Raw genomic sequence first — 68901 nt, 5'->3', positions numbered from 1 at the left:
CCGGCGGCCCCACCCGCCGCTGTGGCCGGGCACCGCCAGCCCCGGCCCGGCCGCTCCTCCCGGGTGGGCCCGCGGCGGGGCCGCTGCGCCGGCGGGAGGGACCGGCATTGGCGCCCCGCGGCTCCGGCGCTCCCTCAGCCGAGCTCCCGGAACAGTCGGCCGGGGCCGGGGCCGGCAGCGCTCGGGGCACCGTCACCCCGGGGGTCCCGGCCAGAAGGACGGGGCCGCCTGCAGCTGCTCTACAGCCTCAGGTTTACACATGGCCCCCCGGCCAGGGTGGGAAATTTATGTTTCACAGTTAATTAGTTTCTTTCTGGGAGTAACTGAAGATTTGTTTGCCAGCACAAAATGGGGGCTGTTCGTGGTGTAAAGCCCGCTGACACTGATACCCACTTGGCTATTCTGGCTGCATTATCGATATACAGTCAGTCATAGATCCTTTTCAGCCTCTCTTTTTTTGTTGTTTGTACAGTTAAGTTACACTGACAGGCTATGTTAGGCTATAATTACCTCTCATCTATGTCCATGTGAATTTTGCGTGCACAGGAATAACCTGTAATAACAGCAATAACACTGAATTAGGTCAATGCTTGTAACTTTAATGGCCAAGGAATGCAGAAATTATTAGCCACTTTTAACATGTTTTCTCAGTGCTGTTGCATTTTTATTTACATGTTTGCTAAATTCAGCTCAATAACCTAGAAAAAATTACTAATTGAAAGGATATTAAAAGCGTGGTTTTGTCTTCTTGCTGACAGTCAGTGGAAAAAAATGTCCTCCTTAAGAAGTAACACAACATCTACAACTGCAGTAAAATTGAATTAAATTGAATATATTTTGCAAAACTATTTAAGAATTGGTCCATCTTGTATAGGACACAGGGCACTAGGCTAGGCTGGTTTTGCCTAGGGGGAAAAAAACCCCAATGTATTCCAATTCTTCAGAGAAAATGCAGAGTGAAACCTTGGTGACAAACTAGCATAGATGCAAGTAAATTGGTAATATCAGAAGCTGGGTTTAAAAGAAAAATTAATCTTTGCCCCGTAGTCTTTCTACTCTGACTGGAAATAACTAAAAGCAATCTTTTCCTGAAAAGTCAACTTGTGCAATGTTTTTGAAATTGACATTTTAACTGACTTAACAGAACTCAGTACAATTCTGATTTAAATTTACACATGCTCCTTTCACAAGAAGTGGTTCTGACAAAATGGCAGGAAAGATTTCTAAAAATTCTATGTCTTAAAAGGAATTTATTAAATCATTTAGTTTCCAGCCAGCTCATGGTTCTTGTCTTTATCAGTATTCTGTCTTTTAATGCTCATTATTCATCAATTTGTTGGGAGTTTTCATAATTTGTGTGACAATTAGAATAAAATTCTAAAACTGAAAAGGTAGTTCTGTGCTTTTAGAGCCTAAATAGAGAGAATAACTCTTCTTTCAAATTGTGCTATTGCCCTTTAAAAATACGTGGTAAAAGCCATTTTCCCTTGAAATACAGATATGAAGTTTCATGTGAAATTTAACCTTTTTTTTTAACAAGAGAAGTTCAATATTTTGATTATATCAAGAAAAATAACCAAAATTATTAATAACCTTTAGCCTAGACACAAGGAGTATTCTGAGAGAGAATCACTAGCTGATTAAGAAAATATTTAAAAAGAACAATGTCAATGATGAAGGCAGATATTAGAATCTGATGACTTGCTGTCATCACATGCTAATATTAGCTTTTGTTGTTGATCTGGCACTTTTTGAATGATCCTCCTTAAGTTTTGTATTACATTCCTACTGTGAATAAAGGAAAGGAGCAAGTGGAACAAATATTTTTTAATAAAATCCAGATTCCAAACAAATTAAGTTCATGTACATACACTAGAATCAGCAGTAAGGCCTGATTTTACCAAGCAATATCAATCATAATTCTTGTATTTCTTCAGCTACCTAGGAAAAGTTATCTAATAAATGACAGAAAATAACTCACGATTGCAATAGGATTTTTTTTTAATTTTAAGTTAAATATTTTAATTGTTGTAAGTTGTTGGGGTTTTTCCCGAGTTTCAAACATGATCAAATAAAACATTTATTCCACTCGGTAGCGAATGAGTACTTTTCTCCTGTGTCACTAGGTGGGGCTCTGCTCCCTGTTTCGAGCCACAGCACACGCAGCACTCGGGGTGGGTGCGCAGAGGCTCCCGTTGGGGTTAGCCATTAATCACAAATGAGGACATGCTCCTGTTGAAGAAAGTACCAGGAAGCAAGGCTCTGATCGGATAACGGATCCAAACATCCACATCCAAAATGTAATACCAAAAACTCTTGCTTGTTTTTTTTTTCCAATTCTGCGAAGTTTTGCCCACATTGCCAAGATCAATTTTAAACTTTCTCTCTTACCACTTTCACAGGATAGAGCCCAGTTCTGCAGCTGAGTCGCTCAAGCAATTGGTGAGGAGTAGGGAGTTTTAGAACTGACATTTTATAGAGTTGATTCAGTTTAATCTGAAATAGAAATTAGGTAAAAATGAGTTCTGAAAAAAAAAGAGTACTGGATTACAAAATTAATTACTCAGCCAGAAAGTTGTATACTGGCTTGTGCTCTCTCTCCTTGGTGAGAAGCCCAGGGAGATTAACATTTACACATTCAAGACTAGTTATAGTTTTTAGAAGTGTTATAGTTCTTTTACGTGTTAACCATCTTCAGACATCTATCAGCATCAGCAACAGAAATACTGCAGCAGTGAAACGTCACGGGCATTTTTCTCTGGTTTTTATTCTTTGTTTTTCATGAAGTCACACAGAATATACAGAAGAAGATCAAACATGAACTCAAGCTTCCTGACTCCAAGCCTCTACTTTAATCACAAAGTTCTTATTATTTCTTATGAGTGTCGTGTTTGTTCACCAAGAATGAATCCTGATGCTGCCTGCACTTAGGGCTCAACTTTCTTACCAAGAAACTTACCTGGTTGAAACTGGGGCAGGAATGTGGATTGGGAGAGGAAGGTATTAAATGAAAGCATGACAGTTCCTTGCTAGACTGGTTAAGTGAGATGACTGCCCCTATCTGTATCCCCTTGTGGGTCAGACAAGGAACAGAGACCAATTACTTTAATAGCAGGACACAGCAACTGAGAAACTCAAAAGAAAACATTTTCTACCTAATTAGAGAAGCTGCAGCTGAGCATAATTTCCATCACACTCGAATGATCTTGCTTATATACAATAACTTAGCAGGCAGGCACTGTTCTCCATACGTAGCTATGCTCTTGGAACATCCTGAACTGAAACACCCAGAAACTGAACATGATGCCACCTATTACGTTCAAGCTGTTAGTCAGGTTCGCATTCTGAGACCTGGTATTTATGACCTCATCTCACTTGAACAATTCAGTCTGAAATTTCTCATGGCAGGTGCTGAAGATTTTTAGAAAACATCAGCACAAATTATTCAGTCATTTTTAAGAATGAAATTAGAGAAGCAGACATTATGGTACCCCTTCTTGGGTAGTAGTAAAGAAATTCTTACACATTACTTGGATCAGAGGTACAGTAGCACAGTAGTACAGAGGGAGAAAGAAATACTTTCTGCTTTTCCTCATGTCTGAAAAACTTTGTCCTCATTTACCCAAATCACTTTGATAAATCACAGTGTATGGTCGGATAACTTGCTGAGTTTCATAGCTAAGGACTCTGTAGATGGTGTCTGCATGGTGTTCTCCCAGACCTGACTGAGACAGTCTGGACAACCCTGATATGTGCCTCTCACCTACCACATACTTTCACTTCAGTGAGTGTTCTGATGGTAAGCAGGCACAATGGACAAAGAAGGATCCTGAGATGAATGTAAAGAAAAAGGAGAAAAGACTATTGCCATTAAACAGATTCCTGGAGTTAATAAGGAATACCCTGGTTGATAAGAAAAGCAGTGCCTAGCAGTTCTGAGAAGGATTAGGGGATTCATAAAGGTCAGTATCATGAAAGCATTTACCCTAATGCTGTAGACAGTGGGCCATTAGGCCTCTGTTGAGCCACAGTAACAGACTGGAAGCCAGGACTGGCTCAGCAAAGACCCTAGAAACAGAAGTCTTAAAGTAAAATGGAAGACTGGGACAATAGGGGAATGGCAGCCAGAGAGAGGGAGGTGGAGAGAGGACTGGCCGGCGAGGGACAGCATGCAGGATTCGAGGGAAGGGTGGGACTGGATGTGAATGAGACTGAGAGCCAGGAGGAGATGGGTGAAGACTGAATAAAGAAGGAATCTGAGAACCAAGGGCAGTTAAAATTGGTACAGAGAGGCATACAACTGGCATGGGAAGAGGGTAGATCAGAGAAGCATGAAAGCTATGTGGAGATTAAACAAGCAACAATACAAGTCCTGATGGTACATAAGACTGTGGGGAATGATCAAAAGAATCTGGATCTGCTACCACTCCCTTTCACAAGCAGAGTATCACCTTTCCTCTGTTAGCAAATATCTGCAATGTTGACCTGAAAGTGCCCTGTCAGGCCTGACTAGCAACTCAAATCACCCTGCCAGGTTTCTGATCAGGCTGCTAGCTGTCAGTTACTCCACTGGATACAGTGGCAGACATCTGTCCTATGTATCCAGGGAATCTAATCCTTCTGATGACTTAAGTTAATTTCTGTATGATGTTCCCTGTTAGCTTTTCTGTTTGGCTATCTAGAAAATCCCACCTGATAATATATTTACAACTGGAATGTTTAAATACTCTGTTATACATATAATGATGAAATTGCGAAAAAGATAAAATAAACAATTTTTTCCCCTAGTAATTTGATGATTTTTGAGATGCTCCACTTCTCAGCCTTAAAAGTAACTTGAATTAAAAACTTAATAACCAATTAATAAGCTGGTTATTTCCAGCTTCTAATTAACGACAATCCCACGTTCTTCTGGATGTCTCCTGTGCATTTTTATTTCAGGATAATGATTATTGAGTAGATTATCCAAGGGTCTAGAAGAATAGAGTGTGCACATCTCATTGCCAACCTCTATAGTTTTAGGTTACTACTGCTAAGGACCATCCCTCCTGTGATTTACCAAACATATGAACCATTCAAGGAAGGAGCATAATGCTACAAAGTTAATTTGTTCCACTTTCTGCACAAGCAAGCAGAGATTTGCACAAAGAGCCCTTTCATCTCTGTCAATACACAAGCTAGAGCACAGCCTGACCCTAGGAAAGTCTTTGCCAAGTTGAACCTGATAATAAACTTTGGAGGTGACTCATTTCAAGCTTTTAGAATAGAGCAAAAGGATCAATGTTTCAGGATCACATGTTACTTTACATACCAAGCCAGATAAGAAACAACACTAGAGCTGTACCTTTGTGGGATGTCAGGATTATAATGTTCTTAGGGTTCTGGCTGGTAAATGGCATGGGCAGCACAAGATAAAAGAGCTTGAATTGGAACTATATCTGTGGTTTATGACTTTTATGTGTCTCTCTGGTCCAAAGAGTAGACATGCCAGTATATCTGAGTGCCTCAATATAGAGAACAGAGAAATAATATTGCTCTACACAACACTCCCCCTAAAAGCACAGAAGGGAATTGCTTGAGTTGCAGAGAAATTGAAAAGTAAATTATGTGGATTTGTAAGATTGGAGAAGAGTGGCTTGTTCTCTGAACTATGTAAATAGAAAAAAGGGTGGAAGATATTCTTGAGAGCAGCAAAGAAAATTGAATAACCTAGGATAAACCCAAATCAAACAAGGTTGCGAAAGGCATCAAGTTGAACCGCATGGAGTCTGTAGAACTATCTGTAACCTAAACAGTCAGGTCTAGTTCTGAATCAAAAGGATGAGAGGTTTTCACTAATTGGTGGAGACTGGGGCAGTGTCTTTTATCAACACTAAGATAAGCAGCAGAATCATTACAAGGACTAGAGGGAAGTCTTTTCTGCCACCACGAGATGATTCATTGATATTTACATTAATAGAATCAGCTACTGAGTGCCAATGAAAAATAATCATGTTGAATCCAGAGAGACAGCTGGGACTCTAGGCTTGGTGTTAGGCCCTTTCAAAGTGCTCTGACTACAGAAGGAGTACACATTTCCCACTTGATGTCACTCTTGGGCAGTTCTGTCAGCCTGTCCACAGCAGCTCCAAATGGCAAAATAAAGAGCATGGCTTTGATACAGTATCTTCTGAGTGGCTTAAGTGCAATTTTGCTGTTGCTTTTGATTTTGGACTTTACCAGCACCGCTTTTCACTGGTTCCTCTAGTGACAACATCAGCCTAATTTCATTTTATTGTGTCTAGATGTTTATTGTAGGGAGGTTTAAAAGCATGTACAGTTCTCTCTGTATTAATTAGCTGTCTTTTTAAAACAAAGCCTGTTAATTCTAGTGAGGCTTGAACAGCAGCATATATTATTCTGCATTTTCTTCTTAAAAATAACAGTTTCTATATACAGAAGGCATTAGACCATCTAGTTTATTCAAACCTAATGCTCCCAACAACAGCACAGGCAGCCAGCAGAGTAGCAGTCCATTTGTAGACTTCAGTACGAACTATTACTGCAATTACTGTACAAAAGAATAATCATTATTTTAATCAGGAATTCTAGGATAAGGGTCTTCATGTTAATAATGTATTTCTGCACATTTTTATAAAACTGGACAGGATGCAAAGTTTTACTGCAATGCACATTAAAAGGACTTGAAAACATGGCATCTTTATTGCTTGAAAAGGGAATACTAACCATACTGCTTTGATCAGCCTGTTAAGAGTAGGATGAATAACTATTTACTTGCTTTGTGCCAATAGGCTCCGTGGTCAAAGAATCATCAATCTGCTCTCTAAACACCAACATTTGAACAGCAAGTTTAAAAAATCTGTATGTGGTTAGTCATGTTGAGTCAGATAATGGCCCCCAGATGTATATTTTTTATCTGACCTATTCTTTATAATACCTTCGGTTTACCTTTATGTTTTTACAGAGATTTATCATAAATTATCTGCTCAATTTATGTTTCACCTTATTAGTCATGAGAAGAAAATCAACAGTGAGTGGAATGCAGTCATGGAACCGGCAGTCAGTGGTGATGTTACAGAATATGTGATGGCATGACTTACATAAACAGTTTATTCATCTTCATTGAAGGAGTAGCTCTAACTCATAGGACTTCTGTAGTCTTCCTTATAGGCACAGCTATTTATAGGGTAAGAGTCCAATAGCTGAAATATTTGCTAAGAACAGTGGTCCAGTTCTGCAAAAGTAATTAAAGGTGGAATAGTCAGAGAAATAATTCATGCTCTATTAAAAATTCCTGGGATTGAACATTATAAGCTACTGTTTCAGAGAGAGTAATCATGAAGTCTGAAGTATTTTCCATGATACTTAAATTTTTCCTATTATCCCATTATATTGTTACATGTTATATATCAAACTTTCTCATAAGGTTTTATCCTGCACATATGCATGAAGTTCAGCTAGACAGAGCAGCTGGATTCTAAAAACAGAGCTCCATGTCATTGGCCAGCCCTACTCTGCTTCAGGGCTCCATTCATTTGCCTGCCAGTACTTCCAGTATCAATATACACTTTCATACAATATTTAATCACTTTGTGTCAATATTTCCATTGATCATTTAAAGTGAAAGACAAAATGGTTTTCCTATAATAGCAGTAAGATCAATATTAACTGATTTTGTGGTATTGTTAAGTTAATTTTCTTCCATTACTAAGATTAAAGAACTGCATTCTTCTGAGACTTCTTGTCAAGTAACAATGCTGCTTCTGTAATAACAATTCATCACTCTGTTCATAATGCTTGTTATAAGCAATTTCTTTGTTCAAAATGTTTTGTGGTGTTAGGTAAAATGAGATACAGTATTACACTGAGACCTATATAAAGAAAAATGTATGTGAATGTCTAGATATTTTTGCAGTTTTGATTTATTTTAATCTTTGCACATAAACCAAGGACTGTTACTCATCTGTTGGGATTAAATAATAGAACAGCAGTATTCCTAACCTGTCACATTATGGGTAAAGTTATGGAATTGCTACTGTACTTTGATAACATTAACACAATAAAAAAGAGTTATCATTCTATAGCTATCTACTAGCTGTTCCCAACAAGAGCTACATTTGTCTTAGTAACTGTGTATCATTGCAGTGGAGAAAACTATTAGGTAATGTATGATACAAAAGCATTTGACAGAAGATAAAAATATCTCCTTTGAGCAGCTATTTGAGGAAACCACATTTTGCAGCAATCATTGCGTGTTTAATACTGGAAAGATATTTTGAAAAAAGGATGTTGACCCTCTTTCTAGTGACTAAAATTTGAAGTTGTCTGAGCAATGGCAGTATAATAATTTCCTGTTCACATAACATATTTACACAACATAACGTTGCTGATAACGATAAGTAGTCAAGTGTATAACCCAAAGGATGTGCATGTGTCTGGGAATTCCCATGGTCCTTCCTGTCTACCAGTAAAGGGTATTTGTAGGAATAAAACAAAACAAACAGCTATGGGCTAATGATGCAAAGTCTTATTCACAGAATTTACTACTCTTCACCTTGCTGACCTGTGAACTTTACATTTCAAGTTTCCCTATTCAAAGTCAATTACGTAGCTAGTAGTAATCCAGCTTTCTGTCAACGCTTGGCTCAGAAAATGCATAACATGTCCTTAAAAAAACCTATTTAGAAATTGATTGTTTTGTGTATGTAAATGTTCTAGGACAGCTAGAGGCAAAAGGTGATTATGCTCTGTTTCTGACTTCTCTTTGAACCCTTAGAAACCCATGGGGCAGGTAGTGGTCTGGCTGCTATGGCTGAAAATGAAGTATTTGGAAACACAACAGGGTTTACCAGGAACTTGCACTCACAGTTTGCCCCCGTATATTACTCAGTTGTTTGCTCATTCTTGTGGGAAAAATTTGCATAAGATTTGGCTTACGTGTAGGGGTATATCCTTCTTCTGTGCCTCACTTTCTGCTGTCAAGCACGTATCTTCAACCCTCCATGCTTCAGTCCTGCCTCTTGCTTGCTAAACTGGGAGTAGCTGTGTTCATCTACTCTCCCAAAGCCCTCTCTCTTTCATGTATAAAAAGCGTGCTATCTTTGCCACAAATGGCTTTGTTTGTTGCATTAATCTGTTTATAGTCTGCTATGCACCATACTCAGTGTAAGGAGAAAAAAATGTAAACTGCATATATGTTATAACTTTGATAGTACTCATGTAACAAGACTGTTGAAATTTTAAAACTAGTGGCCACTGTATATCAGTTTTCCTATTTCCAGCTAATTTGTTTAAAAAATTCCAAACATTCAATTTTGTACTAGGATAATAGTCACTAAACCCAAAATATTTTCATTTTAGATAATACAATCTGAATAAAAACATTGAACTGTGATATGTTTCCCCCAGGAACCAGCTATTTGCAAAGAACTTTCAACATCCACATCACCAGGAGTCACAGCTGGAGCCAGATTTCCTTGAATTATTTTGAAAATCATTAACAAACCCAGTACTTTTGTGTCTCTTCACAGAACAATGCAATTTCCATTCTCACTAAGACACAGTCCCAGAGAAGTATATACTCAGTGTGTATCTGATACTTTAAAAAGAGCAATAGGCATAACCCATGGAGTTTGAGCACGTGTGGTCTGCAGTACTTATCACTCTTCTTTTGAGACAGTTATGAAACAAACACTCTGGGCCAAAGTAAACGGTGTTTCAGCCATCGTTTAACAATGCATGTTGTGGATGTAGCCCGTTATATGGCATCTAATCAGTTCTGTGGGAAGTGGCTGCAAGTTTTCTTATCCATATTAATGAGCTGAACTCTGTGTTTCAGTTCTTGTTACTGTGGAATGTCCTAAGCCTTTGTTTAAAACTAAAAGTGTAAAGATACTTAATTTCCAAACATGGTATCCTGCCAGTGTGGACAAGGCATTGTGTTTTTTTATACCTTATTTCAAAAACTCCTCTGTTTATATGTTTGTAAATCAAGCCACTAGTCTTTCATGCTGCAGCTTGCTTTTCAGGGTTTTCCATGCTGGTACTTTAGTATTCTGCACCACTTCAGATTTCCGGAAGTGTCTGTAATTTTGGTAACTGGAAGGAACTTCCTTATTGCTCAAACTCATGTTTGATGGAAGTTTTTATAATTTAGAAATCCTCATGTGCAAATCTGACTTCCTTCCCTCTAGAGATCTGTGTAGTAGGTTTTTAACAGTGGCTGAAGAGTTCTATTTTTCAGGCAGTTGTCCATTCTTCTTTAGATTCCATTCACATATGTTATGAGGCAATTAGTGCTAGGTATAATACAGTAAATTTGATGGGACAGAGAAAACAAAACGACTGTCTCAAAAGTTCCAAGGTCACAAGCAAAAGCTTCTGCAACAGAAAATCTAAGGAGAAAGAGAGAGGGGAGAGATGTGCCTCAGGACAGTGATATTGAGTGATTGGGTGATCAGGGAGAAAACAGACATTGGGAGTGTGGACAGCAAAGTTTCTCAGACAATCTCTTGGGTTTTTTTCTTTGTTCTTACTTATAAGTACGAATGAATATTATGGACAGAATGAATTCAGAAATCTCACGTGTCCCAGTCATTATTTCAATGGCAAAATGTAGAAATGGATTAAATCCTGTCTGTCTATTAAGAAAGGAAGAAATTGCCTATTAAAACAATTCAGAAAGATTATAAAATATTAAACAACAGAACAGTAAGGTTTGGGGACAAAACCAAAAGCAGGTATTCAATCTAATTCTCACCTGTCATTACTCACTGTGGTAAGGGGAAAGAAATGTGGGGAAGAACACACACACTGATTGCTAATGTTTGCTGTCCTTCCCAATGGCTCAACGAATTAATTCTCTAGCTGTCACACCTCATACCTGAACCTCTCCAGGGATGGAAACACCTTTGTCAGACTGCCCCCATTTTCTGTGGTTTGTGCATATTAACTGAGGGACTTCGAGTTGGCCATACTGTTAGTTACCAGTGCCATCCAACCTTTGATGTTCTCAGGGTACAGACCACATAATAACAGCTGCTGAGATACCCTCTGTTACAGTAGTTACTGTGTATACATTTTCCTCCTAAAACAAAATTAATTGAGTAATGATTTTTGTGGCTGATTCAGCCTTTTATTCTGTTCATGAAATTATAACGACTGGTTTTTTTTAATGTCCTATTTTTCAACCAATACATATTTTTCAAACTTTTTTTTCCTCTTTGTTGATGACCAGGTCTAAACCCAACTTGTCTGTTCAGCTGTGGCTGTTATTTACTGATGATAAGAGTCTGAAAACTTTTATGAAACAAATACTAGATGGACAGTTTCATAATAGACATTCCATACTGGTAAACTGAAATGTTCAAGTGTTCTTGCATGCAAAATGGATGCAACAAATTGATTAATTTATAATCTCAGCTTGCTGAAAATAAAAAAGCATATGCATTACTTGTTCTGTGCTTTTTTAAATCTAACTGGTATATTGGTAGCAGCACAAATTAGCGTGTAATTGTTAATATACTGCATATAGTTAGTAACACTGAGGATATAATTGCCTGAATTGTCTGTGTTTAAACAGTGATGACAAAATTATATCAGAGCCTGTTAAATACAACCATATTAATAGTTTAAAATTATAGTTGAATGACTGACAGTTAAAACTATATTAAACCTAACCATTGGTGCCTGATCTATTAGGACTCAGGCCTACCAACTTGCCAGCATCTTTTCCAGGGATATACAGGCCTGTTTACCAGTATGCTGGGACCACGCATTTAACCTGAAAGTAATAGGATACAGGTCACCTGTGAGGATACAGGTGACCAGATATTTTTAGTTTCAGGGCATTCCTGAAAGCAAACATAATGAACAAGCTGGTAATCAGTTGGCTACATGGCCATGGTCACCATGTATAATTCTCTAAACTGACAAGGAAATTGTGAATTTTCAAGTATGAATGTGAACAGCCCAAAGGGCAGTAAGGAGGAGTGGATTTATGAGCAGACAATGCAAAACTATCTGTCTATGTTTTGATTCATAGACATGAGTGGGCCAGGCACAATGAGAGATGGGCAGTCATAACTTCATTTCATTCTTCTGAAAGGAAGTAATATAATGAGGACAGAAAATAGAATATGCAACACATTCTTTCTTTTGTCTCTAATGTACTCCTGTGATTTACTTCATCTTTTTTTTTTAGCCTGTTACACCAAAGTTGGAAAAGAGAAAACAAAGGAAAAGTAGATAAAGGAGTAATGAATGATAGAAACTGCCTTACTCAGATTCACAGCCCCATCAAATGGGGCTTGCACAGTTCAGTGGTCTAAATTGGGGTAGCTCTGTAATTACAGCCTATTGGACAGACAGAAAATGTCTCTGGAACTGCCAGGCTGGATTTTTTACAAGAATTAAAATTGTTTTTGTAATAAGAGATGAAGTGGACAAATATACAGTAAAGTCTATTGAAAATAAACCTTGTGTGTGTAGGCCTATACTTCCAGTTGAACTCTAGGCTGGCAGGAACCAGCCTGTTACTGAGAGGCACCACTGCACAACAGCAGGACATCAGAAGGCAATAAGCAAAATGACTACAAAAAAGATTATTCCTCTGTCCACTGCACATATGCACAGCAGTGCATGCAGTTAGCAGAGCTGTCAGTGCTTCCTGGCAAACACAGACTGCCTACAGGCTCCTAGAGGCTCAAAAGTCACATTATATCTATACCCTCTGTACTTTCCATTAGTATGTGTAGAACAGCTAAGCTGTAGTACTGTAAAGTAATAATACTGTGCTTACCCAAACAATTAGAACTTACTTATCTTCCCTTGAAATACCAAATAGTAGTGGTTTATATAATGGCTTTTCCTCAACGCAGTCAAGCAGCCACCTTACCAGAAAAGGCAGCAAACACCAATCTAGACTAAATAGTATGTTCATCCATGCAATGATGGGGCACAGCATTAAGACAAATGTTTTCCCTGCTGCAAAGGTCCTTATGAGGCAGAGAAAGGGCCCCAGAATATATTCCAGGACCTGACTTTGCCTCTCTGGAACAGAACAGAAAGATTCCTCATGTTCCAGCTCCTCCAAGCCATGGTGCTTTGAAAATATAGCATCTGGTCCAAAATCTAGTAAACTTGGATATTCTAACTGAACATACATTTCACAAACTGTATAAAAAGAATCTGCTGTGCTAATTGTTCTGCTCTAAGGCTTTAAGGGAATGCCAAACATGAACAGTTGAGTCTGGACCAATTTTGACTGAGGCGTTCTGATCAAGGTTTTGGCACTTTTGCAGGATATGTGTTTGATAGTCAAAATGTTGATCTGTCATTATCCTGTGGATTATTCATTGGCCGTTGAATTAGACTAGTAATCTTTTCCTTTCCCATTCTACTATTTACTGTTACAGTGCTATTCCATTTCCAGAATTGTCAGTTAACATCTTAATCCGTCTGTCAGCTAGTTACTGACTGATTTAGGAAACAGTGTAAAAATGCCTGAAGTGAATGGGGCTGAAAATCTGCAAATAATGCAGGAAGGAGCTATGCAGTATCTTCATGTTACAAAATATTTACTTAACAACCATCTTGAAAGTGTATTCTTTAGGAAACAGCTACTCCAAACAGCCTTCCCTGGTCATGGCTTAAAATTAAAACAAAACAAATTAAAACCATAAAAGTGGAAACAAGCCATGCCATTAACTCTCCTTCGTTTATACTATACAGGGTCCAGCCTTGTTCAATTTAATGCAAGTGTTTATTCCTCTGGAAAGATGGACTTGGCACAACTGCCAAGAATAACAACTTGATGAATGATGATTAGCAGTAAATACAAAATGTTTATCTCATGTTATGTATGGAGCCATGAAGAAGTCATGACAATACTGAGTCGTTGACTTTACTAACTTAAACAGACATAGAAGATGTCTCAGATGGAGGAGGTGTTGCTGTGGAGAAGATGAAATAACGAACTTAAGATGCAGCCTCTTTTCAGACATACACTAAGGATGATCGTAACCATGATCTGCTTTGCCATTTGCAGGACACTGCTATCTGAACACACTGTGGGAAGCGAGGCTTGAGGAACCATATGTAAGTAATGCTGCCTTCTGAGAAATTGTATTTATCCTGCAAAGATAAAAATGTCTTTCCAAAGTAACAAGACATGTTTATAAGTCAGTCCTGATGGTACTCAGTTCACTGTAGATTCTGTGGAATATGCAATGCCAAATTTAGCTCTGGCATCTGAGTCAGTGCTGTTTTCTGCAGGATGCAGCTGGTGAAACTTGCAAATGACGAGCCCCTTTGACATTCTTGTGTGACACATTTTAAGAACTTTTTTACTAGAAATGTTTTACTAGACAATGCAGAGAATGGGGACATGAAATTCCTTGAACTCCATCTCCCTGAAGACACTGAAGGAAATACGGTTTCATTCTGAATCAATTTGGAATGTAAGCAAATGGATATTAAATGTTTTAGAATCATTAATATTTTAATGTGAGGGGGTTTTTTCTCATGATGACAAAGTGCAGCATTTTGGCATTCTGGTTCTTATTTTTTTTTCAGAACTCTACGAAGATGTCATTATTTCACTTATGATGAAAAGATACGTTTTAATGATGGTGTCCTCCATTCTGATTTTTACATTACTAGGTGAGTTGACACGGATCTATATTGTTTTAATAAGTCTGTGGTCAAAGTATTTTGGGAGTTAAACATTCATTAAATACTTCTGTTAATACAAAAATGTTCTCAATGCACTAATGAAAAAAGAAAAATTGAGATTTTCAGTCCATCTATGTTTCTGTAAAATAAAACTATATTATTTACTCTCTCTCTCAAAGTCTCTGTAGTCTGAAACTTAACTGAAATTCCCCTCTGCCAAATGAGTCTCAGAGTTTGAAGGAAATTTGGGGTTGCATTTGAGTTTTAAGATTCTAATCGTAGGTATTTATTAAGAAGTATCCAGACACCACTGGAACTGCCTTTCAGACCCTAATAGTTGATTTGACAATCCTCAGTAGTAATTTAAAGTAACATAAGGACATGTCAAAGCAAGATGAGAAGAGAAGGTGTTTGTTTTTCTAGTATATGTCAGAGACCCTACCACCAGAAATAAAATGTGGTTTGTTTTCTTTTGATGATAAAAAATAATGCATAGATAGTGTATGAGAACTCTCTTGTTATGATGTCAGATCTGAAACTAGAAAGGAGTTCACGTTTCACACTTTCACTTAATAATCAAACAGAAAAAAAAAAGGAAAGAAAAACAGGTATGTAAATACGTAAAATTTACTTAATGCCATAATGACAAGAAGAAATTCAGAGAGAGAAATTTCTTGTAGTTTAGGAATAATGATAACCACAGTACTCAGTGGACCCAGTCTACGGCTAAGAAGGTCAGGCCATTAAAAGTACAATATAGAAAGTACTGAGTCAGTCAGCTAGAGAAGGTAGAGAGTGAGCCACAACAGGTCAGTGCAGAGACCCGTCATCCCAGGAACCATCTGATACCTGAAGTCTTATCCTATATTTCATTTCATACCTACAAGGCAGAATAAATAGATTACTACACCTAGTAAAGCAGAAACCCAGTGTTCATCCAAAGAGCATAAACCACACATTAGTGAGGTTTGGGCAGTGTCTGTGTTCAATATTATATGTGCCACCAAGCAGTCATGACATAGGACAGTGGGACTGAGCTCAAAGTGGAAAGGGAGACAGGAGGCACAGAATCTGGAGTACTGGGAGGAGGTGTGGTGCCAGGGGCTGCAGCACAGAGCTTCAGGGACTGGGCTGAGGTGGTAGGACAGGCAGGGCAGCATTGAGGAGCTGTGCCCTCCTGCTGTTTTGGAAGCAGAGTAAACATGGTGGAGTAAAGCTTAGGCTGGAAGGATGATTGGAACCAGGTGTGGTGAGAAGAGAACTGGCAAGGCAGGGTTTCAGGGGCAAGGCAGGCACGAAGGAGCGAGACCTGGGGCAAGGGAGGAACATGAGAATGAACCTTGAGCATAATGAGGAGGTGCAGCTCATGGCACCACTTCAGATGTGGGGCAGACACAGAGGTGTGAGGCTTGGGGCTGAAGAGGGTCACCAATGGACCAGGTTGAGTATGGGCCAGAAATACAGTGAGTCCCTGGCATGGCTACAGAGAAGACAGTCTCCAGCAGAGCTTCTGTAGCATGGGTGCCTGCTGAGCCCCTGGGTCCCAGGGGACGACTGCCAGGCCCCACAGACATTGATGACCTGGGACAGGGCAGGCACAGGTGTGGCGACCAGGGTGCTGTGAGAACAGGGAACAGCACAGGAGCTATGGAGTGTCGAAATGCCCAGACCTTGGTTCTGTTCCCAGACAACCATAATGAGGAAGGAGAAAGAAAGAAATCACATGGAGCAAGTGGCAACATGCTCTGTCCCATGATCCTCCCTGGAAACACTTGGCAAAAAATGGGTTGCTGTCTCGAGTGATTTGTGTCAAGTGGCAGCAACATGCCTGAGAGGCCAAAAACTCTCTTCAGTGCACCACTGTGCAAGGCAGGAGCCTGCAGCCTGATGATATATTTTTCCTTGTGGCAAAGTTGATTGAACAGTTTGTCATCCTTTTCTTTCCCCCCCTCCATCTACTTAGCTGAAGAGTTACCTTTAATATCTCCTCTGACATGGGACAAATCACATTTCTAAATTTTAAACTTCAGAAGTGAAATAGTTTGTGGCATTGTTATTGTTATTATTTTTATTATGCTTTTCTTTCTCCTAAATGTGTCCTTTTCCCAATTTAAAAAACATGAATGATATACTCCCCATGGCCAGCTAAAACTGGACATCTGAAAACCCTAAAGAAATGAAGCGAGTTGACTCCTATGCGTAAAACTTGCTGAGTAATGCTACCCCTTAAAAAAAATTCTACTCTAACTCTTGCAAACTATTTGCTATTCTTTCAAACCACATCCTTTAGAAACAGAACTTACTGCTTCACGTTGCATAATGTCTGTGGCAGTCATGCTCTTTATCAACTTTATTAGCACTTAATAACTATACAAATATTTTCCAGTTCTTTTGCTTGTTATGTCTCTGTATGGTTATACTAAATGCTGTGTCAGAAATTGCTATGAATAGGACTGTTACATTCCTTAGCAATGAGCAGTAATCTGCCTTTAGAAAGAAGAGGTATAATTTGAAAATGAGCTTTTTTCCCCGTGTGGTGCATATATATTTACGCGTATGTGCATGTATGTGACAAGCATATGTATATATATACATACTGCTAATACATATACATACTGTGAGACAAAATACAGTATTTCTGAATGTTACAGCTCACATGTCCTACAATATAAATAGAATATATTATGTATAAAAATGGTACAACCAAGTTGCATTAGAGACACAGTTTAGAGTTTAATGCCTACTGGTAACAAGACAGAAATAAATACCAAAATAGTTAATTTTGTGTCGTAGAAAACTTAACAGAGAAAAAAAAATGAAATCAAAAGGGAGGAGCTGCTCTCTGTCTGCCTTACTAAAAGCTTACCATATCTTAATTCTGCATTCACTGTGAACCCTAAATTCCTATAAAAGTTGATAAAGAAAAATAAAGTGAAAGTTGGTGGTTTAAAAATCTATTCACACAGGTTTGTGAATGAACATTGACACAAGTACAGCAGTTATTTTAGGACACTAGAATGGAGAAATGAAAGTTTGTTTACCTCAGAAACAGATCTTAGTGTAACAACAAGAATTTGTACAATCAAGTGATCCCCCAGGTCTTATTTCTTTTACTGGTTAAACGGTTCCACGACTAAAGGTATCCAGAAACACACTGAGATGTGGAAACTATGATAGTATACTATCTAGTATATAACATCTAAATACACTGGAGGTGGGTTTATAAAAATATGAACTTAATTTTCTATCATTTATCAAAAAATGCAGTGAAATATACAGTATTAAAATATGAAACAGCTGCTAAAGCTGTGACAATAAGAGAACAAACACACTTTTCTATTTTAATGAAGTACCTTTTGAAGTCATATAACCTTTAGGCCTTGTCTCTTACATGAGAGAAACTTTGTCTAATCTCTACATCAACATATATTTGTTGATTTCAATCCCTTTGCCAAAGGCCTTTCTCCACTGACCCAGGAGTTTTGCTTATTATGCACATTACTTTGCGCCACTTGCTTTGATGTGTCACTACAGTCAATTAAATACTATTATCACTTCATGGAACATTTGTTTTACAAAACTTGCAGAAAAAATCATGGTTCTCACAACTACATTTGAGCAGAGCTAACATTGAAAAGATATGCCCTATCCTTACAGCAAATATAAATACATATGTGTTTATAAATATAAATAGATGCACCATAGCTCAGTTCAGCAGAACTGACAGATAAAGTTTGCAGGTGGCTTTGACCAAGGCACTTAATTCCTCATGGCCCAGTTCCCTTTTCTGAGAATGAAAGACAGGATCACCTAGACCTCTACTTTTCTTTTGTGGTGTTTTTCGGATGAAAAAAAGATATTGTTGTTCGTATTAGTACTTTGGTTTGCTTTCTCCAAAATACCTTGAAATGTAAGAACAAATATAAACACATTCTCCTTTATAGTGGTTTAGTAGTAGGGAAAGAATAGTAAATACCCTTATATCTCAATTTCCTATTATACATTACCACAGCGAAGAAACACTTCATGGAATATGATCAGTAACCACTACAGTGCTGAGCTACTTGAAGGTAATTAGTTTGGGTTCAGAGGCAGAGACAGCTAAATAGTTAAAACTTGGGGTTGGTTTTAAATGAAGAGTGTGTATTTAACTGTCTTTAAACTCTGTGAACCTACCAAGATTTCAAAATCATGATAGTCACTTTGTGAAAAGTGATTATCCTCCCCAAAGCATTTCTGACTATTTGCTTCTACTTTTGATAGAAATAACGTAAGCACAGTATTTCTCGAGGAATTTCAATGCCTTTGGTTTTGATGCTGGACAGAAGTCTTAAGTCTCTGGATTAGGAGGCTGCTTGATCCTTTTTGTAGCATATGCAAATATGGTATGAGATAGTACAACTTAAAACATATTATGATCAAGATTTTCACCTTTGGGAACTTGATTAAAATCTGGCTTGGATTGCATACACGAGCAGTTTTAAATTTAACACAGGAAGAATACTTGTGTTTAACAAATAATATTGTGCCCAGAACATGCAAGCAATAAGATAAAGAATACTAAATGCAACTACCATGCACTCAGTTTGGCCAACGACACTACAAATATGGACACACATTTTGCACAGTCATGGCCTCTTAAAATTAAGATTGTAATTTTTCATGGACTCGTTTTCTAAGCTACTAAATAATTTTTAAGCTGTGTGGTTTAGTAATGATAGTGTAAGATGTGTGCCTCTTTGCCTGGTGATGCAAACCATAAGGAATGCATGAGGTTCATTCTCTTTGTTAATTTTTGAGCATTCTTTCAGGTGGTGTTTCAGGCTATCTGTGCTAGACATTTTGGAGCCTGACTGCTTACAGGATGTCTGTCTTTCTGCAGTATTGTGACATTCGGAATCATCCAGCACATTTTTGCCAATGAAGATGTCATAGATTTAGAGAACTCTCAGCTCAGAGATTTGCTCTGAGAAAACTTAGTCTTGTTGACTTTGAAGTCATGACTCTGTTTTCATGGGCTTTTTGCATAGTGTTTGTTGGTGGGAATTATGTTGACTTCTCCTGAAGTGGCATCTGTTAAGTATAAACGTTTATCCACATGTTCAGACTACACTTTGGCAGCTCTGCTTATATAGTGGTTTAAACATAAGTGTGTCTTTATAATTAAACTGTGTATCCAGACTCTCTGAACCCGAGACTGTGCTCACACATGGGCTTGGGGTGAGCATGGTAGCATTGGAAAGGGACTACTTGTGTCCCTCCTACCCTGTCACACAGGACTACTAGTAGTGTGGGTAAGAGACACAGACATAGCTGTGCCTGCTCACCCCAGGTCTGCCACTGCACAGCCCATCACACTTTGCAGCAATATCAGATGCCAGCCAGGTTGCTATTCTGTTCCATGACTTAATGGTTCAACAGAAGTGCCTTACCAGAAATGGATGTTACCAAACCTATCTAGAGTACATCTAGATCAGGTATCTAGAGCACATCAGGCTCACAGCTCACCTGGTCTTGGGACTCGTATTTCTGTTGGCAGAATAAAGGTAGGTTGCATAAGAAAAGAGAGTTAGAGGTTGTTTCATACCTGTTTGCAAATAAATAAAGAAGAGATCTTTCTGTATAAATTGCAATATTTCCAATAGATTTTGTTTTGAAATTTGTTATTTCCAAATACTCTGGAAGAACCAGAAATTTGATATTTAATGTCTTCCTGTAGGGTCTTGGAACAGACTGCTGGAGTGGGAGGCCTCTGGCAGAGTTCTGGGTACACAGGAATCACACATTAAGAGCAAAGTTCCTTTGAGTTTGGAAAGATTTCATCCGTATCTTTGACTTTAAAAAACATCTGTCTTCATCCATTTCCAGCGTATTTATTTAATTTGAGACAGATGACTCTCATTAGCTTGTTGGTGGGGCTTGGTCCCCTGAGGCAGTGTCCTGCTCTCCACTGCTGGCTGTTGCTTTTTCAGTTTCTGAATGAAGAGCTTTATGACTTCCTCATTAGAACAGACACAAGCGTAATAGGTTAAAAGCCAGACCATTTTTTTTCAGCAGTAGAGTTTATCAGTTCACCTACATATTTCCAAGTCTGTATTCGGATAGCATATTTTAAGAAATTGAAAAAAAAGTCACTGGATGCCAAACCCCTCATTTTTCAAAATAGTTTCTACTAGTGCACTGTCTCCTCATTACTTATGTGGTTTCTGTTTGCAATAAAGCTGCAATAAATCAGCACATTCCTGGTATTGACTGGGTCTACCTACTCACAATTATGGTCGGACCCACAGTAGTTAGGAAAACTCAGTGAAGCTGGGTTTCTAAGAAACTAACAGGCTGAAGTGCTGGCCCTATAGCTGGCAAAAGAAGGGATCAAATTGCTTTGTTCAACTTTCTTTTAACCAGACACTTACTGCACATATTAGGGGAAACACATTCTGCCATAATAATTTGTTCGTAATTAAGATTTTCCTTTCACCAGTGTGGGAAAAGAAACATATTCAGGTGGCCTCACTGGTGTCCAAGTCTGACTATTCACAAGTCTGACTATTTGATACAAGGAAGTAATTAGATTTTTCTTTTTTAAACTGGAATTCTGTGTGCTAGGGAATAGAAAAAAATATTAAATGTCTCATCTGTGGCTTAAAATCTATGCCAAGAAGATGACTGGGAAGTTCTTAAATTAAAATTCATATTCTACAGAAAGAAAATCCCTTTGTATCAAAAAATATCTGGTGTTTGTTTTTTGGTAGTTATACATTTTCTGTTCACAGACCATCCAGTTTTTTTTGCAGAGATTAAAAGACTATTATTTTTTAAATTTAGAATCTTTCATCGCATTGCTCGATTCTCAAATGCTTTATATTTCTCTGCTCCATGAGTCTGGAAAAGATTGATACAAAAGTGGGAGGCTATGGAAAAGGAAGAACATCTGACTCACGATTAGAAACCATGGCCAAACCACTCTGCAAGGAGGAGGTACAATGTCCTGGGAAAAATGAAAACTAGCTGTTGGAAACAAGAAACGCCAACTGTGTTCAATAGGTCTTTGTGAATCTGTGTATTTGGTGTACTGCTCTAAACATGTACTTACCTACATTCATTTAAAATTAATATGAGAGACACTGACACAAGTAATGACTGAATTAATGAAACCAATTAAACTAAATGCAAACTTGCTAGGACCTCTCTGTGTTTGAAAGAATAGTTTGGATATTTATATATTAAATTGTGTGTAAATAAATCTGTAAATATTAATAGGACTGATAATTACATACATAAAACAAGTTTTGTTCTGACTGAAAATCCATTTTTATGCTCAAAAGTGATACAATAAGTTGTTTAATTAAAAGTCTGTGCTCAAAGACAACTCTGTTTTGGAAAAGAAGAAACTTCTTTTTGATTTTTTGATCTGTTATAGTAGACTGAAGTTATCCATGTGACTTAAGCCAGCTATCATCTTTTTTTTTTATTACTAGATACCTTTTATTGTTTATTTGCCTCTATTGTATACATGGGAGGTCTCTTGTAAATGAGTAAAAGTTTATACAGTGATGTTCTCTATTAAATGGATCAACAGCTGAGATTTCAAAATATTTTCTTTGCACATGAAAAGTTAAGTAACCAGGGCGTCGTTACTGCGAGAATTCAGGAGGGCATAGGGGATGTCTCCAAATGCAATGAAGTGGAGAGGCCTGATGGAGTCAGGAGCAGCACAGACACTGACAAGTGCTGGCTAAGGTCCCAGCACTCAGGGACAGTCACCTTCACCTGTAGCGGGAGCAGTGCAAGGGATGGTGGATATAGGGACAGACATTAAGGCTTGTTCCCACCATATTAGACCCCAGATTGGCTAGAGGGCATAGGTGCTTAAGACAATTCCTTTTTTCATGCAGTGGACTAAAACACTTCATTCTTTCTGATTTGATTAGTAACAGGGGCAGAAAAGTTTTCTGTTGGAGCTCTGACAAACATTGCTTGGGCTGGGTTACCTGTATGTAATGGAAAACATGAACAACACAGACAACTGTGGGAAAACACGGATCCAGAAGATGCAGTAAAAGGGGAAGGAGCAGCAAAACCAACTCTATAGCATATTCTGCTGAAGCAAGAACTGCAACAATTAATAACAAATCCTATGAATAGTTGTTAAACTCCACTAATAACAAGCAGCAAATCCAACAGAAAATAAGCGAAAAGCAGTGCTTTTAGCAATTATAGCAATGCCTTGCCTAACATTGCAGTTAGAAAAGCAGCAATTTAAGGGAGAACTTAAAGCAATTTCTGCATGTGAACCCATGAGGGATGAAGTCCCTGCTGTGGCACTGGGAGATGCTACAGGAAATATGGAAGTCCTCTTAAAATGGAGTAAAGTCACCTCAGAAGTCACTGAAAAAACTTTTGAGATTCAATAACTTGCAAAGGGAGGCAAGAGCCACCCAGACGGGTTATTGTCTCCCTGGGAAATACTACACAGTGAGTATGAGATGCAGGGTGGTAAAGCTGCCAGAGATAGATATGTCTATGCAGCCTATCCAGGCAACACTGACCCAAGTAAGAAAACTTAGTGTTGGTGAATCAGGTAGAAAACAACCTGGAAAACCAGCCTTGAGCAGTAGCTTAATAGTTCACAGTTCTATATGTACATGGAGACTGAAAATTTGGGCATATTGCAAAGGTGACATGGAGCAAAGCAAACTGAAACAGAGACAGAACTTGGTATTTCAGCTACAAGAGGCAAACTGTCTGATGAAAAATTACTTGAAAATGGTACCGGGCTGCAAGCTGAGAGTGGGGAGAGCAATGCATCTTGTAAGGCTCAAACCCAAATGTTGAACACTTTTTGGCACAATTTGGCTTAGGTTATTCTACATGTTGTCAGACAACACAAAGACTTAGTTTCAAGAGGCACACGGATGAACAGAGAGGTCTTTTCTTATTTTGCCTTGTGTTCAGGAGGTAACAAGAACAGAGGCTGCCAGTTTGTGTGGCACCTCAGTCTGTATTCAGAACCTAGGGAAAATCCACCAGATAATGCTGCTTGTCATGTCCATGTACATATTTGGGCTGCCTCTGTGATGATGTACATTTCTAGCCTATGCACATGAAGACAAGTAAGATGTTAACTATTACTAAGCAACTGTGGTACCTAGTAATACAGACCTAAGTTTGGGCTGCATGGGCCTGGCTCCTGAAAGAGTCTTGGAACATTTAATGGAAAAATACTGTCCTTCTGACACTCACTTGTTGATTATCAGCCAATATCCTGCTGAAAACAGTGCTGAGACAGCAGGGAGATGTCTGTAGCCCAAAGGAACCTGAGGGAGGAAAGAAAGCGCCTTGGAGTGCAGTGTATATCTAAGCTCTGGGGAAAGCAGACCGCTCCCGCAAACCCTCTGTGACTGTCCAAAATTCTCCAATATCAAGACAGATTCTGTCCAGGGTCAGAGAACCTTGTACACACTGTTCAGCAGATGGTTGATCAGCTTCCTTTATTCTAAGGTTTCCTGGGGATGATAATCCCCAACACAGTGGCAGGACAGGGAATAGAAAGCACCCAAAAAGAAACAATATGTTCTTTGGGCTTTTCACCATTTGAATGACTATGTGGAAGGCAGCCCAACAAAACACTGGAGTTCTTCCGGGAATACGATCAGAGTTTGTTCTTTGGTAGTAAGTGCAGCATCCAAATCTAATGTTTACTTAACGTCTTGGACTAATGAAACACGAGAGGGGTCCAGGAAGGCACAATATTTATATAGCCACACCTGATACAACACAGGCAAATAGCACAGGTCCCAGAATTCAGAGCACCTCGCTGCACCTTCTGGGCCCTGAGAGGTTCAGAGCCTCCTGTTTAGACAAAGTCTTTAGATATTGATTTCCAGGTAGGTGATACACCTTGATGGTCTCTAACAACCACTTCATGAGCAAAACAGAGCTCTTGCAGAATGTGCAAACTGCCCAGGAGTCTCCATGTCAGTTCAGCTAAACGTTGAGTGAGGCATGAATAGACAAAACATATGAGGTATGAGGAAAAGCCTGAAGAATTAAACTGCCTTTCATCAAGAATTAAGATAAGCCGTTTTTAGGTTAGGTAAGGTTTTCGCTGGAATCTCCTGTTCCATCTAGCAACAAAGGAAACTTTTGAGACACTTTCAATGAACATGAAACCATTAGCTGATTTACTTGGAACAGGAAAGCAGAAAGTCCACTACAGTATAGGGAAGACCTGTATAGATTCATTTGGCAAGATACAAAGTCAAATGTATAGTATTCTGGATTTTACTCTGTAGATGGGTGCTTCTGAATGGTGTTATTACATCTGGGAGGGACCCCTGGTGGCCTAGTGGTTAGCATGCGGGACTCTCACCGCTGCGACCCAGGTTCGAATCCCAGTCCCCAGGGCAGATGGAGCCCGTTAGCCCTGTGAGGCCATCCATCTATGAGAAGGTCACTCTAAACAAACCTACGTCCTGAGGACCTCACTGCCATTGTCCAAGCTTGCTTGGCCCCGGCAGATGAACCTTAGGATTAAAGGGTGGGCTCAGTTCAGCTCAGGCTGTGTCTCACCTAAAAAATCCATTGCGCAGGCTGGAAAGGTAAAAGACCTTTCCCAAAATCTTCGTTCGCGAAGACTGGCCATTATTATATTACACCTGGGGGATTTTGGTTACTACTCAGTGGCTGACACAATTAATTACTACTTTAGCATGTGTGTGTAATGCGGTCAGTATAAACTCTCTGAAAAAACTTGTACATAACTCTTTTTAAGGGATACATATAATTGCTTTGCTACAGGTAAAAGTTAATTTCTGGTATTTCTTAGTATTCTATTGCTTTTTAATTTATTAGTAAAAGGTTTTGAATAGGCTGTGGAGTTCAGTGCTACAATGAGAACTTTTTCCTTGTTCCAATGAATACATAATAGAACTGGGTCCTCTGACAGTATTTTGCTTGGAATGGTGCTCACAGGCCAGAAACAGCATTGGTATGAAACCTTGGCATACTTTTGCTAAGGGTTGTGCGCTTTTGTTCAGCATACTGCTTGCAAACTGCTAGATGATGGCTGCTGGTCAGAGACTCTTCTCCACATTTCATGTGATAAGAAGGAAAGAAATACAGGTTTGCATAAAATATCTGTGTTACAGAAATACACATACAGGTGATTTTAACTTTATCTAAGATCACTGTCTACCTAATAGAACTGCCTAAAGTTTCCAGAGGGCTTAGGGCAAAAGATTGTGGCCTTTTCAATGCAAAACGTATTACATAAAGTGGAGGCCCTTTTCAACCCTTCAAAGGAAGAAGTTCAAAGCAAACTCTCCCTTCAAGACACAGAATTATACCCATGCTAAAATACAAATTCCAGCTTGTTGTTCTAATCTGTTTCACAATACAAAAATGCAGGAATTTTACTATAATTACATCTACTCTACCTAGAATTCAAAAATAAGAAAAAAGAAATTAAGTGGAAAAAAACTTCTTTTCCTCCTAATTTTGAGAGGGCTAAGCACTACCACTTGATGGATGTTTCTGCCATTTCTATTGCACAACTAAAAGAACCAAAGAAAAACCAGATACCCAGAAGAAATACTAGGGAGTGCATGCTGCTTTTACAACAGAGCAAACTAGAGGGTAGGGCTACCTGTGGTCTTTCACCCCTATGAAAGACATGACCAATGGAGAACTTGAGTCCCAGGGACCAGGACATCCTTAGAAGGACACCTGAGGAGGAAGTTCATGCTGGGGAACTAAAACCATTAAGACCTTTCTTTGCAGTTTAGCAATCTTCAAACCCTGAAACGGATTATGTTGCAGATATTCCCCAGATGTGAAGTCCTGAAAGCCAGGGCTCCATAGAAGCAAGCTGAATGAGTTAGAAAGGAAGCAGCCAAGCCACTCTAACAAGGTACTGCATGGAAACAGAAGCCCTTTAAAAAATAAATTAATGAAATATAACTCATTCAAAGAAATCACAGTTTACTAGTGAAAATTTATTTTATAGAAAATTGATGACCATTCCTACTGTAATTTTTTTAAAGGTTTTCATTCACAATTGGAAGAAACACTATTTCTTACTTAATCTGTTCCACTTGGCTTTTCAGAATAAGATATAGCAGATCCAGCTAAAACGAAAAGGCTAAAGCAATAAAAACCTAGTCAGATAAAGGGAAAGGAATGAAAAACTCACATTCCATGTCCTCCTTCGGTGTTATGAAACCAAAATCATCAATTTTTTGACTCTATTAATCTCTTATAGGTTATCTGTAACAGACACAATTCAAGATGTTCAACATCTATTGACTTTAAAGACATTATGCAAGGAATAAACCTCTAACATATTGCTTTGTGTTCTATTTTAAGAGCATACGCAAATTTACTCAGTTCTAAACCTTTTTTCAAAGAAGTCCCATCCTTAAACCCTGGGCTGTCAGATAGACAAAACATCCTATGTGGATAACAGTCTAATAACAAAATGTTCATTTCTGAAAAGAAGCTGAATGCAATTATTGTAAAAGCAGCTCTTCTTTCTGGAAGGAATATGCATGACCTGATGGCCTACAGATGTGCACTGAAAACTGCCTGACCTCCTTCACAGACTACCAGATGGTCTCACATCATGAGATTCCTCTCCTGTATGACTATTGCAGTCTATATGCTTAGTCACTAGAGCTATAAATAGTCTAATTCCTACTATTTTTTTAACCAGCAACATTCATGAGCCACTTTCACAGGAAGATCATTCTGAAAGAATTAACAACAGCTTGAACACATGGCTGGTTGAAATAGTAGTTGTTAAAATTTACAAAAATGTATCAGCTGGTTTCTGAAAAAAATAATAAAAAATATTTCTTGGAATTGCAGCCCTGAGCTCCCACAAAGAAGTTTAGCTTTTAGTGGTTGGTGTGGGAGGCAATGGTAGGAAGGAGCTGGTAACAATTACTAGTCAAAGTTTCAGCCCTATGCCTAGTCTGTCTTTTTCTGGGACTCACCAGAAGTATTCTTTACTGCAAAATCTGTTAACAATAATGACACAGTTCTGCAGAAAGCACCCTGGTAATCATATCAGATTCCCATGGTTTCTGCTGGGAACAGTTCTTAACACAGCAGAAAGGAGCCTCTCTTAACCCTGTGCTCACTGCATTATTCTCAGCATGTCACCGATGATATCACACTTCAGATACATTGTGCTTTTACCAGAAACCATAAAGAAACTCAAAAGACTATGAAACAGTCTGGTCTAAAACTAATTGAGGAAATAATTGGAAAAAGACTAATGTTAACTTCTGAAGGATTCTTTTCAGCCTGAAGTGCATGACTCCTTCCTCTCTTTTCTGAAAAATGGTGAATTTGAAAGGGACCCAAACCTAAATTCCAGTTCCAAATTCTTCACATATTTTAAGGATGTACTCACTGAAGTCTGAATTGTGCAGCTGACCCCACACTAATGGCTGAATCAAGCACCTCATTTGCAGGCACCTTAAGGGCATAGGTTATTTGTGCCTTTTTAAAAAATTAACCTATTTGAGTGCCATACATATAGTGCACCAGGGTGAGGGAGGGGGAAAGCCACTTGTAAATTAGAAAGTTTAACCAATGGTTTGCCTGCGATTAAAAGCAGAAAATTCAAGTCAGTAACATTTCAGTTTTGGTTACCTAAACCTAAAGTTTTTATTACAGAACTAAACATTATTTGGGTTCAGCTTGTTTAAATGAAACCCTCAGTTTTAGGCAAAAGACATCTCTTCATTCCTTCCTTTTTAAATAAGAAGAAATATTTTCCTAGGCAGGTAACATAGTAAAATATCTGAAGAGATATTGTTAATGTTTAAACATCAGTTTGAATTTTCTGTGGTTTTTTTTTTTTGCTGAGAGATATTAGTTAAATGATCTTCACAGTGACAGAGAAATAATTCCATTTTTAGGGAACAGTTTCTCTCAAATCTGTTTTAGTTTCACACACATTTTAAGAAGTAACTCCTCTCCCTAGGCACTGCAGGCTTGACTCACGTACTATGATGATCAGCGGAAAGCACTCCGTGTGCTCACAGATGTTTTCTGAGACACATGTTGAAACTGGTATGAAATGCCTTATAAGGTGTTGCTCTGGCTTGGCCTTCAGCATATTATTCTGAGATGTTTTTGCATGATTTATATGAAATAAAAAGTTAAGTAATCCAAAACCTGCAGATCGACAATGAGGAAAAGACTTGCAGGGTTTAAGTGATGTGGGGGTTTAAACAGATAGACTACAAAAATAGCCATCAATAGTCTCCAGTGACATGCCTTAATATGCTTCCTTATCCTTGGGCCTTTATTATTTCACTTAATGAAAATAATAAAGATTTCAGAGAATAAACAGAGTCACAGGTTCAGCCTAGAGAAGAGACTGACAGGGGACCTCATTGCAGTCTAACATCATTATGAGGGGAAGCAGAGGGACCGATACTGATCTCTTCACTCTTGTAACGAGTGACAGGACTCAAGGAAACGTTATGAAGTTGAGTCAGGAGAGGTTTCAGTTGGATATCAGGAAAAGTTCATGTGGAACACAGGAATATGCCAGAGTTCACAAATCCCTCAGCGCTTAATCGCTTTTCACATTTACGCTCTCTTGCCCTTTTGCTGATTAGAGTTGTTTAGCTGAATTCCTGTTCACCTTCTCCCCTCTAATCTCTGGGTTCTGGGATCATTCCCCCTGCCCTCCAGTCTGTCTTGTCCACTCAATTCAGTGTTTCTTCTTCTCCTCTACTCTCACCCCCTCTGAGCAGATTCCCCTCCCAGTAGAATTTCATCCCTGCTCCTAAGCATTCATGATCCACCTCTACCTTCCCCCTGCTCAAGTTCTCTCTAGCTTGCTTGCTCAGATAGTAAGTTTTCCGGGTAGATAATATTTTATTTTCAGTTTGTACTGTACCTATAGAACAGTTAAGATCCCTAAATTACCTGTTCTAGAGACACACACATAAGTAGTTACTCAAAGAGCTAAAATACAGCTACTGAATTGAATAGCTGTAGGCATGACAGAGTATTTGATTTCTCCCACTTTTTTTTTAATGTGCTCCCTTTCCCTCTTAGTAGGAATCTTTAGTCACAAAGCAGCTTCTAGAATGACATGACTGTAATGCAACTAAGTCTAGCTAACAGGAAAACTTTTACTTCAAATACTTTCAGATTTAACACAGCAGTCCAAAAACCTCATACCTATTTTTCAGTTACCTTCAATGCTCCTGGCTAAGAACATGCCTCGCCAAGTTTTATCAAAATATTTGTGTATAAATTTACTGGGAAGTATTTATCGTATTTTACACTATATAGTTACGAGAAACCCCAGTACGTTTTTCTATCCTGGTTCCATTTTCAGCAAAATTTGCTACAGTTCTTATAATGTTCACTGATATTCTTCAGGGATACTGGCAGCCAGACAATGGGGAGCATGAAATGTCTATAGACCAGGTAGTTTTCAGGATCAGTTTTGAACATAGTTGCATATGGTTATCATTGACAGAGAAAGAGTTGTTCAACCTCTCCATATTAAGAGACACACCCACTGATAAAGGAGACACTATCTGACTAGTAATTTGAAAAGCAGGAAATTACCCTTCATGTGACAGCACTTTAATGTGAAAAACTCTGAGTATCTGTGTCGGTTTTAACAGTTCACCACTTCGCCATTGTCAGCATGTGTTCTATGGAGCCATGCCACTGCCTCTACCATTGGCTTTAAAGCATTTTAATTCTGAAATTTCAAGCACTAAATTAGAAAGGAAAAGTGTATCTTCATCAACGATTCCATTTGTTCCAGTAGAAAAGATAATGAGAATGTTATTATAGCATCTAACACAGAGAGTCATTGAGGATGAGGATGCAAGTGAGTTGAAAAGACCCAATGGAGTCTCCTGACTTTATTTATTTCCTTGCTCTTGATTCAAATTAAAGTGCCTATACCAGTCCCACTTTTGATTAGTCACTTCACACCAGCATCAGAGCTGAACTTCACAGAAGAGGCATATAACTTAAGCACTACAGTTTGGTCCATTGTGTTAGAGGATCCAACTATGTGCTCCTCTGTTTCTTCAGATGTGCTCTTCTCAGCTGCTCACTCATTTCCTCAGATACAGTGAAATACCCAGGTTGCCCAATAAGTTCCTCTGATATAATGTTATTCTATGGAAGCTTGTAGTCAACCTTTTAGGCTGACTATTTTCCAGTCCCTTTCTTTATAGGCAGAGGTGTTACTCATTGCTTCCCACTGCTCTGCTCCAGGGTGTTGCCAAGCTAGTTTGTAGTAATGCCATATTTTGGAAGACAGCTGTACAGATCCCAACACCCTCTTCATTCCATAATGTTTTTACAAAGAGTGCTTCATTATTCCCATTCCCGCCATGCCTGGAAACAGGTGCATGCAAAATCAGGCTTCCCCTCTCAACACTGCAATATCTGCTGACCATGCTCGTAAACTTCATCCACTGCCAAAAAGCTACCAGTGCTTCCAGGGCAGTAAACCCTGAAATCTGTGAGTTCACCTTTCACCTGACAGGAAACCACATGTCTAACCAGCAGTAGAACTATTTTCTTTCTTTAAGTTTTTAGGTTTCTCAGAAACCACAGGGTGTACAGACACTGAATTGTTTCAGTTATCTCATTCTCAGGTGCAACGCCCATTGTCTCTGAAGAACACCAGTGTACATTATAAGTTTCTATGCAGTCTCTAGGAGAGGCATATTGAAAAGTCCTGTGACTGGATGAAGAACAGCTGCCTATTTGCCTGGGAAAGGGGAGCTCTTCATCCTGAGAGTAACTGGACATGCTCAGAGTGGAAAAACTCCTAGGGTACAGCCTGAGGCAGCCAGAGGGAGACATTAAATGAGAAATTGTACAGACTGGGAGACTGCTGTGAGAAGGGGATTCATCTGCTGCAGGGAGCAACTCTAGTGCCAATGTGGGTAGGAGGCAGCTTTGACTGCAATAACATGCGAGGTAGGAGTGGATCTGTTCAAATGGTCCTGTAGACGAGATATCTACAGTGGTTTTACTACAGATACATTCTAGTCTAGTCCTGGGACCAAAAAGCCCAACTGTAGTTGAAAGACATGAAGTGTCCGGGAGCAAATCAGTTCCATCTGAAGGGAGTCCAGTTTGTGTGCTCTGAGTTTGCAATACATTTGTTTACAAGTCATCTTTTTAGACTCTTATGCCCAGCAGAGCAGTGTTTCTTATTATTAAAGATTCACACTTTTATGGTGTATTATTTGTGTATTCTCATTATATACAATTCTAATGATCTACAACCCATCTGAAAGGAAAAGGCATATGTGGAATGGTAGGGCCTCAGTTCCTCCTCACATCTTTGACTGACACAGCTCAATATTGTGTCATGTTATTTCTATAACCATAAGGATGTGCTGTAGTTTACTGAAAAGATAAGACTACAGACTGTAACGAAGTGGATTTGTCTATCACCTGAAGAATAGCCATGTTGTCCTTTCCTTAATGAACCAGTACCCCAGGAATTCCGAGCTGCCACATATGTAACAATATTCAAGATCTATTCCTCTGCATTACTAAACTTGCAAACATAAAGAAAGTGCTTTTAGTATTAATAATAAATTCCTGACCTTTTTTGTGCAGTCAGCTTCTCACCATTCATTCTGGGATGTGATGATAAAAGAAGGAAATGAGAAATGGAAATTCTGGCACTGAAAGGCAAGCTCAGAGTAGACTGAGAGGGAAGTATCTGTATATCCTGACTATTGAAGATGTGTATTGTAGGAAAGCAGTGTCAAAAATCTTCTCCATGAATTCATATCTGAGGATAAGAGAGTTTTCAGCTTATGTTCTTTTTAACAGTACAAGATGTGAACTAACTTGTTTAATTAAAAGAATACAAATGCATTTCTAAAAATTTTTAAATCAGTATGTGTTTATCTGATTCCATTTTTACAGTGAAACAACTTTGACTCCTTCATTATGACTTTCTTTTCGATCTCAGTCACTTATGAAGGAAAGAGAAACAAGCTGTATTGCAGTTTAAAAGCTTCTGTCATCAGTAATAGAAGACTCCAGCAACCGGAGTATTAACTCCCAAATTTGGTCTCCTGTTAACACTGCATCAGTACTTGAGCCTTGTTGCCCTTGCACAGCCAATTTGATCACATGAATACAAAAGGTGGGATCTGAGAAGATAAGGTTCCTAATCACCTTGTATTTGCATAGACTGGTCTTAAGATATCCCATCTAGGTTGCAACTCCCTCCTCCTGCCCTGCCAGATTTTATGACTGACCCAAATTCTGAACTCCACGGTTTTTCCAAGCAATGCTACAGTTCACCTGCTTGTTTCTAGATACACAATCATGATAAATTGTATCTTTCTGAGGTCTATTCAAAGCAGAACTCATAACCTCTGTCACAAGGTCTCTGATAACAAACATTAAGGTGGACAAAGCAATATGGGAGCGTACTGAGAAACGTGAGGAGAATTTGAAGCTAACTGTTCTTCTAAACTTTGCAGAAACATTCTTCTCTCTGGTACCTGTACACTACCACATCACCTGCCATTTCTTAAGAATGCAAGTACACTCACCCATGGCCAGGTACGTTAGGTAAAATTAGATTTCTCGTGCCAGCAAATGTTTAGGTAATACAACTGTCAGATATTTTTGACTTTTTTGTGATTTCCTTTTGGCAAAGACTGTACTGATGGGAGAGCATATCAGCAAAAGGAATTTCAAATTATCAAGTCCCTTGTGGTTTGACTGCACAGTAGGCTACATATTTTGGCGTGAATTTAACAAGCACAGAAATAGAATGCTCTCTCAGCAATTGTATAGCATGCCATACAATATTCAGCAAAACAACACAAAAAGATTGAGAGGATACCTAGATAAACCCATAAGCTACAATTCTTCAATTTTCCCAAAGGATACAAATGCCTATTTCCCATTAAATTAACTAGTATGGATTTTCCATATCCCACATATAGCTTTGGCCTGTAAATGTTTTTAGAGTCCCTATAGGAATGGCTTGTGAGATCCCCTGCTCAGTGGTTTCCGCAATACATTTTTTAATTTATTTTTTCTTGAGCAAAGAGTCAATAATTGAGAATGCTACAGACATGAGCTACTTCTGTTAAGGCTATTATTGGGATTATACTGTCACAGATGTAAGTAAAGAGAATAAAAGTTTCTGGTAATGCACAATACAGTAGTACCCAGCTCCTACTTTTAGATGTTCATGGGGAAAACAAGAAAAAGGAAAAAACCCAAATCAAGAAAACAAACAGAAAAAAACCCAAAAAACACACCAAAAAGCCCAGTAAGATATACTTCTGACAGAGCAAAAATTTTAAAAATCCACGCTTATTAAAAAAAGAAAAAAATCAGGACATGCATTAAGTTTCTATTTCATAAAAAGAATTGAATATTCTTCATACTGCTCTCCTTCAGCAGTTAAATTTTCTTCCATGAAACCTTGTAACACAAATTGAAAAATGCATAATGAGTTGTCTAGAAAAATTAATTTTCTGAAAATTTAAAGAACTTCCATTTTATTTTTCTGAGCAGTTCACCCTTCTGTCATGATATTGTGCTGCAGATGTGTCACTTTGTGACCTTTCAGAGTCCTGCAGTTAATTCTGACTTTGTGCTGCTATTTAATAATCTCAACACATATGGAAAAAGCTTGCTGATAATATATTGATAGTTTGGGGGTTTAGTTATGATTGATTCTTTCCTCTTTTTTCTACTTTGTCATTACAGTGTGGCTACAGGAAGAAGAAATTAATTAGATCTATTTCTGTTTACTCTAATGAAGCACACCTGGTCTTAGCAGAGATATACTAGCACAAATAACAATTAAAGCCAGAATAAGTAATTTTGGCAGAAATTAAGCCATTAAAAGAGTTGCTTGTGAACAGGGCATGCTATGATACATTCACGCTAGAGATTTTTCAAAAGCAGAGTTAGACAAAGAATTAATTTGACCAAGAAACTTGACCACGCCAAGAGGAATGGCATTTACTATGTCAATACATACATCAGTCATCAGTATAGGAACCTGATACAACAAACAACTTCAAATGCAGCTGGACTTCATAATCCCTTGAAAAATAAACTGATATGAGCTCATCTGTATGGGTAAAGCAAACCATCAGAGGTCAAGGAGCATTCCACAGAAGCAGTTATGCAAAAGGAACAAATTGTACCCACCTATGAGCAGGCACAGAAAGACAGACTGGAACATTTCCCAAAGTGTAGGGGAAAACTGAGCGGAGGAAAGATAGCAAAGTATAATCAGGCCTTAACCTCTCCAGGATGGTACAAAGAAAAGATTCCTAATGATTTGTCCTTCCTCTTTAATTGATGGGATTCAGGTTGCCCAAGATTGAACAAGTTACTGCCATTTAGAGAAGAGTGACAGTAAGCTGTGAGGAAAAAGAGGTACTAATAAAGCCTAGACCAACACTATATTTTCAACAGAGAGCTGGGATGCCATAGGGCATTACAATTCTAATTCACTAACTTTTTGAACCTTGTTACCTCAGGACTAAGCCTTTCATACTTAGAATCATATAATCATAGAATCAGCCGGGTTGGAAGGGACCTCTGAGATCATCAAGTCCAACCCTTTATCCACTACCACCGTGGTTACTAGACCATGGCACAAAGTGCCATGTCTTCCTGATTAAAATAAACTACTACTAAATTACATTTCCAGGATTTCAGTATTCATCATGAAGCTTTCCACAAGAGAAGTTGTTATTACAATCTGCCTTTTACAACATTTTGACTGATTTGCCCATAAATTGTGAAACTTTTTTATTTGTATATAGTACCTTTGTCAAACAGCACAGGTTTCATTAGATGCGTAGACAGGATGCAAAGATGCATGACTAGAATTTTTTTTCTTTCATCTGAGATTAAGTTACATGAGAGGTGCCAATAAAGCTGTTTCTGCAAAGGAAACAGCCCAGACCAGTTCTAGAGGTTTTAAACTTCCAGCTTAAACAAGTGTCTGAGTAATAGCATCTGCCTCGTAAAGATATTTTGCCATTGTGAATAATCTCAAGCATTATAAAATAATAATAATATTTACATCTAATGTTCTGCTTTGCAGTGACTGTTGAAAATTTGCATCTTATTACTGATCTCTAGGTTGTCTAGTTACAATTACCAAGCACCATCTGACATCATAAGTAGGCTTAAGAGAGTCACCTCTTCTGCAGGCAGCTTCTTTTAGGATAGCAGGAGTTGTTTCTTGGTCTCCGCATCAACAAGAAAACAGGGACAATTAATTTGTTATTGAACTAAGGAAGGTATGTTTTTCTATTCTGAAATTATTCTGTTATTTTACTAAGTATTTCTGTTACTACACTTAAAAGAAACAGTAAACTCTCCATTTATTGCTTATTGTTTCTAAAAGTGACACTGGATAGTGACGAAAACCAAATGGGATAGTTGAGTAATTAAAGAAAATAGAACAACTGGAAGAGATCATAATTTTTCTGATTCTGTGAGTCAAATCAGTTCATGTGTCCAGCCAGGAAAGAGACTGAAGGTATTACAAAACACAATGCTTTATTATTTTTCCTTTTACTCTTCAGATGGAAGGAAGGACTACAATTATTTCTCTTGTAATCACTAGCATTAATTGTGTCTCTAGTGCAGTACCAAAACATTTTAAATGTGAGTTGGTGCTACCATGATCTGATCTATGGTGACTCAACTCTGGGAGCTAAGCTAGTAGAAAACCATTATTTTATATTATCAGTTTTCTGGCAGTTTCACTGTCAAGCTGTTATGCAAAATGCTTATGCCAAAACATATAAGGAAATAGGGCTGTAGCAAAACTAAATTACCTTGGCTGAAGTAATTCTGGAGCTGCACTTTCACTGTAGGATTGATCTGATTCTAACATCTGCAAATGAAAGCATCTCCTATGAATCTATTTACTTTGTGCAACAAGAATGCCCTTGCAGATGACAATGATTTATACTCAGACTTCTAGGTTCTTTTCAGCAAGACACAGCCAGCAAACAGCTAGAGATGTGTGAGTTAACTCTAAGTTTGCTTCTCAGTGTATATGTAGCAATGATGTTATAGAACTAAAGAAACGTAGCATATTAGGAAAGTTCCAAACTTAAGAAAAAAAGCTATGTCAAAATTATTTTTTAATGGTGTCAGGGATGAAGGTAACATTCAACTTTGCAGCGGCAGCAAAGAAGATTCCAAGAGTGAATCGGTGAGGGACTAGTCATGTTTGAACAGTCTTGGTGCAGTACATGGGGTCTTTGGAGCATGCTAGGAGTTGTCAGGGGAGTGACACAGGCTAAGACAGCTCCACCAGGCTGGAGGTCGAGGTATTGTTCTAGACTCACAATGAACAGTATAACTGTGGAGATGGCTGTGGCCCTGTGACTGAATGGGGGCTCTAGGGTTCTCACCTCTGCCTTGCTGCCTCCCAACATCTTCCTCCTCTCCAGACCACAGTGCAGGACTTTTCCCCAGCCCAGCCTACTATCTTATCACCCACCCTGTCTCCCCCCTGTAACACATCACCCATTGGTGCCCCAGGCCCTGCTCAGCTCTGCTGCGCTTCCTCCACTGGCTCCTTCCACCACTAACAGCATGTGAGACACCATGGGAAGCAAGGATCTCTTCCAGCAGTGCTAAAGCTTGTGATTATATTTGAGATGGCTCTTTATGCAACCAGTGCAACCAGAACAGTGCAACCAGCTCAGAGAGGTGTCACACACCATCAGCAGAACAGGAGGAATGCACAGGCACTGAAGCCCCACCTGAGCGTTGCCTCCCCAAAATCCCTCAGCACCCCCTCCTGCACCCTTTCAGAGGCCTCATGTGCCACACATCAGCAGCTGCTTAGCCCTGTGAAAGACCTGGGGACAAAAAACAGAGCAGTGACAACTGGTTTTAGTGCTTTTGTGTTTACAGCATTCTGTTCTGGTTTCTAAAAGCTGCGGGTGCCTGAGCCAGGGGAATTCTTGTAGCCAAAAAGAACCTTTCCAAGCTTTACATAGAGATGATAGGAACAATACAAATTATAGAAAAACAGGGGAAAAAATAAAACCAGGCTTGGCTGGCATTGGCTTTTTGCTGACCCAGTTTGGGTTTCTGCCCAAACTATCCACTAAAGAAAATACCATAAAATCTTTCTGCACAGAATTTGTGTGTCATGTCAGACTGGGCTTCAACCCAAACTATCGACTAAACAAAACACTTGCTGCACGGGGTTTGTACAGCATACATCCCTTACTCCAAAATATTTAGAGAACAGATCTATGTAGTGGAAGGCTACAAGTTCTTAACACAATTAGTTTTTAGCTGCTCCATGTAATACCACCTGTTCGCTCACAGGTAAGTAAACCTATTCCTTTTACCAAAATTCTCAGTGCTTTTGAACTTAAACATTTTTTAGTATTTTTCCTTATATGCGTATATTATGTATCATGTTAATTCATAATACCTTATGTATTAGCAGCACTTATTACAAATCTTTGAGACAGTTGAAAGGCATAAAGAATGGCCAAAAAGTGAATGTTTCAGTAACAAGAACTTCAAAGGACTACACAACTACAGAGCAATTTTAAAATTCTAGAGCTATTTTAAATTTAAAGTATTGAATTAAATTTTCAACTCATAAGAAGATGTATAGCTGCTGAAGACAATGGAACTAACATGAATTTAGTTAATCTGAGGATCAAGATGATAACGATACAGGCAAATAGCCACCTGTGACTTTAGATTTTGTTGGATTTTTATTCTGGTCGTATTTTGAAATTGTGAAACTTTCCCCAAACTCAAAATATTTTTGTATGCATTGATTTTATGTGACAGAATAATGAAAGCAGAAGAACAATATTTAAATGAAAACGTTTGCACATTTCTGAAGAAACTGTGCAAATTTCCCCGTTTAGAAAGCCATGAGTCAAACTGACAGTTCTGCTGTTCAGAGATATGACTCCACTGACCTGGCCTTCCCTGTGACACCATTCTCACGAGTGGCCAGTCCAGGAGAGAAAATTATTCTCTTCAGTTTGGTCTTGGAAAGCTAACCACAGAGAAAGCGTTCTCAGTGCTCACATGCAATATCATTATTGCCTTTGTATTTATGTACGCAGTCACACTATTAACATTTTGTGTAAGAATTTATTTTCTAATTCTAAACAAAGGAATCTGAGGATCAGCACATCACTTCCACAATATTACTATATTTTCATCTGGAAAAACCATGAAGTTGCTATATTTATTTGCTCAGGCATTCTGAAAAACAGTTTAGAAAAGAACTTCTACAGCCTCAGATTTTTAAATAGAGGAAAATTTGATGAGCATTACAGGCATACTAACCTCTCTGAGTGAGCCTTCATCCTCCCAATATCAGTAGAGAGTTTAAAAAAGATATCTTGACATTTTTAATTTAATTATTTGAACAGCTTTCACTTTTTGCCATATTTAGTCATTAAAATAACATTGTCCAATGTGAGCTGCAGGGTCACAGGTTCAGTAGCCAAGGAGTGTTTTGTGGAGTTGCTAAGTCCTCTGGTTTTGAGCACACTGTGCTCATTAGACAGTAGTTGCATGTGACCTGCCACACTTAACCCAGCCAGTGTTAGAAACTCCACTTAACACATGTAGTCATATCCACAGCCACATTTCTATTTCACTTCACTTTTTAGTGCTACACCCGTTTTCTTACTATATTCCAAGACTGAGGAGTCAGTGAAACTTTATGACCTCTGCATCTTCTCATCATTAGGAAATTAAGCACACTGGTTACAGTAGAGTATTCCGTGTATAACAAGTGCCCTTAAAGCAGACTGCATCTTGCAGCAATAGTCTACCTACACTGCTTGCAAAATAGTTTCCACAGTGCTTTTCATAGTAGTAACTAGAGTCAGTTGACAGCATTAGTAAACAAGTGGCCTTCTAGCATGGATTCCCTCACTGCCTGAAATAAAAAAACTTCAGTTAAACAAATCTCCCCTGAAAAAGGACCCCGCTCACAGTGTCACGTCATCACAAGCAATGAAAGAGCTGTTTCTCATGAACCCTGCAAACTTCCTGAAACTTCTTGTAGTTGTTCCCTAGCCTCATTTCAGAAATGATGTAATTTTCATAGTGATGGCAGATTGCCAACTGCAAACTTTAGGACTGAAGAACCAATACATTTTGGTTTCAATTGCTTTCATGTTATGATCTGTCTGCTCTCCATGGTAATTCCTATGGACGTTCCCTAGAATACCTAAGAAGGTAAGGATAAGAACTTCTCCAAGACACCTGTAACCCTGAGAAAGTTTCAGGAATTTATGAAGATTAGAAAAGCGGTGATAACATCTTTTTATCTTTTACCTAAATAAGTTCTTTCTTGGCTGTAGATACAATTCAGCTGTTTCATAAAGGACACATGTATTTGAATTTTGATATTGAAAGCTTCAGATCAAAATTCTGAATTCTTATCGCAGTCTTTTTCACATGCCTCCAAGGTCTATCAGTGTTTGTGGAACTGCACATGAATAGAAACCATACCTCACTCCCTGGTCTGCCCTGCCTTACATTACAAAGTCAATATTGCAGTACAAACAAGTGGATTGAACACACAGATGTGTTTATTTAGATTAATTAGCATTCAACTTTAGCCTAAATTATGAGGTTCATCTCTTCCTGTAGAACCATTAAAATTAAGAGATGAGGTAAAAAACCTATTCAGGTTAAAACCAAATTTAAGCACAAGAACAAATGAGTGCAAAGTGACTATTAGTACTTTTAGGCTGATTCTCAAAGGAATTAAGTAACTATTAGAGTAGTAATACTTTAGAACAGTCCTATAATAAGGAAAAAAAAATCAAAACCCAAACCAAATGTTCCTCATGAAATTGAGCATTTTATGAAAGATTACATGATTTGGCATCTGCAAGTCTCAAATTCTCACAGCTCTATGTTCCAAATTTTTTTATATACATCCCAGCTATTAACATTGTATAACAGCATATTCATCACTAGCTTACAGTCATAGCAAGTATACTTACTATTGCCTTTTTGTCAAAGCTTCTAGGGAAAGTATACATAGGATTAAAAAGAAATTACAAATCAAGGGAAAAGTGGTATTATAACAAAATCTTGTTAGACTTATTCCAACATATGCCTTTCAAGTATAACCATTAATAAAGTTCAGTGCTGTGGTCGTAGTTAGGCTATGCTGAAGAATCATTTGAAAGGAAGATACTTGAAGACAAAAGGTAATTCCCTAGATACTGCAGACAAAGGCAACAGTGTACATTAGGAATTAAATCAACAATATGATTACATTGAGTCCTTTTTAGTGACAATTAGTCTGGTTAAGTTAGGGATTGCCACACAGAAGTCTATTTCAGGACAAGTTCCGATTAACTCCTTTTGACCAGCCTTTGTTGACCTTCCAATGATTCATTCCAGTCATCTGATTAATTTGTTTTCTCTTTATCTCTTTATCTACCAGGCTCTCTCAAGTACCCCAAGGAGAGATGAGATACTTAGATACTCCATTTTTTACTTTCTGCTTGACTAATTTGGAAGCTATATTAAAAACAAAATCATTTTCATTCTCCTATGACTATAAAAGGCTGTGGACCACAAAATCTCTGTGATTATTTGGTATATGAGCAGGTATGGCTGCTTATGTTTCCATACCACTATGAAGCTAGCTAGACGTATCTACTGTTGTTAATCTATAAAAAACCAAACAGAAGATAGACGACAAACAAACCACCAAGGAATAAATCAAGGAATGAACTCAAGTCAGCAAACTCCAGCCAGGCATTTTGGGCTAGACTGCACAATTTACACAGAGGTCTGTGTTGAGAGTGTGACTCACTCACATTTTATCAAGCAATTGTCACTGCACTGTCTATTATAGTTACATAGTCTTTTTGCAGCTCTGAAACTAGCCTTATTTCTCATCCTGTCCCCCAAGATGAGGAAAGCTGGGGTACATGGATTTGACAAGCCCTAGTCTGTCTGGAGTACATTATTATTAATTCACTGGAAAAAAAAATATGTTGAGTTCCCACACTACGCTTCGCGACATGTCCTTGTGCAAGAAACTCGCTCTCTGTACCCACCCATACTTATCTCTAAAATGGTCTGTTGCAATTTTTACTGAAGGGCAAGGTGGTACTTTATGAGCAGACGCAGCACACAAGTGTCATTAAGCAATAAACGCTACCTTGATCATTTCCCTTATTAGTGCCAAGAGCTTTTAATCTCTTCAGTGAAACGTGTGTATTTATTATAACAGTACACACCCAGAAGTGTCTCACTGAGGTTATGAATCCCAATCAGCATTACAATAAGTAAGTAAAATTTCTCTTATCTTACTAAGGTGAAACATTTCCTATTGGTCTATTTGACTCATGGGAGCAATGAGACACAAGCTCATTCTTTTGTCACGCTGCTTCAGTATTTTATTTCAGGTGATCAGCAATTCCTTGGGCTTCAGCCTACTTTGATCACACAGATCAAATGACTGCAATTTACTGACTACAAATATATAATTTCTGTTAGAGTGAAGAAAAATTTTGTTTTCAATTTTATCAACATGCTAAGATTAGAACTTCAAATGTCAATCATGATGCAAGTTCACCTAGATAACATTTAGATTTATCAGAAGTCATCAAAAGCCCTATAACTGCAATATTGGTTGAAGCTATTTCCTAATATGGTGAAATGCTCGAAGTTATCACTGAATTTAAGTTTGTGACAGTTTGCTCAGTGAAACAAGGAAACTGCCATGACTGAGCCCTAACCTTTTAACTGTAAATTGGAGGGGAGGAGCTCTTGGGGCAGCAGCTGACCTAAGCTGCTAACATGGACCATTCTTTTCCTACAATGCTGTTATCTTTCCCCCAACCTGAAAGCTCAAAACCTTGTAAAATTTTGCTGCTCACATTTATATCTAACCTGTTCTCCATGGCCTTACAGAGGCTCAACTCATACTAGTAAAAGCCTTTGTGTATTAAAGACTTACAACGTCGCTTCAGAATCTTGTCTGTCTGGTGACATTGCAGTCTCTGCTAAAGATAATACTTCTTAAAGAAGTAAGCTGATCTTGACAAATATATCTATTATATAACAAATAATTCATTATTCACCATAAGAAATACTGGGGCTGGCTGTAACCTAGTACACATTGTTGCACAGCTTAAGCTATTAAAAAAAAATAAAATCACAACACTCTGAAATTCCCATTGCGCATCTGTCAAGAATTCCTGCTTTAGGTAAGTAAAATAATTCTACAATAGTGGTCATATTAGACTACAACAGAAAATTGAAATAAGTGTAATAAATCTACAATATAAGCCTACAATCTAAAATTGAAACATGCTATGTATCTTCTACTGGCAGACAGCTCATCTCCTTTCAGTTAATAAATAACAAACTTCTTTAAAAAGCTGATCCTTTAAAAGAACAACAGGGAGCCTTGGTGTAAAAGCTGGTATGGGGGGAAATGTTTTGTTGAGAAGAACAACCTTTGGCTGGCTATAACTATCCCTTGTTCCAGTTCCCTGAACAATTAGCAGATCTTTAATGTTCCTAGAAAAAGATTAATTCATACTTCTTAAAATCCTTACCTACTTGGCTAGCTGTCTTGGCAGAAGATCAGCTCATCCTCTTTTGATTACATTCTGCTGATCTGAACATATTTACAGTATGGTGAGGTTTTGGCCTGATGTCCTAGGATTATTTAGGATACAGCCAAGAATGTTGTACAATCATTGTGCACATCCTGCAGTGACAGAAAATTAAATGGGAGCTGTAGGCTATGCCTTTATTCTCCTATTGCAAGTCATGGCAATACAGATTTTTTTGTTATGGTACAGATAAACAAAGTCTGAAAAGTATTGTAAATGCAATTAAAATGTTTTTGTAGAGGAAACAAATCTCAAGCTTTGATTGCACTAAAAATTATTTGATGGATGACAGTGGTAAGTAAAATTCATCTGATTAAAAAATTATTTACATTTTAATCAGTGCCTTTACTCTGTCAGTAAAAATCTTAGAGTCATAAAATCCTAAATGGCTTGGATTTTTTAATATTTTTGTATTTTGCAAGCGTTAAGGTGTTCACTAGCTGCTGCATGAATTTTCTGCTTAAAAAAAGACCCCTGGAATTTGGAAATCATGGTTAAATTCCTAATTAATAACAAGATCTTCCTTATAGCTTTTTTCACACAGAAACATTTCTCAATACCTGATTTAAGTTCAGAAAACTCCCCTAACCACTTGCCTACTACTAGAAACTTTAACATAGCAAAACCAAGTAAAGAAATAACATGTTCTAAATACTGCCATGAAGCATTCCACAAGCCATACACATACAGGTACAAGTAGCTACAGAATTCTAATTAGTAACATCCCCCAAAACATAAGCACATGTAGAGTAAATTGCTACAAACCTTCAGTCTGGTCACTGCACAACAGATGAGAAGTGTAGAAGAAAAGAACGCAAATTTCCAGCTGAAACTCAAGCCTTTTGGAAAGGAAGATGCCTTCTTTTCCCTTCACTGTTCCCCCCCACCTTTATAAACTGCTGCTGAACTGTGGAAGGGAACTATGCTTGTTCATGTTCTCAATTGATTAATTGGCAAAGTAAATGAGATCAGGCTGCTAACTGGAGGAATCTGTGAATTTACAGCTGAGACAATCTTCTACCAGACTGCAGAAAACAACAGATGTCATCCTGGACAGGACGAGCCCCATCCCTGCTCTCCTGTAAATTGTGGACACCTGAGTGGGCTTGATGACCTCAGCCCTTGCTTCCTTTTTTTTTCCTCCTTGTCTAACCTGTGTATTCTAAATAAAAGTAAGACTGTAGATAGAGACTTCAGGAAATCACAGAGCCCTGAAAATGAGCAGTTAGCAATAGTTGGGTCAGATTCACTATTCCAGTTGCAAACATGATGCTCCCTTGAATGCTTCTGCAGTTTGAATGTCACGCCTTAAGATTTCTAGAAAATCTATGAGGCCAAATGCTTGACAGCAAGGGAATACATTATGCTCATTTTAACAAGAGTCTACCTGCCTGTAAAAGCTTGCTATAATGGGGAAAAAGTGTCCCTGCTGTTTTAGTATCATATTAAAATTAGTTAATATTAAAAACATGTAAAAATTAATTATTTGAGCTGTTTATATGCAAGTTGAAATTACTTCCATATTTCTCAGTTTAATGTTTTATTTTCATAAGAGGAGGGGCAAATTCCTTAGTGAAAATTCTCAGTGATGGTATTATCTGTATCTTTTGTATATTAAGTCAGTTTGTTCTTCAAAGCTATATGTTATAATAATAGGTGAATTAATGGGTTGAGTTTTGCAAGTCATATTACACAAAGATTTTTAAGTCCTTATAAATTCATAGACTTGGCTCAGTAATTTAAAAGCAAAACTTGTCTCAAACCCAAGAATTCTTAGCAAAAGAACTTCTGAAATATGGCTCTTTTCCCCATATCACTTGTATTGTAGGTGCAGACCTATTCAGTCATGAGTTCAGCTTCCAGTTTCTGAAGACACCCTTCTAATAATACTGTTACTTGAGAAAAAGTCTGGGAACAAGTGCAAGATCAAAAGCAGTGAGATAAATACAATGAGATGAACTGTATAGCTAAAAGTATTTTCTTTGTTTTTATCAAATCAGAATTCATGCAATGTGGGGGAAGCTCTGAATGACTAGTTTAGTTTGGACAGTCTTCAGCTAAATAATATTGATTCCACATGTGGATAATATCACTTTTGGAGATATTCTTGGAAATTTATTCCTTCAAATTATATCTGTTTATTTTTCTGTCTGGAAATACCCAGATAAATCAAGATGTTATTCATGGGGAGTTGTCCATTTTGGCTTCTAAAAACTGCCTTTCTAAGAAAGGAGAACAAGGACTAGTAGGTGTTAACAGAAGTAAAAATAAGGAAGCAATAAAATCATGCAGCAAATAAGCATCTGTCATCAATACAATAAATATAATAGCATTCATATGACTTCATGGCCTACTTCTATTCCTCCTAATAGAAGAACAAAAAATAAAATAGTCCAAACTGAATTAGCTAGATACACTAGTCACAGGCATTAATAAAACCAGGCCAGTATCTTCTATGCCTCACAGCTTCTATAGCCATTTACACATTAAAACGTGTGTGATGGCACTACAGAATTGTCCACTTCATATTCAAAACTGCACAGACACTGGAGTTTCTGAGAGCATGTTGATTAGAAAAGGGAATGGTAAGGGGCATTTAACACAGATCAAGTTAAAGTAGGATCCAGCATTGCATTAGGGCATGACAAAGTGTCCTAATGTGCTGAAAAGCCACAATCTCCAAACTTCCCTATTTCTGATGTCACATCCTCTTCTTCAGAAATCCTGTGCCTGTCTTTCATACACTTTTTACCTGCTGCTGCATATGAGGAAATACATCAAGCAATATTTCTGCTCCAAAAAAAAAGGACAAAAAAGAAAAGTTCACTTGGCCCCAAATAAAGAGACCAAAGGAAAAGCAAAAAACCTCAGAGTTTTGAAACAAAAACCTAGCACACAGTTCTGGTGCTGATTACTGGTAAGGTTGGATTTATGCTGAAAATATTTGCTAATATAGTTAAACCTACGCAACTTTCTTTGCCAAAGGATTTCTCTATAGTTGTTTGCATATTCCAGTCTTGCTGTTAGAGTTCACTTATCTGGAGCAAGTAAACTATACAGGAAATAAACAAGTTAAGAAAAGATGTAATGAATACATATTTTTTCTTGTATTAATTATTCCTGTCTGAAAGCAAATTATTGTAAAACATTTCACCTGAAACTACTGTTCTGGTGTTGGTTAGACTCTGAGAACAATAAGGCAGAATAATTTGGTTCTTCAAACACATTATGCGCTGTAGAATTTCAGAGCATCAATATCAAAACATTTGAAATAGATGTTTTGCACTAAGCTCATCTGTCAAGCTGAGAATGGCACTTAGCAATATCTCAGTGCTATGTATAAATAAGACTAGAATATGTGTTCTTTTAACAGAGTTGCACAACTATATAAAGATTACAAATAAATGCAAATAAATTAGAACTAGGTGATCTAAAACTCAGTTCCAGGTTTTACAGGTTCAAACTTGTTGTGAACTACATACCTTCAAATTATAAATCTAGGTTGTAATTGAAAAATCTTCTGACAACTTCTCTCAGATCTAGAGAGAATTTATGTCTGTTTAGTAATGGAAGGTAGTTTTTGATCTTCCTCAGTAGTACACGCTTTAGCATTCAACTAGCAGTGTAGAAGGAAAATCTCTGAACCTAAAGTAGGACACAGGTAATTGACTTTTATTTGCTGTCTTTCTTCTGAAAGCACTGTTGAAGCAAAATTAGTAAAGGGTTGAGTCACTCATCTTCAAATCAAAGACACTTGAAAGAAGACAAAACCAAAATGTCATTATACATTGGGGAATAATTCCAAGACTAACGACAAAAATATTTGTGAAGCTGGGGTTGGGTTTCTGGGTATATCCAGCTCAAAGTTATTTTTTGCAATTAAAAAATGTCATTAATAGAAAATGAAGTCTCTGGACAAATAAATATTTTGACTGTGAAGTTGGATTTACACTGAAAATGTTTGCTAATATAGTTAAACCTGTGTAACTTTCTTGGTCAAAGGATTTCTATATAGTTATTTGCATATTCCAGCCTTGCTGTTAGAGTTCACTTATCTGGAAAGAGTAAGCTATACAGGAAAAAAGCAAATTAAGAACAGATGTAATGAATATGTATTTTTCCTTATATTAATTACCCCTGTCTCTGAAAGCAAATTATTGTAAAACATTTCACCAGAACTACTGTTCTGAGGAATAAATAAAGTTAAGGATACAAAAATATCTAAAGTTAATTATATCTCCATTGCATTTAACAGTCTCTGTTATTTGCGACTTCTCTACAGAGAGAGAACTGGAAGAGTCGGTGGAACAGACTTGAAAGGAGATGGAGAACTCAGCTGGGTAAAGGCAATTAAACCTCACAACTAATAGGGGAATTAGTTGCTGAGCAACAACTGTGGAAACATATGGAACACAAGCTGTATTTGCCAAGTGATCAAGGCAAAATGTAGAGCTATTATAGACACTAACCTGGGTGCCAGTTTAACTTAACAGCATTTTTAACTGCAACATTCGTTTTTAAAGAACAGAGTTTTCTTTCAGAATTAAATTAGATCAAGTTACGAATGTAAGTTACAGAAGACAGAGAAAGGGGAGATGGCAAAAGAGACTAATAAAAGCTGGTTCTCTGCCTGCCTTTATCAAATGGGAGTCTACACTGCTGATCACTGGCAAAATATCCAAAGAAGCAGAACAAAACTTGCCTGTTTCTTTTCTGGCAGCAAGAAAATGTGCCTCCCTGTGTACTTCTCTTAGTTTCTTTTGACTTCAAATTTCTTCTGTGCCATTGAATCTAAGTCCAAGAAAATGTCCGACTCCATCCTTTCTTTCAAGTACCCCATAAAAACTCTTGTGAGTCTAGTATTTTTTGTTTCTCAGATTCCTGTTCCAGATGAATCCTTGAGCAATGCATTAGTCAATTCATGGGCAAAACAGGCCATGTTAATATTCAGAAAATGTCTGAGTTCCAGTTCCTAGTGCTACATCCTTTCTTTCCTAAAAATGGAAGTATCATAATCTTTATCATAAGAAAGTTTAGGAATTAGCACAACCAATGAAAGAGAAAATTCTTAGTGCATGCCTAATTCAAAAACCTTGTTAAGAATCAAAACTTTTAGTTGCGTATTTTACACACCACTACACGACTTCTCAATTAATTCAGTCAGTCTTTTCAAACAAGTAACAAAGAATAAACACTTACTGAATTTGAATGAGTTTGAGAATCTGTAAAATATTCACAAACAGAAGGACTGGATGCAATTTTTCAGATTCTGATAGCAAGTCTGGATATAAGCAGAATTATACCATAAGAGCTTAAATACTATACCAAATGAGTTTGGAAGCTGAAATCCAACCAATTCTAGCCTCTGTTAATGGAATTTCACCTCCCCCATTGAATGTCTGTCTCTGCCTGGCAGTACTAAGTGTTTGAAAAGGCAGCACCTAGGGTTCAAATTCCTCCTGAGATTTTAAAATGCCAAGGTGATGCAATCTCAGCTCAAGCTTCTGCTGTTTGTCAAGAAGTGCCTATGTCAATCATGCTTCTCAGAATAAGAGGAGAGAGGGAGAAAAGGATCCTGTGAAACATTTGAAAAATGCAGTTCAAGTTTGCCTAGCCAGATTTTATGTTTAATTGAAATACTTTGAAGATCTTAAAACTCCAGCGAAGTTATTAACAAAATAGAGTAATATTTAAGATTGGAACTGGATAATCTAGATAATGATATAGGCTTCTTTTTTCTAAAGCATTTCAGGAAAATTTATCAGGGCTGATCGTGAAAAAAAAAGAGGGAAAGTGGAGACACTATCAAGGACTGCAACAGCAGGTCCACAGTCTATTTTACCATTTTTGGGACTGCTAATTGATCAGCCCACTGTTACCTGCCTTCAGTGTCTTGCAGTATTGCACAACATTATATTTGATAAAGAAAAAGATTAGCATTGATGCTACAGATTATTCACAGGGAAGGGCAAAGCTACGCATATCTAACTAAATCTTTCCAAATCTTTCTATATCTTTTAAAATCTAATATGCTGCTAGCTCAGAGAGTTGTTATTAAGTTGGTACTCAATGACCTTTATTGGCACAAAGGTATCTATGCAGAAACTATGCAAGTTGTACAGTCATTTTTTTCCCCTACATATAGGACTTGCACTAGAAAATGGGAACCACCTCCAACAAGATTAACTGTTGGACGTACCTGTACGTGATTCAGCATGAGCTATACTGGGCTATATCTACGTGTATCTGTGTACCCATGTGAATGTAAATATGCTTCTGTATTCTTATCAGACCCAACCTTATTCTATTTACTTCTCCCTTCTTACATCCTCTTGCCAAAGACAAAGTGAAAAAGAAGTAGCAATAGCATTGATTAACAGGGGAAGATTATACTTGCTTTGCATACTGTTTGAACATGAGGCTTATTGGTTTTCAGAGGAGTTAGGAGACATACAAATCTAGCCATCCTGTTTGGAACCCTCTTCTCAAACAGTGCACCCTGTATATGCTAAAGTGCTGCTATTACTCTATTAAACTGAACTTCATTACATAAGTACGAATTTTATTTTCATGAGCACAACTCAAGGACATATGAATTGGTCATTTCTCAAGTTGATAACCATCATGTTTCTGAAATTTGTATGTCTCTGTTGTGCATTTTGAGTTCAATTGCATTTCTGTTACATGAAAAGAATATGAAATGCCACTTAAGTCAAATGTGACGATAGAAAATGCTGGGTTTGGTTTTAGTTTTTTTTAAACCAGATCTAGTAAATAACTTGCTATATAGTGATTTAGAAACTATTTTTGGAAATGAAGATGTAAGTACTGTATAATAACATCAATTGTAACTTAGAGGCCTTAGGAGAATAATTACCGTTTGTCCTACTCACTATAACTTCTAGGTTTTGGTGATGATTAGGCCTCTCTTTTGAAGGGATGTCTTCTGTGGATCCTGTTCAGGAGAATCTGGTTCTCAGTGAACAGTTTGAGGCAATTCTCAAACTCTAATTCTTCTAGGTCATCATCCCAGATGCAGAAGATGTTTAGGGGTTGTTTATTCATAAGGAGGACCTGGAAAATCTGTGATTTTCCCCTTCTGCATGCTCTCATTCCACATCACACTGTTCTTTATCGAAGTAGGTTTAGCTGACTGGTGTCATTTATTTCACTGAATGTGAAATGAAAGTGGTTATGTGGAAAGCTAAGCTTCAGACAAGCATTGCCTACACCTCAGCTGATTTCACTGGTGTCTTTTATCATTCACCAGTGTCCAAGACAGACAACTGCTTACAAAGATATTACAGATAATGTAGTATGCCCTGAGGTTACTACATTCTGTAGATGAAAAGTAGTTTGTCTTCAAAACTTTGTCCCTAACACCTTAATGGGAATTTAGATGTATTTGTGCCAATATTAGAATAAGTCCTAAGACCCTGCTTTCTAAACTTGTAAAATTCTGGAAGTCTTTTGCCAAGTCTTGTGAGTTACTGGGTGACAATTCACATCTTTTTATTCTGGTACTTACATATTTAAGAATTGACAAGTCTGGTTCCAATGGCCAACAGTGAAAAACAAGCAAATGCATGTGAAGTAATGATTAGCCACAAAATTCAGGGCCTGTAGCATTTGAGATAATTTTAGAATTCTTCTTGCAAAGGAATTTTTATTGTAGAATTACAGTCTGTCTTAATGGTGCAACAGATGCTATCTCATTAGATGTTTGCAGTTTATCGTGTCTTGTATGTTATGTTCTGCTAAAAAGAAAAGGAGAAAAAGAATGAATGAGAGTCACAGCAAGAAGAAGCCTGCAGTAAAAGCAGAGAATGGGAGATTGCTGAGAAGATCAGGAAACAAACATAAAGCCAACTCTCCTAACTGAGTTTAAAAAGAAGTTTTTTCTAAGGACCTAAAGGGACTCTCCAAGTTTACTGCAACCCATGAAAGATTGTGGAGAAAAGAGCAAACCCAGAGGGCAGGACTGTGTTTTGTAGGAAAGAACAAGTAGAAAACTTTAATTTAGTAAGAACTTACATTTCCCTTCTGTCTTATATTACATTATTGTATTTAAAAAGTGAATAGTTCTGAAGTTTGTCCAAATGCAAGTCAGTTTTGAGTTTATAAAAAGAAGAGATATATAGTCCAACATGTTCCTCTGCGTCTCAGCAGGAGTCAGTGTGGTTTAGATGATGGAGACTGATACCAGGAAACAAAAACTAGCTGATGTTATTTTGAAGTTAAATATCATGAGGAAAGAACAAGATATCTGGACTAAAATAAAATCAGTTTTTCAAACTTAAAATCCTAGCCTATCTAGCTGTTAATAGAATAATCTGAAAGTACCTATTCTTTATGGGCGAAAGAACTGGAAATTCAGACTGATCAATGCTATTCATTTTCTAGTTTTCGTTCTAAGGAAAACACTCAACGTGAGAACATATTTCCTCTATGTACTTTACATTCCTTTCAAATACACTCACAAAGCTCTAAACTGAGGTAATCAAACAGCTACATGTTCAAAGTTAACAGTTTGGAATGCCAGCATTTAGGCTTTACAAGAGACCCTAACTTGACTCCTAAGATATTAAAATATAAAATATAATGACACAGTTGTTTTAAAATCCTTGAGACTTGCAGGGTTCAACATTCAGCTCTTTGCTACAAACCACACAGCTTTTCTAGTTAAATACTGGTTACTGGATGTTTCCTCTCTTCCCTTCTTTACTAACTCCTAAAACAATTCACACAGTCACTAGATGTGCACTTTGTCAGCCCCCTGATATGGTGAAAGAATGCATTTGTGTTCTGGCTGCTGCAGGAGGATTGCTCCACACACAGGAATGTAATGCTTAAATCAGTGGTGCTGCATTAGCCTTTTATGTACTTTATTATTTTCTTTGTTCCTTGAAAACAAAATTTCAAGTCTGACACTGGGGGTACAAGTATACTAATTTTAGTAAATTTTATGTCTTATTTACACTGTTGTTTCATTTTGTTTTAATAATGTCACTTTACAGTGATATTTAATTATTCAGTAAGCTGTGAGCAATTATGTCAAGTTAAATAGATAATACACGTAGTGTTTGGATAGTGTTCTTTCCATTATGATTTTACTAAAGAATAAGATACAACTTTAGATACATTTTTCTGAACAACATACCACTATTTATTTTCAAAATCTCTGACCAAAAGCCTTTCTTTAATCACATATAGTAACTGATAAATTATGAATTCATATTCAATATTATATTCCAGCTATCATTGACATGCTTCATTTTCTGAGGAAAATAGAAACACAAGTATATTAAATTCCAGTGATTATGATCATTTTTTTTCACTTAATTAATTGCAATAGAAACTTAGAAAGCTCAAAATAAAGACTGTACTGTGGCTCATACATGACAATTATTAAAAATCAGCCATTTCCCATTGTACAGAAAACTTTCAGAATTTTAAAGGCTGCGTCCAATCAAGGAGGGAATCAATGCTGACTCTTGTAGTGAAGTATAGCAACATACAATATGCAGTGTGCAACACTACTCAGCTGGTGTTCCCCAGGAAGGAGGAAAATGGGGTACTGTGATGGAATTGAAGGATGACAGAAAGGACACAGCAATCTACTGCCTGAAGCTGGAGAATCAAAGCCATATCTACCTGATGTCCTTACTGGTGCACAGACTGTAATTCAAAATGCATGACAGTAAAAAAAGTTCCCTATATACACCAGTCCTAACTGGGAACTTCTGATATTTTTTTAAAAGTCAAATCTATTTTTGATAAGCTCATTGACTCTCCTTGGGTTTGACACACATAAGCAGATTTTGGAAAAATAATTTCAGAATTAAGTCTCCTGGGCTGTTCAACAGATGAAGTGCACTGGTATAGCAGGCTTATATATATATAATATATAATATAATCCAGAATTATTCTCCTATAGTTAAGTTGATTCACTTTCCAGTTATCTTTAATCTACTCACCCCCAAGTTAGTGATAAAGGCAGCATCAACAAGAGATGCAGGATACTAAAGAAATTCTCAATTTAATTTTGCTGGTTAGTGCAGAAGGTTTTTTTGTTGTATCAAGTTACTCCAAAAGAGAAAGCTATTTTACAAGAGGATTAAAGATTATAATAGCAAAGTCAAACAGAGTGCTGTTTACGTGTTCCTCTCTCACAGTTCCTAAGTTTAATGACAGCGTAGAGATCACATTTTTTCAAATTTAAGCTTTGTTTATTTTACCCATGTAATTGCCTAACCTTCAAGGCATGCTTACAGCAAATATTTTTAAAGAACACTGAATTTGACTAGCTCTACCTTCACTGAGAAGTTATATATGCCACATCTAATACTAAAAAATCAGTGTTTTTTAACAGTTGGTGAGAATGGGATGTAAGTTTTTCTAACAGTTATAAATAACTGTCTAGTAAAACGCATTTATTTCAGTCCTCAAATGTAAAGAGTCATGAGCTGAGACTGGGTTCAATACGAAAAAAGATGCTACTGTTAATGTACTTGCCTCCTTTTAAACAGGTTTTATTGTCACTTAACATTTATATTGCCTATTTTTTTTAAGGTTAAGTCTCTTCCTCACAAACCCAAGGCTCAAGAAAAAAACCTAAGTAAATAAAGTCTGGTAATTGCAGTTGTGTCTAGCGTCATTTGGGAAAGATAAATCCTATGAGAGAGATGCATAAGAACTGCAAGATCAAATATGTCACTAAGATATTATGGGTAAACTAAATACCCCAAGAGCCTACTTCACAATCGTGGTGCAACACCTGGAATAAAGTGAAGACAGACAGAATCACAGTGTCAAACAATAAATTCAACCTTGGAACAGCTTGATTTGGCTGGCCAAAAGCATCTCGGCACAAAGGGAATCGATACAGTTTAGTGTCTCTATCTCCATAGTTTCTGTTGTGCTTCAATGACATTTATTATTACTTTTGTAATTACTTGCCCTCTAGCAGGAGAGCGTCACTAGTAAACAAACACAGCTGTACACAGCACTGCAGCAGTGCCCCACCACTCCTCTCAACACAGCTGTGCTATGGCTATCAACATCCGCTTTCTGAAGTCTTCTATGAATCAAACTAACCAAAGCATGGTTTAAATTTTCATTTACACAATTGTATTTACCTCAGGGTGTTCCTGAAGATCACAAATTAAATGCACACAAATCTGCTAGTCAAATTCCCTTTTAGGAAATAATGCTGCAAAACAAAATTTTGAAAAGGATAATAAATGCATCACACGTCGTTCTGTGAGTAAGAAATAGAAAATTGGAGTTAACACCAAAGTGATGACGACAAGAATTTTCAGTGTGGGAAAGGCTCAAAGCCTCCCTCCCTGGGATGCCTCTCCCCCAAGCAGGCATCATTTCCACACAGGATCCCAAAGCCTGTTCAGACCCAAAAACTCACATAAGATCTGTTCTTTTGCTAGTGTCTCTTTTTAAAGTATCGATATGATAAATGAAGAGATATGTGCATGATTAATGTGGTAACAACACAAATATTGAAAGCAGAATATCAGAAAAAACCATACAAATATTTGCTTCATGATTTCTACTGTCAACAAGAAATTCATATTGTCCATGTGATTCCCCTGTAAGAAATATCTTTTGCAGATTTCAATTTTTGTATCAACTTTGCTTATTCATTACTTTTTTTCAAAAAGTGAAATGAAGATCCATTAATGTCAGAACTGGATTTAAATTTTAAACTAGTTCTATCCCAGTGGCACTCTGTTATCTTAACATGTAGTTAAGCTACATATGATTTTATAAAATCACAAGGTAATTTTAGAATAATTTACAATAATTTAGATAAAAAGAAAATCAGGGATACACAAGTAATTCACTGTACTGGGGCTTTCACTGGTGTGGATAATTCAGAAATAAACACAGCTACTTTTAGGTATAAATGTTGATTCTTCACTCCATTACACTAGTTAAGTGACATTGCTTACCACAGAGTAAGCATCAAAAAGGGAACTTTGTAGCCAATTTTACAACATTATACAAAGCTTCTTAATTAAAAATACTGTTACACTGTGATATTTGTGAGTCTGTGGGTGCGTTTATAACATGGCATTCGATACAGCAGCTCTGCAAGAGAAATGCTGAGATGTTTAAAGAAGCAGGTACCAACTCAGAGATTGTCTACCTAAACTTTGTAATTAAATACAATTCACTGTATAATTACATTAATTACCCTATCATATGGGTCACTGAGACAAATTAAACAAAGATCTAAAATTCCAGAGAAATATCAGGAGCAATTTCATTTTGGAAAAAGTTCCCAGGGATTTCAGATCTTACTCACAAGTAAATTTGACACTATTTAGCATGACAATATTGCTGACTTTTATATTAGCAGGGAATGATGAATGTCTTGTGACACTATAAAATTTCAAAACACTAATAAGTATTACAAAATTTTACTTACATTTACTTACAATCTTGCAAAACTATCAGCGTAAAGAAACCAATTTGTCATTGTGTCACCTGAGGCATTACACTTCAACAATTATATATGACAGTACAGAAAACACAGTGTTGCAATTGCTTTGCTAAGCAAGGAATTATTTTGTAGCTCTCTCTAAGTGAACCGGTTTAGAGACCTTGTAGGTCATAGAGTAAAAATAAATACATGTATTTCTTTAGAAGAAAAGAGAGTTGTACAGATTTAGTTTTGTTTTTCTCCTCACTTTTCCCATAATCAATATGTGAATTGGTTCTGTAACATACATATCAAGGGAAAAAAATCTGTAGAATCTGCTTGTAATCTGGCAAACCTTCCCAATGGTGAACAACCTTGACTCCATTCAGTTCACCAGGGTGAAGATGTCACAGAGTGGAAGAGGTCATCTAACCCAAAACATGCAGCCAGGCTTGTGCTATTGCATGTCTCCCACATATTCTAAAAAATCATAGGAAGATCCTCCACCAATAGAAATGTTCTACTTATTTCAACATTTAAATAAATTAATTTGACTTTCATTTAGATGACTGTATTAGGAAAATGTGGATTTCGGGTTAGGAGTAATTTTTTTCTCTGCGGATTGTAAAATGAGCAGAGGATGACTAAAATGGTTAGAGACATGTACAGAGATGATGCTTACATTTTGACATTACACTATGGGAGCCAAATACTAAGTTTCTCGACAAATTGCCAAAACTCTATGTCAGCAGAATGCTTGCTTGCATGTAGCAACATATGTTTGAAATAAGGTGCAATTTTTCTGTGTTAAATGAGCTGCTAAAATACCACGAAGTGGGCAGGAAATGTGACCAGAATGTCACAGTTAAGTCACTAGTTGCTGAGCAGACTTCCATGTAGGGGCATCAGCCCATGTCAGGTACTGTGAGGTTCCTCTCGCTGGAGCCAGGCAGTGTCAAGCAGTTCTCATTCTCTGGTCAAATCTGCACTTGAAGAAGAGCAGAGGCTGCAGCAGCTCCTCACCTCAGTGCTTCTCCCTTTTCCATCATACCCTTCCCCTGCCAGCCTGATCTAGCTACACTGCCCCCTTGGCATGCTGTCTTTTACCCATCTTTCAAATTTTCCCTTCAACTTCATTCCCTCAGAATGGTTACCTTGGTAAAGTTATCCAATTTCCTCTAACCACACAACTCCCTTCAGCTGGTAGGTTAGCTGGTTTAAACTGTCTACTTTGGCAAACTGGTGGCCTCCCCTCATTCCGCAGCGTGGAGAAGGACATCTAAAAGCTTAATGTTAGTGAACACTGAAATATCTTGCTGGCAACAGGAATAAGGTAACAGTGGTCACACTGGTTAGTCTGGACAGGGTCTGGATGGTTCCTCACCTATCTCAAGTATGGGAGTTCATGGCAGAAGAGGTGGTAATGAGAAGGATGAGAAAGAAAAGGGGATCCTGAGATTACCTATATAAAAACTGGAAACCCTTGCTGACCCATTTTCCACCTTTTGTGATGGAACTACAAGGAAATTAGATGGAATTAAAGCCTAAAGGTGATTTTAAAGTTTCATATAAGCATCTCTTTTCTTTAAACAAGTGACTACTGTTTCTCCTTGTAAAGTCCTCTGAAAATCAACTGTGATCTTATAAGGTCAGAATCTTGAAAAGCTAGACACACAGGATCTGTATTCTACACCAGGTTAAAAGCATGCAATATTTTTGGCTGATGTAATGCTGGCATACAGCTACATACAGACATGGCTGAAATTTGATCAAAAGCAAGGCAGGAAAATGAGAAGGTGTATGGCTGGATTTGGTAATTTAAAAATCCAGGGTTTAGGGGTGCCTTGAAACACATTATATGAATTGCAGGCTGTGGTTGAAATGGATATTGTAGTTTGGTCCATATGCATTTATTCTGCATTATGAGACAGAACTGCTTCCTTGTATCTAACTATGTGTTAATCATGAAAATTAAAGGCAATTAAATATGAAAGTTCCCAATTAGTCTCTTACCTATATATTCCAGATACATCGTACAAAGCAGCATCAAAATAAAGAGTCAGCTTAAGACTGTAAATGTATATATCTGCCTGAACTATGACACAAGTTCTACTGCACAGCCTGTTTCCCACCTTCCTGAGGCAGATCTCTGAGCTCAGTACGAACACAGCTCCCTCTAGAGCTTGAGTATTAGACAGAACTACAGCACGCACCTCTCCGGCTCCGAAGCTTGGTTAAACTGCTTAGAAAGAGAGCACCGTGAGAGCCACACACATCCCAGAGGGGCCAGGGAGCCTGGCACAAAGGCTGAGATTCATAAAACCCTCTGTCAGAGGCAGATTCCCTGTTACCAGTTAAAATTGCATACCTTTCCAATGTGAGCTTGTAGGAAAAGGGTTAGCAGGCCCCTGGTTTATGGGAGAGGTGAGGTACTAAGCCCTGAACACTTGAAACTTTCTTGGTGTCTAGTGTGACAGGTGAGCCTTGACAGGGTGCGCGTTCTCACGGCGTGAGGGAATAGAAGATGTCATCTAGGTGAGAACCAGTGTCCAACGTTCTGTGTGGAGAGGCAAGGACTGACACATTTAGACCTTCAGAATGTACAGGATCAAATCTAATTAACCCAACATCACTTCTGCATGACCAGCTGCCTCACAGAGCAGCCATTTCCGAGCTGGAGTGCTGTTTGCCCCTTGACAGCCAAGCCAAAGGTTGGCAGTGGATGAAGCTGGTTATCCAGTGGTGTCCAGTTTCGCCACTATTCCAAGAGGGGAGGCGAGGGGCGGTACAAATTGGGGACACCAAACAGGCAGGGGGACACGGACTGCAGGTGCGTCCAGGTGTGCCCGGGGTCGCGGTTCAGGGGCTGGAGCCCGGGGGGGCACGGCGCCCGTCCCTCAGTGCCCCTCTCCTCACGGCTTTCCTCGAAGATCCCCGCTCCGCTTGCTCAGCTCGGGCGCTTCCGCCGCCCACACTCCCTGCCCCTTGGTGTCCCGCCGGCCCCCGCCGCTCCCACCGCCGCTCCCACCGCCGGCCGCGCCGGCTGCCCCGCGGGAGGCGCCGCGGTCCCCGCCTCTCCCCGCCGATATAAGCCAGCGCTTCCCGCCCCGCCGCACTCACCGCCCTCAGACCCGTCGGGACCCGTCAGATCCGCTCCCCGAGGATGCTGCGCTCCGCCGCCCCAAGACAGGCCCTGCTGCTGAGCGCCCTGCTGTGCCGCCTGGCCGCCGCCGGTGGGTGACGGACGGCGGGCAGAGGGACGGAGAGGGGACGGGGGGATCGGCGCCGGGACTCGGTCCCTCGGACCCCTCGGACAGGGTGTCCCCGAGGGAGCCCGAGAAGAGCCGTGGGAAGGGGGGTAGCGGCGCTGGCCCCGGGACAGCGGCTCTCAGCACTCGCCCTGTGGCCGCGGGACAGCGGCACTCACCCGGGCACTCGCCCTGGGCCCGCGGCGGCCCCTGCTCGGGTCACCAAGGACTGGCTTCTTCTTGGGGGTTCCTCACTGTCCACGGCCGGGGCGCTGCTGGGGAGCGGGGCCAGCCTCGGGGGTCGGCAGTTGCGGTAAGGTTGCAAGATTTCCTTCCCTTGCCGAAGAGGTAGAGAAGGTGGTAATTTGAAAACAAGGAGGATATCGCTCGGTTAAACCCTGGATTTCCAGAGGTTACAGGGGTGCGAGGGGTTTTCCCATCCAGCTTCCTCCCAGACAGTTCCCCGAAGCAGCTGTGGCTGTCGTGGGTCATCGCGGCAGACTCCCATCCGCTTGTGGGGGCCAAGAGTCCTGGTGAACTGCACCACATTTATTTGCTGCTTGAACATTCTCATGCGTATATTCAAGCTTTTGTATCGTCTTCAGAGGTCTTGAATCAAAAAGAGCTAATTAGACAGAATTCCAAATAAGTTAATTCATCGATTTGGGAGTTGTAAAACAGAAAATAATATTCTTCTCATATTTCTCACTTCTGCCAGGACATATTCCTTTAGTAAGACAAGCATGAGCCCAGAGGGTAGGACTGAGCTTTTTCCCCCAAAACAACTTTTCCAAGTAGCAATTAACAGCAACTGCTTCACTTAACTAAACAGCAACTGCAGGGAAACAGGAATTACATATAATATGACTGATATTTTTCTCTTTTTTGTATTTAAAGGCTATGCAGCACTACCGACAGCAGTCAATATAACTTGGTCTTCAATCAATTTTAAAACTATACTACAATGGCAGCCAAAACCATCAGGTTACTTATATACTGTAGAAATACATGGGTAAGTAGATAACACCAAGGTATATCCATTAATGGCAATTGAAGAAGACGCAAATAGAGAGTGTTTGAATATGTTCGGGAGCAAATGTAACAGGAAAAGGGCCCAAACATAAAGGACTTAGGAGAATTCCCTACCCAGCTGTTAAGAGTTTTTTGTATCCAACTATAAGGATATGTGGTTCAGGCTTCTGGTTCTTCCCACTCTAAAAAATGGAGAGTTGAGCTAGAGATCAGTATTTCAGTTCTGAGGTTTGGTGCAGGCCAGCTGCATGAGAGATCTAGGCCAGGATACTTTGAAGAATTTGATTCTCAATCTGACACACCATGTATTAGATAGAATGTCACCTTTTTTATGTTTTTCAAGGTGTCTGGTCTGAGTTTTTTGTCTTCAGTCTTGGGAGGTGTCTAATAAATGAGTCTGCATTTTATTCTAATTGGTGAATCACAATAAATGAATAATTTGCCTTGCTGGATAATACTACAAATCACCTTTGTTCGTCTACCTCTGTCAACACTTCCTCTATCATGTTTTATGTAAACTATAAAATATTGTGGACATCAAAGGTAGCCAGCTAATGTAAAGTGCCTAACACATATTTCAGAACTGCACAAAAACTTCCATGAAGTTCAGTAATAAACCTGTGTTGTTCTTAGCTCCCATTTTAATACATAGAGAGCATTATTAAATTTGTCCCAAAGGGAAAATGCATCACCAAACCTCCTACATATTAATAAAAAAGTGGTACTGCAGTCTCTTCTGTCTCTAACTGAAAGTGGCATGAGAGCTCTCTCATGACTAATGGATGAAATACCAGTGCAATGGCCTAATGTGCTCTTTCATTCTTTAAGGGAGTGATTAGATTAGTAGACTTAAAAGCACACACTTAGCAGAACAAATTTTATTAAATTCATGAGTCTGGAGTTTCTTTCCAGTGGTTTTGCTTGCAAAAAATTGAAATCTGTTTGCCCAAGATTCAGTGTAGAATCAGGTGTAATTCTGCTACAGAGGCACCTCTTTAGACAAGTTGCTGTTCCAGAGTAAGTGTGCTTAAATGTTTGCTTTCTCGGGTCTGTACATTTAGAGAGTACTTTTGTTTCATCCCAAAGATCAAATCTCTGTCCCTTTTCAAAGCATGTTGTGTGACGCTATCAATAACTGATCTGTAACATAAGAAATCTGGTGAAGTAAGAAGGGAGTTCAGGTGACTCTTGAAAATAAAACTGGATCTATTTTGAGGAAAACCCATTTGCTAATTTCAAAAGTCACCACTCTTGCTCTTCCAGCAGAGATCACACAATTTTTCTTTTGCTTAATTCACCAGCAAAAAAAAAAAAAAGGGAAAAAAATAGAGTAATAACTTTTTTTTTCAATCCTTCTTGTTAGGAAGTAAAATGGGGAATTAACACTTTTTTCCTGGTCTCATTACTAGTTCTCAGGTAAATGGACATGTTTTCTATTCTTTAAAAATCAAGATAAGAGTTTTTTGTCAATATTTTTTAAATCATCATTCTGCAATGAAATTTGCTGCCACTCTCTGGTTCTTAGTGACATTTGCCACTGCACAGATGCAAAACCAAGTGACATATATGCAGAGACGTTGTCACATTAAACTGTGTCAATAGAGCTTCCTATAGCAACTGATGTTTCTTAAGGCAAGAGTTTTCACAGGCATCAAGGATAACACATTCAAAGTAATTTATGCATCTTATATTTTTAAAAATAAATTCTGCAACTGCAGAAAAATGCAAATTCAGAACTACTTATGGTTTCTATCCATTAATATAAAAAATTGAATTCATATATGGGTCCAATAACATATTTCTGTCATATGGATCTTACTTACTTTGCTTGATTCTACTTTGAATTGTGAAATACAGCTGTACACGATAGGTTTTTTTTCAAGTGTTCTCTTCTCCTTTTCAGCCTAATACCCCTGCAAGACTGTTCTACTGGATGAGGGAAATCTATACAGTTTAAGGGGGAAATGTTTTTCAGTGTATCTAAATATGTAAGTGTCTGCTTGGAAACTGTTGACACTTCTTTCTCGCTCTTTTCAGACAGACATCTGACATTAAAAAAAAATGCATACGGACAACAGAAACAGAGTGTGATGTTACTGATGCGCTCAAGGATGTAAAAGAGACCTACGTAGCCCACATACTGTCTGTAATGCCCGCAGGGATGGATAACTTTGAAGAACCACCTTATGCACTTTCTGAAAAATTTACCCCTTATAGTCAGAGTAAGTAGGATTGCCAATTAAATCTTATTATAAACTTCCTTTCAAGATTAGTTCCATTGACTTAAACAAGATTTAGATTGAGCTTAAAGGTTTTTTCTATAGATTCTTACAGTAGCCGTGCTGATACTGGAGAAGACATTCAGGCATAAAGCTTTTGTTAACATTGTGTACTAGATGAAGATACTTGTTGACAACCCAGGACTTCACCCTATTACTTTGGCTTCATAAACTCAGAATAGATTTGAGATGGGAAGTTAATAAAGAGTGGAAGAAAGAAGAGTTTGTTGTGTAGAAAAGATTATATCAGTTTTTTAATTCTAAAAATCTTTGTTTAGCTGTTATTGGAAAACCAGAGATAAAGAATTATACACAAAAAGGTTCGGAACTGAACATCGTGATCAAAGATCCACTTACACCATATACGTTTCCTAATGGAAGCTTTCAAAGTATTCGAGATATTTTCCAACATGACCTGGAATACAAACTGTATTACTGGAAAGATCAAAGTTCTGGAAAGGTAAAGTCTAACTCCAGTTTTCATTCTGTAATGATTTTTATATTCTGTAGCTGTATTATAGTTACACAATTTCTGTGCTACCTTAAGAGTTGACACTTGAAATATTTTTTTTTTCCCTTTTAGAAAGATACAACAACAAAAAGCCATACATTTGAAGTAAGCGTTGAGAGCACAAAGAACTATTGCTTCTATGTCCAGGGATTCGTTCCGTCCCGCAGAGAAAACCGTAATGGTCAAACCAGCGTGATGCACTGCACCACTGCAGAAAGGGGCATCTTCGACGGTGGGTGCCGGGTGACGTTGGTCACACCACAGTCTTTATCATTCTAACAAAAAGACATGTCTTTAAATTGGGATGCCTGTTATAAACCATTTACTGTGTAAGTTAGAAGACACAGTCAGAACACAGAAACTCATTCGAAGAACTCACTTCAAGTAAGAGTCCACCATCGTCAGCTAGTTAGAGTTTGTTTTAGGGTTTTGCTCAACTGTTTTGATTAAATTGCCTGAATTGATGACTGGTCACTGAGGCTTCAGATCTCATCACTAGCCTTCAGCTTTGGCTTTTTTTCGCCATTGTTTCCCTCAGATCCTCCCAGTAGGAGGTCCCATAGTAAGTGCTTGAAGGATTAGCTCTAAAACATACGAGTGCTGGAAACCTGTCCACTGACTTGTAATTTGAACTGACCTTTAGTTACCCCTAAAGCAGATGGTGAGACTAAGACTTTCTTTACTATTACAAGGTCAGAGGTTGGCAGATTGACTTCTTTTCTGGTAGATAAGTTAAGGAATGGTCAGTGAATCAGCCAGTCAAATTTTAGACAAACAATCTGGATGACACTTTCTTCAATATAAAGTCATCAATACTATTTAAATAATATCACATTGCTGTACTGTATCTTTCTTCTCCCCCAGATAAGAAAATCTCTTCTAAAATTGGCAAATGAACTCAAATTAACTTCCCTATCTGAATATGTATTTTTGTTTATCACAATAGTGATAAATTACAATTTAATTACAGCTTAAATAGAAAACTCTTCTCCTGGTGTTTTCTAGCTTATAACCTAGAATAAATTCCTACTTGGATGGAAATATGTAGGAACAGGGGGAACGGTTTGACTTATTCTTGTGATGTTAGCACAGTATTTTAAGTGCACTAACTAAACTAGATTAAATCCTAGTGTGAACCAGGTGAAATAAAGCTTTACCTCAGTTCAGCAAATTCATATTAAAATGTATTTAGTTCACACTGAATTCTGTGGTACTGTAAAATATAGAAAGCATTTTTTCATTCAGTATAATGAGTGCTAAGAGTTTGTAGCACTGTGTCATTATGGATTCTGATAACTGAGTCTTGCACTTTTTTCCTCCCCTACAGAATATGGAGCAGAAGTCTTTATCATCATAGCAGTGATTGCAATTGCAGTCATCACTCTTGCCATTGTCCTACCAGTGATTCTGTGTAAACGCAAGAAAGCAAGAGCTGTGAGAGAAAAGCAACCACTGAATGACGTCTAAGGAAAAAGTATTGTGGACACTAATGGCAGCACCAAGGCAAAAAACCCACCACAACAAAAAACCATAAATTGGATAATTGAGTGGAGCTTTTTAGGCTCTCTGAAACAGGAATTTTGAAGCCCAAATTTTATGTGGCTTAAAAATTCCATTAGGCAGTTGGAGATGAAAAATCCAGATATCAGGAAGCCCCTGTATCATTAGTGGATGGAGGCTGGAGGAGCATTCTGGTGATCTGATACAATCATAGAATTGTACAATATGCTGAGTTGGAAGTGACCCACAAGGATCATCAAGTTCAACTCCTGGCCCTGTGTAGGATACACAGTGTGCCTGAGAACGTTGTCCAAACACTTCTTGAACTCAGACAGGCTTAGTGCTGTGACCACTTCCTTGGGGAGCCTGTTGCAGTGCCCAATCACTCTCTGTGTGAAAAACCACCTGCTAATATCCAACCTAAACCTCCCTGATTTGGCTTCATGCCATTTTCTCGAGTTCTGCCACTGGAAACGAGAGTGAAGAGTCAATGTCTGTCCTCTGCTTCCCCTCATGAAGATGCTGAAGATGGCAAAGAGGTCTCCCCTCGGTCTCTTCTTATCCAGGCTGAACAGACCACGTGACCTCAGCTGCTCCTCATATGGCTTCCCCTCAAGACCCTTCACCATCACCCTCCTTTGGATGCTCTCTAACACATTAGTGACTTTCTTATATTGCAGTGCCCCAAACTGCACACAATATTCAAGGTGAGGCCACCTCAGTGCAGAGCAGAGCAGGACAATCCCCTCCCTCGACTGGCTGGCCATGCTTTGCCTGATGCCCCCCAGGACAGGGTTGGCCCTTCTGGCTGCCAGGGCACTGCTGACTCATATTCAACTTGCCATGAACCAGGACCCTCAGGTCCCTTTCCACAGTGCTGCTCTTCAGCCTCTCATTCCCCAGTCTATAAACAAAGCAGGGTTGCCCTGTCCCAGGTGTGGAATCCAGCACTTGCCCTTGTTATACTTCATACGGTTGGTGATTGCCCATCTCTCTAATTTGTTAGGGTCTCTCTGCAGAGAGCTCAACCCTTGTAATAGACTGTTCCCAAGCCACTTCTATTGTCCTGTCTGAAACAGGATTGTTAACTAAAGGTACTTTTGGCTTGATCAGTATGGCCTTATTGAGCCAGAAGATTTATGGTACAGCTTTACGGTACTTGTGAGGGGAAAGAACACTACTTCTGAAAAATACATGTCCTTTACCTAACTAAAGGAACATCATTCTGTTTCTGTGAAACAAAACCTGTATCTGTTTGCCTTTTAATATTATTAACTGGTGAAATGATCTGTTAGTTCAGATGTGACAAAATTGCTACTATTATATCTGCACTTCTTGGATAAAATTAACCTGGTCTATTTATATTTGAATATAGACAATTGAAGGTAAACAAACTGAAACTACTCTACTGGTGACTTGTAAGGAACTCTCTTGAAGCAGGTACCTGCTATCCATCTGGAAAGCATATCCAGATTACACTACATTGAGAGTTGTACTGACAGGGTAGTCTGATAGTTCCAAGTAAGTGTTAGAACAAATACTTTGCAGGGTCTGAGTCAGTAATAACTCACTTCATGAAAGCACTGAATAAGTAGCAGTATTTACTACATTTTGAACATCATTTTTAACTAAACGATGAATGAATAGTTTCTGTGGCATAGATTCAAATCATCTTGGTATTGGGATTTGAAGGTAGATGTTGCTTTGTCTTTTAATATTTATTTTATAAACGAGAATCTAACTTTTATACTGGTGATATCTGTATTTATGGTGATAATTTATACTTTTCTAGTGAAATAAAGGTGACTGGAAAAATAAGACTTTCTTTTCATTTTCAAAACAATATACAGTTTTTATTCTAGAACTAAATTAAAAATATGTTTAGGAAACTTATTTTGTGACAGCAGTGTAGGCAAGCTGCCAGAAGGCTAACCTGGACTCTGCAAAACAGACTACCAGGGCATCTACTACCTGTAAGGATAAAACTATGAGAAGCCAAAGTTCACAAGCGGATGAAAGGTTTTGAAAAGTCCTGAGTCACGTCTTGGCTGTCCACTTATGTGAGCAATTAGTCAGAGTTTGCATTCAGAGCTTCTTCTTCTAATGGAAAGCATACCAGACATCTCTGGATGTATCACACAGGGACTCTGACAGTGGTGTGTATTCCACTGTATTCATGACAAGGAATACCTTACAAAATTAATAGCCCAATCTATCAATTTGTAAAGAATTGTATTTTATATTTTTTATCCTTGTGTTACAGATACCATCTATGTATGGATTAAGACTCCAGTGAACCTGTGAGTGTATTTTATGGGAGTTTTCTTTTTTCTTGAATTCCTCTTTTTACAGAAGGAAGAAAACAAATACCACCATTACCCCCAAAAAACCCCATTTACTTAATACTTAATATTGTGCAATAAATGCTTAATACATTTTCTGCTGATGCATAAGCCTTGTATGGAAAAAGAATCTTACAACAGCAATCAAAAACACGAGAGCCTGTGGGAGTAAATTTAAAAACATTCCAAAGATGTCATCATTACTTCCCTTCCTGTGATGTTCTGCTTCCTCAGCTTCATTCACTACCCAGCTCAGAAAAGGGAAGAGCTAATAGGAAAAAGAAAGCAGATTACAGCATAACATTTATTAAACTAGACCATGCAGTTGCTTGTTATAAACTACATAGAATGATGCTATAAATCATACTTCATTACTTAAAGAGATTTTTGGTTTTTTCTGAATATAAAGGGGGGGAAGAAGGGGAGAAGGAGGGGGTAAGGAAGGGGAAAGAAGGTGGGGAAGGAGGAGGGAAGAGAATACCCATTTGCAAACAAGTGCCTTAAGTGGCAAAAGAGTGCCCCATGACTGCACAAGTCCTGGAAATCTGAAGCACTTCTGTTTCCTAGCTGCAGTATGTTATCATCCAACAATGCTGAGTAACCAGAGTCACGAGGTTCACAGATCCTATTTCAACGAGGTTTTTTGCTTTTTGTGGAGACAGCTGAGAAAGGGGCTTTTTAATTGCAAACTTCCGTAAGCCCACGCAAAATGTTTTATGCAGAGATTTTTCTTGAAGTATCAGGGTGGGCAGAAGTTGTTGTTGTACCAGTAAAGGTATTGTCAGTAGGGAGAAGGACTAGGTCCTATCTACAACACACGTGGCCACTTCAGCACTGCATGGATTTAAGACAGAGCCAGACACCCAGGGAAATGATAGGATATAGGGAAGACTTTTCCTATGCAACTAAAGTTTCTGGCTCATCTTCTAAGCAGGTTTCTGTAAGCAAGCGTGTTCCTACTAATGCTCCCAATGCCCCTGTTCTGCTTTGCTCCTTGTCAACCAGAAAAGTTGACACAGTATTTGTGTCCTCTCCTTGTACAAGTGAACGTGTAACATTGCATACTATAATAAGCCACTTTGGTTTTATAGTACTGCTTTAAAACTGCATTCTTCTTCACATAAGTGAATAAAGGCTGATACTGTTCTGCTACTTTTCTGTCAGCCCTAACAGCATTACAGCCAATAAAATTACAGTCATTACTTAAAATGAACAATGGTACAGGACTTCACAAATGTATGTATGATAGAGATGGCAGTAAACAGGTTAGCTCATCTATTTCTGACAGACTCGGCTTTCCACTGTGAGAAGGCTCCTGCTGAGAGGCATGTGAGAGAAGAACGTGATTATAAGCTCAACTTGTATCAGTAGTTATGTGACAACTCAGGACAAAGAGTTTCTGCACTGTGAGAATAAACAGCTGTGATAGATAACCCTCTTGGTTCAGTTTTGTAAAGCTGATTATTTTGCAGGTTAGTAGTGACTGCCATGCAGTTTCAGAACCTTGTAATACACAGTACCAGATCCAAGAGTCAATTGAATAATCTTCTAATTACACAGAATTTATCCACATACAACTAACCATGCTTTCCATAGTCTATGTTTGTCCTGCATTCATGTTTGAGAATGACATGAAAAGAATAACCTGCTAGAGAGGACAGAAGCAGGAACTGGCTTAGGTGTGGTGTTACTCACCATAGCACACACTCCCTGACACAGTACGCCCATTCCCTTAAAAAGAAACTGCCACAGAAGGCTGTTCTTCCCTTATTTGGTGGTGTGTGCCCTCCAGTGCTCTACAGCAGGACTATTAAAAAAGCTCAAGGTGTAAAGACCATGACATGTGCTGCAAATCTCTTCCTTACACCATATGATGAGAAATCTTCCCACCAGTGAGATCCTTCTGCTTCTTCTGGTACAGGTTCTCATTCAGCCCACAGAGCCTCTTTCAGCATCTCCCCAAAAGACCAAAAAGAACATCTTTCCCTGTAATTCCTCAGCCTCTAACTGTAGCTGAATTAGTCAAGTTCATAGGAAGATTTCCCTCAGGATAATTTCTTCCAGTAAAATCCAGTTATAAACATACAGCCACGTTGACTTCCTCCAGGGTTTCACAGCCACATCCTGTCTCATATGTCCAACTGCAGAGATTGTGCCCATTTCACATTTTGTCAAAAACTGAGCCCTGT

General features: G+C 38.3%; 1 protein-coding gene across 5 annotated transcripts; it reads left to right on the top strand.

The window, feature by feature from the left end:
- The first annotated feature begins 10750 nt into the window (after positions 1–10750).
- F3 (coagulation factor III, tissue factor) lies at positions 10751–64978 on the top strand. Of its 5 annotated transcripts, XM_027694268.1 has the most exons (9): positions 17840–17887; positions 26494–26584; positions 32308–32435; positions 59946–60060; positions 62118–62302; positions 62638–62819; positions 62943–63102; positions 64198–64468; positions 64539–64978. In XM_027694268.1, exons 3-8 carry the CDS (start codon positions 32354–32356, stop codon positions 64335–64337), a joined length of 864 nt encoding a protein of 287 aa, XP_027550069.1. In that variant the 5' UTR covers positions 17840–17887; positions 26494–26584; positions 32308–32353; the 3' UTR covers positions 64338–64468; positions 64539–64978. The 5 variants fall into 5 exon arrangements, with proteins under 5 accessions (XP_027550067.1, XP_027550068.1, XP_027550070.1 ...); XM_027694266.1 differs by lacking the exons at positions 17840–17887; positions 26494–26584 and adding an exon at positions 10751–14097; XM_027694267.1 differs by lacking the exon at positions 26494–26584 and having other exon boundaries at positions 17800–17887.
- The last annotated feature ends 3923 nt before the right edge of the window (positions 64979–68901 follow it).

This window comes from Neopelma chrysocephalum, unplaced genomic scaffold (genome assembly GCF_003984885.1).
Source record: "Neopelma chrysocephalum unplaced genomic scaffold, ASM398488v2 Primary Assembly neopelma1_97, whole genome shotgun sequence".
NCBI lineage: Eukaryota > Metazoa > Chordata > Aves > Passeriformes > Pipridae > Neopelma > Neopelma chrysocephalum.
This window is presented reverse-complemented; position numbering and strand designations above follow the sequence as displayed.

Bases quoted from the DNA above. Each gene is read 5' to 3' on its own strand.
- F3 (XM_027694266.1), top strand. From the start codon at position 32,354: ATGAGAAATGGAAATTCTGGCACTGAAAGGCAAGCTCAGAGTAGACTG. The intron at 32,436-59,945 runs ATGTGTATTGTA...TTGTATTTAAAG, and splicing joins GTATATCCTGACTATTGAAG to GCTATGCAGCACTACCGACA. The intron at 62,820-62,942 runs GTAAAGTCTAAC...TTTCCCTTTTAG, and splicing joins AAGATCAAAGTTCTGGAAAG to AAAGATACAACAACAAAAAG.